Source organism: Gossypium hirsutum, chromosome A02 (genome assembly GCF_007990345.1).
Source record: "Gossypium hirsutum isolate 1008001.06 chromosome A02, Gossypium_hirsutum_v2.1, whole genome shotgun sequence".
NCBI lineage: Eukaryota > Viridiplantae > Streptophyta > Magnoliopsida > Malvales > Malvaceae > Gossypium > Gossypium hirsutum.
Window position 1 is genome coordinate 82,309,933 of NC_053425.1, and position 72,089 is coordinate 82,382,021.

The following is a 72,089-nucleotide window of genomic DNA, read 5'->3' on the forward strand; positions in this document are numbered from 1 at the left end:
TTATCGATTAGCCTTACCTCCAGAGTTACAGAAAATTCATGATGTTTTTCATGTTTCGATGCTTCGGAGATATAGATCGGATCCTTCTCATGTTATTCCCACTGAAGACATTGAACTTCGATCTGATTTAACTTATGAAGAAGAACCAGTTCAAATATTAGCACGAGAAGTGAAAGAATTAAGAAATAAACGGGTTCCTTTAGTAAAAGTTTTATGGAGAAGCCATAGTGTGGAAGAAGCAACTTGGGAACCGGAAGAGACAATGAGAGCACAATATCCTCATCTCTTCTCAGGTAAATTTCGAGGACGAAATTTATTAAGAGGGGGAGAAATGTAATGACCCAAAATTCATGGGCATCGAAAAAGTATAATATCGGGCCTCCGTCCTAGTAAATTGAGTCCGAAAATAATTATTAGAAATATTTACGAGACTAGTTGTGTGTTTAATTAAGTTTTAGATAGGTGAATTTGGTTTAATTATGAGTAATTAGCAAAAAGGATTAAATTGAATAAAGAGTGAAAGCATAATTATAGATTAAAAGAAATCATAAGGGACCAAATAGGTAATTAAGCCTATTTTATTACATGAGGCGGCAAATGTGCATAAAAATCTTAGATTTTTATGACAATTAATTATAAAATATTAAATATATTATTACTATTATTATTAAATAAATTAAAATAAAGACATGATAAAGTAATACATGTGTAATTAAAGTATGTATATATTTGTAGTTTATAGATTTCATTTGCTTATTAATTAGTATAAGATATTTATTATTTATTATTAGTTATTAGTTATTATTAAATTAAAAGATATTTAATAATTAAATAATTAGTATAAGATTTTTGGGTAATAATAAATTATGATTTTGCCAAGTGTGTGGTAAAAATAAAATACAAGTGTATTACATTTATTTATTTACTTGAAAATTAAGTAAAAGATAATTGTTAATTAAATAATAATATTATGAGATTTTTATTGATAAATTAGTTAGATTGAGACAAGTGTATGGTGATGAATTAATGCAAGAGTACTAATAAAATACATACATTTGTAATACTTATAATTAATTAATATAATATAAAGTAAATGAAATAAAAAGAAATAAAAACAAAGCAAAAGAAAGGAAAGAAACAGAATAGAAGAGACGAAACAGGGGAGAAACAGGGGAGAAAGAAGAAAAAGAAGAAAAAAGGGAAAATAGGGTTTTTGAAGCTTGAAATTTAAATTGGTAAGTCAAATTAGCCCTTTTCTCTTAATTCTAATGTTCTAAAAGCTTTAAAACAAAGTTTTGATGGAATTAAGTTGATATTTTGTAAGTTCATAGGTTTTCAATTATAGTTTATATTGAACAAAAGAGATGAATTAGGGATTAACTTGAAGGAATTTTAAGTTAGAATTGAAAAAGGGATTAAATTGTAAAAGAAACTATAAGTTTTATGTTTTAGGGACTAAATTGAGGGAAATTCGAAATTAGCGAAATATGCTGAAATTTTGATAGTTAAATTTTAGTTTGGATGAAATTTGAATAGAAATAGAGTGTGAATTGAATTAGGAAAGTAAGTGAATTTAGTTAGGATTAAATTGAGAATTAGGAAGAAATTGAATAGAAATTCAATTATTTATTATAATTATAATTAGTGCTGTAATTAATATTACAAATTATTATTATTTTCGTAGCTAACAAAGAACCCGAGGCATCGGCGTCAAAAGGAAAGGAGAAAGTTATCGAGGACTAAAACGGGAGAATAACGGTTTGTATTACTATAATTCAAATTATTTATTTTTAAATGTTAAATTTCAATTTATGTGTCTAGTAAATGAAATGTGAGGTAAGTATTAATATTAGTATTAGTATTATTATTATTATTATTATTATTATTATTATGAGTGGGAATTAAATTGAATAGTTGATATGAAATAATATTTGAATTGTTTTTTGATTGAAAGCGGGAAATGAATTTGAATCGAATTGTGAATGGTATTAAATTGTATGGAAATGTATTGAGTTGTGAAAATGTGTGAAGTTGTGAAATAATTATTGATTGAAAGGTGGAAAAATGATTGAATTGAAAATGTGAAAAATTGTAATTGAATTGAGAATATATGTGATTTAAATACCCTATTAACTAGTCGGGCTGAGTCGGATATAGTTGGCATGCCATAGGATTGGAAGAGTTCAGGGATACTTCGACCTCGAGTCGATGAGACACTGGGTGTCACTATATTTCTTCGGATAGATTCGATGAGGTACTGGGTACCAACTTTCTTCGGCTTTGCCGATGAGACACTGGGTGTCAACTATTGCTTCGAACTATCCGATGAGCCACTGGGTGCCATTCTGGTGTGTTTGGTTGGATCCGTGTATCCGCCAAAGTCCGAGTTTTGTTAATAGGGTAAATGATGAAATGATAAACCGAACGAGTTGGTCAAACGAGCTATTGAAATGATATGAAAAAGTTGAATTGTGAATTGAAATGTGAAAAGAGATTGAGAAATGAACCTAAGGTTCGTGAATTATTCAAACTCAAATTGTGGATATACGATATTGGTTGATGAATTGCTATTGTTGAAATATTTAATTTAAATTGTATATACGATTTATGCATTACATGTACATTATTGTTATAATTTGAATTATGGTAATACCACTGAGTATGAATTACTCAGCGTACGGTTGTTTCCGTGCGCAGGTCAATAGAAGTCAAAGGTCCCGGTTCAGCATCCAGATTAATCCCGGCTTCGGCAAAACTTGGTGATGTATTTTTCCTTTGGTAAAGGTGGCATGTACATAGATTGTGTATAAAGGTTATTATGTTTTATTATATAATGGTTAAAAATGTTAGTATTAAAAGTTTATGGATTTTAATGAAAGAAGTCTATCTATTTTATCTAATTAGTACATTGTTAAATTTTAAATTGATATTGTGTAGATTGAGTTTGATTAGAAGTATTTAGAATAGAAAATGTGAATGTGAAATGAATTGGTTGAATTGGTGATATTTGGGAACTATATGGTTTTAATTTGCAGGGGGTTTTATGTAAAAATAAGCAGAAATGCTGCCGAAATTTTTATAAAAAAAAAATGAAGTCATTTGGGAAACAAACTAATAAATTTTATGAATTATTTTAATATATTGGTTATTTATTTAAGAATTGTTGTAAATCGTTCGATACGTCCGGTAATGCCTCGTAATTCTGTTCCGGCGACGGTTCGGGTTTAAGGGGTGTTACATTTTGTGGTATCAGAGCTATCAGGTTTAGCCGATTCTCGGCCTAAATCGAGCTCGAAATTGAGTCTAGATGTACATGCCACTGTCAAGTTAAACTGAGTCGGGATTTTTGGATGCTGACCTATTTGTTTGTTTTGTTTTATAGATTAAAGATGTCTGAAGAAAGAATAAATGATACTGATGAAAGAATGTATAGTGAAGATAGAGAATTAGATGAAACAGAATCTGTTGCACCGAGTGTGAATCCGTTAGGCAACCAACCTTCTAATGTAGAACGAGAAAATGTCAGAGATAGAGATGAATCCCAATTACTGAGAATTATAGCTGATGCATTACAAAGAGTAGCAGGAACTACTCCTGTTACGACTTCAGTACCTACTGTTAGACGGGCTTCGATAAAGGAACTGAGGAAATATGGTGCCACTGAATTTATGGGTCTAAAAGGAGTTGATCCATCCACAGCTGAAAATTGGATGGAGTCGACTAAAAGAATTTTGCAGCAATTGGATTGTACCCCCCGAGAGTGTTTAATCTGTGCCGTATCGTTGTTACAAGGGGAGGCTTATCTATGGTGGGAATCAGTGGTTCGACATTTACCAGAGAGTCAGATAACGTGGGATCTATTTCAGAAGGAGTTTCAAAAGAAATATATCGGAGAGATGTATATTGAAGACAAGAAACAAGAGTTTTTGTTGCTACAACAGGGTGATATGTCAGTAATAGATTATGAGAGGGAATTCTCGAGACTCAGCAGATATGCCTCTGAGTTTATTCCGACAGAAGCCGATAGTTGTAAAAGATTTTTACGGGGTTTACGAGACGAGATCAAAGTGCAGCTAGTATCTCATCGGATCACTGAGTTAGTAGATTTGATTGAACGAGCTAAAATGGTGGAACAAGTTCTGGGCCTCGACAAAAAGACTGAAGTTGTTAGACCAACCGGGAAGCGTACAGGAACTACCAGTTCGAATCCTCAGCCGAAAAGATTAAAGGAATTCCAAAGTGGTTGGAGATCCAGTTTCAGGTCAGACAGAGGTGGTAGAAGTAGGGGAAAACAGACGATGATATCTACTGGCAGTGTGAGAGGTCCTTCCCGAGAAATAGATATTCCAGACTACCAACACTGCGGAAAGAAACACAGAGGGGAATGTTGGAAATTAACTAGAGGCTGTTTTCGATGTGGTTCTACAGACCATTTCATCAGAGACTGTTCGAAAGTTGATAGTACTGTACCCGTGACATCACAGAGATCGGTATCTACAGCTAGAGGCAGAGGGTTAGGAAGAGGTGGTTCGATTTCAAGGGGAGGAAGTATTAGGAGAAGCAGTGATATTGCTACTCAGCAGTCTGAGGCTAAAGTACCTGCCAGAGCTTATGTGGTCAGAACACGGGAAGAAGGTGACGCCCACGATGTAGTAACAGGTATATTCTTACTATATTCTGAGCCTGTTTATGCTTTAATTGATCCCGGATCATCACATTCTTATATAAATTCAAAATTAGTTGAATTGGGAAAATTTAATTCTGAAATATCTAGAGTGACTGTAGAAGTGTCGAGTCCGTTGGGGCAAACAGTATTAGTGAATCAGGTCTGTCCGAGATGCCCGTTAATTATACAAAATAAAACTTTTCCTATTGACCTGTTGATTATGCCATTTGGAGATTTTGATATAATACTGGGGATGGATTGGTTGGCTGAGCACGGAGTGGTATTGGATTGTTATAAAAAGAAGTTTAGTATTCAGACAGAAGACGGGGACAGAATTGAGGTAAATGGTATCCGTACTAATGGGTCGGCACGTATTATTTCGGCAATAAAGGCTAATAAATTGCTTCAGCGGGGTTGTACAGCGTATTTAGCCTATGTTATTAATTCTGATTTGGTTGGTAGTCAGTGCAGTAAGATTAGAACCGTATGTGAGTTTCCAGATGTATTTCCTGAAGAGCTACCGGGTTTACCACCTGACAGAGAGGTTGAATTTGCTATAGAAGTGTATCCGGGTACAGCACCAATCTCTATACCACCGTATCGAATGTCGCCCACTGAGTTGAAAGAGTTGAAAGTGCAGTTACAGGACTTGTTAGATCGTGGATTTATTAGACCGAGCATTTCACCTTGGGGAGCTCCAGTATTGTTTGTTAAAAAGAAAGATGGATCGATGCGGCTTTGTATTGATTACCGGCAGTTAAACAAAGTGACGATCAAGAACCGGTATCCGTTACCCCGTATAGATGATTTATTTGATCAGCTAAAAGGAGCTTCAGTATTTTCAAAGATTGACTTAAGATCTGGGTATTATCAGCTGAAGGTAAAAGAAAGTGATGTTCCGAAGACTGCATTTCGTACTCGATATGGTCATTATGAATTTTTGGTGATGCCGTTCGGGTTGACTAATGCTCCAGCTGCTTTTATGGATCTGATGAATCGTATTTTTCAGCCGTATTTAGATCAGTTTGTGGTGGTTTTTATTGATGACATCTTGGTTTATTCGAAGTCAGAGTCAGAGCATGATCAGCATCTCAAAACCGTGCTACAGATTCTGCGAGAAAAACAGTTGTACGGGAAACTAAGTAAATGTGAATTCTGGTTATCAGAGGTAGTATTCTTGGGACATGTTGTATCTGCGGATGGGATTAGAGTTGATCCGAAGAAGATCGAGGCAATTGTTCAATGGAAGGCACCAAAGAATGTATCAGAGGTACGCAGTTTTCTTGGTTTGGCTGGGTATTACAGAAGATTTGTAAATGGGTTTTCGAAGATAGCTTTGCCGATGACCAAATTACTACAGAAGAATGTTCCATTTATCTGGGATGATCAGTGTCAGAGGAGCTTTGAAACATTGAAACAAATGTTGACAGAGGCACCAGTTTTAACTTTACCAGAATCAGGGAAAGATTTCATAGTGTACAGTGATGCTTCTTTGAATGGTTTGGGTTGTGTATTGATGCAAGAAGGAAAAGTAATAGCTTATGCATCTCGACAGTTGAAGTCACATGAACGCAACTACCCGACACACGATTTAGAGTTAGCTGCTGTAATCTTTGCATTGAAGATTTGGAGACATTACTTGTATGGTGAGAAATGTTATATTTACACTGATCATAAAAGTCTTAAATATCTTCTGTCACAAAAGGAGTTGAATCTGAGACAGAGACGGTGGATTGAACTTCTGAAAGATTATGATTGTGTTATAGATTATCATCCAGGGAAGGCAAATGTGGAAGCAGATGCATTAAGTAGAAAAGCAGCGGTTGAATTACGGGCAATGTTCGCTCGACTTAGTATTAAGGATGATGGAAGTTTGTTAGCTGAGTTAAGAGTCAAGCCGGTGATGTTTGATCAAATCAGAGCAGCACAGTTAAAAGATGAAAAGTTGATGAGGAAAAGAGAAATGGTACAGTATGGTGCGGTAGAAAATTTTAGTATTGACGAGCATGATTGTTTGAGATTTCGGAATCGAATTTGTGTTCCATCTACTTCTGAGATTAAAGAATTGATTCTCCGAGAAGCACATGATAGTATTTTTGCTTTGCACCCAGGAGGAACGAAGATGTATCGTGATCTACGAGAACTGTATTGGTGGCCAGGAATGAAGAAAGATATAGTTGAATATGTCAGTAAATGCTTGACTTGTCAGCGGGTAAAAGCAGAACATCAGGTACCAGCAGGCCTGTTACAGCCTATTACTATTCCCGAGTGGAAATGGGATCGCATTACCATGGATTTTGTTACGGGGTTGCCATTGTCAGTGAGTAAAAAGAATGTTGTTTGGGTGATTGTTGATCGACTCACAAAATCAGCTCATTTTATAGCAGTTAGAACCGACTGGTCATTACAGAAGCTTGCCGAGGTTTATATTCGAGAAATTGTTAGATTACATGGTATTCCGGTATCAATAATTTCAGACAGAGATCCTCGATTCACTTCGAGATTTTGGAAGCAGCTGCATGAATCATTGGGTACTCGACTTAGTTTCAGTACAGCTTTTCATCCTCAAACTGATGGACAATCTGAACGAGTAATTCAGATATTAGAAGATATGCTTCGAGCTTGTGTCATTGATTTTGAATCAGGTTGGGAACGTTATTTACCATTGGCCGAGTTTGTTTATAATAATAGTTTCCAATCTAGTATTCAAATGGCTCCGTATGAAGCACTTTATGGTCGAAGGTGTCGATCACCAATATGTTGGACAGAATTAAGAGAAAGAAAAGTGATTGGGCCGGAATTGATTCAAGAGACAGAAGAAACAGTTAAAAAGATTAAAGATAGACTGAAAGCCGCTTTCGGCAGACAGAAATCTTACGCAGACTTGAAACGACGAGACATTGAATATTCCGTTGGTGATAAGGTATTCCTCAAAGTATCGCCGTGGAAGAAAATTTTGAGATTTGGTCGGAAGGGAAAATTAAGTCCGCGCTTTATTGGGCCGTATGAGATAGTGGAAAGAATTGGGCCTGTTGCTTATCGATTAGCCTTACCTCCAGAGTTACAGAAAATTCATGATGTTTTTCATGTTTCGATGCTTCGGAGATATAGATCGGATCCTTCTCATGTTATTCCCACTGAAGACATTGAACTTCGATCTGATTTAACTTATGAAGAAGAACCAGTTCAAATATTAGCACGAGAAGTGAAAGAATTAAGAAATAAACGGGTTCCTTTAGTAAAAGTTTTATGGAGAAGCCATAGTGTGGAAGAAGCAACTTGGGAACCGGAAGAGACAATGAGAGCACAATATCCTCATCTCTTCTCAGGTAAATTTCGAGGACGAAATTTATTAAGAGGGGGAGAAATGTAATGACCCAAAATTCATGGGCATCGAAAAAGTATAATATCGGGCCTCCGTCCTAGTAAATTGAGTCCGAAAATAATTATTAGAAATATTTACGAGACTAGTTGTGTGTTTAATTAAGTTTTAGATAGGTGAATTTAGTTTAATTATGAGTAATTAGTAAAAAGGATTAAATTGAATAAAGAGTGAAAGCATAATTATAGATTAAAAGAAATCATAAGGGACCAAATAGGTAATTAAGCCTATTTTATTACATGAGGCGGCAAATGTGCATAAAAATCTTAGATTTTTATGACAATTAATTATAAAATATTAAATATATTATTACTATTATTATTAAATAAATTAAAATAAAGACATGATAAAGTAATACATGTGTAATTAAAGTATGTATATATTTGTAGTTTATAGATTTCATTTGCTTATTAATTAGTATAAGATATTTATTATTTATTATTAGTTATTAGTTATTATTAAATTAAAAGATATTTAATAATTAAATAATTAGTATAAGATTTTTGGGTAATAATAAATTATGATTTTGCCAAGTGTGTGGTAAAAATAAAATACAAGTGTATTACATTTATTTATTTACTTGAAAATTAAGTAAAAGATAATTGTTAATTAAATAATAATATTATGAGATTTTTATTGATAAATTAGTTAGATTGAGACAAGTGTATGGTGATGAATTAATGCAAGAGTACTAATAAAATACATACATTTGTAATACTTATAATTAATTAATATAATATAAAGTAAATGAAATAAAAAGAAATAAAAACAAAGCAAAAGAAAGGAAAGAAACAGAATAGAAGAGACGAAACAGGGGAGAAACAGGGGAGAAAGAAGAAAAAGAAGAAAAAGGGAAAATAGGGTTTCTGAAGCTTGAAATTTAAATTGGTAAGTCAAATTAGCCCTTTTCTCTTAATTCTAATGTTCTAAAAGCTTTAAAACAAAGTTTTGATGGAATTAAGTTGATATTTTGTAAGTTCATAGGTTTTCAAGTATAGTTTATATTGAACAAAAGAGATGAATTAGGGATTAACTTGAAGGAATTTTAAGTTAGAATTGAAAAAGGGATTAAATTGTAAAAGAAACTATAAGTTTTATGTTTTAGGGACTAAATTGAGGGAAATTCAAAATTAGCAAAATATGCTGAAATTTTGATAGTTAAATTTTAGTTTGGATGAAATTTGAATAGAAATAGAGTGTGAATTGAATTAGGAAAGTAAGTGAATTTAGTTAGGATTAAATTGAGAATTAGGAAGAAATTGAATAGAAATTCAATTATTTATTATAATTATAATTAGTGCTGTAATTAATATTACAAATTATTATTATTTTCGTAGCTAACAAAGAACCCAAGGCATCGGCGTCAAAAGGAAAGGAGAAAGTTATCGAGGACTAAAACGGGAGAATAACGGTTTGTATTACTATAATTCAAATTATTTATTTTTAAATGTTAAATTTCAATTTATGTGTCTAGTAAATGAAATGTGAGGTAAGTATTAATATTAGTATTATTATTATTATTATTATTATTATTATTATTATTATTATTATTATGAGTGGGAATTAAATTGAATAGTTGATATGAAATAATATTTGAATTGTTTGTTGATTGAAAGCGGGAAATGAATTTGAATCGAATTGTGAATGGTATTAAATTGTATGGAAATGTATTGAGTTGTGAAAATGTGTGAAGTTGTGAAATAATTATTGATTGAAAGGTGGAAAATGATTGAATTGAAAATGTGAAAAATTGTAATTGAATTGAGAATATATGTGATTTAAATACCCTATTAACTAGTCGGGCTGAGTCGGATATAGTTGGCATGCCATAGGATTGGAAGAGTTCAGGGATACTTCGACCTCGAGTCGATGAGACACTGGGTGTCACTATATTTCTTCGGATAGATTCGATGAGGTACTGGGTACCAACTTTCTTCGGCTTTGCCGATGAGACACTGGGTGTCAACTATTGCTTCGAACTATCCGATGAGCCACTGGGTGCCATTCTGGTGTGTTTGGTTGGATCCGTGTATCCGCCAAAGTCCGAGTTTTGTTAATAGGGTAAATGATGAAATGATAAACCGAACGAGTTGGTCAAACGAGCTATTGAAATGATATGAAAAAGTTGAATTGTGAATTGAAATGTGAAAAGAGATTGAGAAATGAACCTAAGGTTCGTGAATTATTCAAACTCAAATTGTGGATATACGATATTGGTTGATGAATTGCTATTGTTGAAATATTTAATTTAAATTGTATATACGATTTATGCATTACATGTACATTATTGTTATAATTTGAATTATGGTAATACCACTGAGTATGAATTACTCAGCGTACGGTTGTTTCCGTGCGCAGGTCAATAGAAGTCAAAGGTCCCGGTTCAGCATCCAGATTAATCCCGGCTTCGGCAAAACTTGGTGATGTATTTTTCCTTTGGTAAAGGTTGCATGTACATAGATTGTGTATAAAGGTTATTATGTTTTATTATATAATGGTTAAAAATGTTAGTATTAAAAGTTTATGGATTTTAATGAAAGAAGTCTATCTATTTTATCTAATTAGTACATTGTTAAATTTTAAATTGATATTGTGTAGATTGAGTTTGATTAGAAGTATTTAGAATAGAAAATGTGAATGTGAAATGAATTGGTTGAATTGGTGATATTTGGGAACTATATGGTTTTAATTTGCAGGGGGTTTTATGTAAAAATAAGCAGAAATGCTGCCGAAATTTTTATAAAAAAAAATGAAGTCATTTGGTAAACAAACTAATAAATTTTATGAATTATTTTAATATATTGGTTATTTATTTAAGAATTGTTGTAAATCGTTCGATACGTCCGGTAATGCCTCGTAATTCTGTTCCGGCGACGGTTCGGGGTTAAGGGGTGTTACATGTCAGATATGTGATCAATACTTATACATGGAAATTATACATTTCACATACATATCATTCAATTTAAACATATAAATATACAAATTAGTTACATGAACTTACCTCGACAAGTATACGTAGATTTGTAAGCTACTATTCTGATACTTTTTCTTTTCCTCAATCCAATTCCATACTAGGTCTATCCAGATCTATACGAATGAATTTAACTCAATTTAATACAATTCACATTCAATTCAGTCCAATACACATCTTTGGCAAAATTACTATTTTGCCCTTATACTTTTAATTAATTACGATTTTGTCCCTAGGTTCGGAAAATGAAACTCATACAATTTAATCCTTATTCAAGGCTAATCGATTTTCTTATATAACAATAGTAGCCCATGTATTTCATAAAATTTAGAATTTTTCCATGAATTTTCCATCTTTTCAATTTAATCTCTAAATCATAATTTCATCAAAATTCTTTTTACAAAAGTTGCTTATCTATCAACAACCTTTCATTTTCTACCATAAAACTTCATAATTCAACTATACTCATCCATGGAACAACCCTAACACATTAAAATTTTTGCAAATGAATCCCCAAGATAGCTAGACTAAGCTATTATGATCTCGAAAACATAAAAATCATTAAAAACGAGATAAGAATACATACCTAATTAAGCAAAAATAGCTCACTTGAACTCAACATCCATGGATAGGGTTTCTATGTATTTTGTTTTAGGAAAGATGATAAAAATACTTATATTTTAATTAATTATTTAATTTATCATCATTATTTTATCATCTTTCCAAAATTAACCTTAATAATTTCTCAATTTTCAATGATGAATAATCATCGTTATCTACGAAATCCTCAAAATGTTCTATTTCTTAACGAAATTTTTATACGATATTTCTATCATAATGTAGACCATAAAATAATATTAAAATAAAATTTCTTTCGACCTCGAATTTGTGGTCTCGAAACCACTATTCCGATTTCATTGAAAACGGGCTGTTACAGGATGCAACTTTCAAACTATCCCGAATAACTCTAACTTTATCCTCGGTCTTGCGAATAAAACCTGCTCCAGAAATCTTTATGTCTCTCAACTCAATCCAGTACAAAAGGAGTTCTGCATTTCCGACCATATAGAGCTCCGTACGACACCATTTTAAGGCTCGGTTGATAACTGTTGTTATAAGCAAACTCAACCAACGAAATAAACTTTCTCCAACAAACTTCAAATTCTAAGATGCAGTATCAAACCATATCTTCGAGTACTTGAATCACCCATTATGACTGACAATCCATTTGCGGATGAAAAACTACACTAAATTTCAATCTGGTACCCAGAGCTTTGTGAAGTTTACTTCAAAACCTAGAGGTGAATCTTGGATCGTAATCAGAAATGATCGAAAATAGAGCACCGTACAATTTGACAATATCAAAAATATACAATGCAGCCAATTTCTCAGGTGAGTAATTTGTACGTATGGGTATAAATTTTTCTGACTTTGTTAACCGATCAACTATAACCTAGATCACATCTTTCTTTTTTGGTGTTAACTGTAACTCCATTATAAACTCCATGGTAACCTTTCCCCATTTCCATCAGGAATCATAATAGGTTGCAATAATCTAGATGGGACGTGATTGTAATACCCCTTACCCGTATCCGACGTTGGAACAGGGTACGAGGTATTACCGGACTTGAGTACTTGTAATCATTTAAAACCGAGACATAAAATTTCATCAAATTTTAAACTTTTCAAACATATTCAAGTTGTCCCTTAAAAAAGAACTTACAAGGCCCATATCATGCTTTAAAACCTTTATATATCGATCAATAGTTTGATAGTGTGATTTAACCTCCGGCGACCTCCAACTCGAGCTAACATCTGCGACACTATAGGAAAAAGGAAAGGAAGGGAGTAAGCATTATAGCTTAGTAAGTAAATATGTAAATATTAATAAACAATACATTATCATAATTAAACAAAGTCACAATATGTTCACGGAATATTATCATCACAAACACACATACTTTCACTATTACAATTATAAACAGGTTCAAAATAAGCTATCTAGCAGAGTACTAGCAGCTAAATTATTTATTTCTGGAGCTACAAAACTCCAAATTACAAACCGTAAATTTTTCTTGAAACTAGATTCATGTATATTCTTACCATAAAATTTTAAGAATTTTTGGTCTAGCCAATTAGTACAGTTTATTCATTGAATTTACCCCTGTTTCACTGCTCAACTTCCCTGACCACTCTTCACTACAAATAAATTTTCTTTTCCTACAGAACTCATATGATGTTATAGTTTATTTCATTTGAAACTATACTCATTAAGGATTTCAAAAATATAAATTATATCCCATAATTATTTTTTAACAATTTTTAATGATTTTTAAAAGTCAGAACAGGGGATCACATAGTCATTCTGAACCAGTCTCATAGAAACTTAAATATCTCAGAATATAAAATTCCTTTGCTTGCTTTGTTTCTGTTATATGAAAATAGACTCATTAAGCTTTAATTTGATATCTCATTCAGTCTCTGATTCAATTTATACTATTTTTGGTAAATTTTTAGACTCTCATCACTGCAACTATCCAGAACAATTTTATTGTCAATTTTGATCTTTCACACTTCAATTGTATTCATCACTTACCCATAACAATCTTTCCAATTTCCAATCACATATCGACCATTTTGCTCATAAGTTACACACGTATATACTTACACTTATCATCACAAAGTCATACAAAATTTCATTTAATCAATTTCCCAGTTGAACACTTCGGAATAATAACAGATACGCGATGGTATCGCACACAGCCCACCTTTAAAATTCGAAGCTCTCTTGTACACATAGTGGCCTTCACTTAGCACCACTCATGTGACCTAGCTCAATTGTACACATAATTTTGGCTCTCTTGTACACATGGTGAGCACTTAGTACCACCCATGTGACCTAGCCACTTTATCTCATAGCTCTCTTGTTTACATGGTGTCCTTCACCTGGAACCACACATGCAACCTAGTTACATTTATCTCGTAGCTCTCTTGTCTACATGGTGTACACATAGTATCACCCATGCGACCTAGCTACATATATCCCGTAGCTCTCTTGTCTACATGGTGTACACATAGTATCACCCATGCCACCTAGCTACCTCATAATGTCTCGTAGCTCTCTTGTACACATGGTATACATCCCATATTACACATGTGACCTAGCTACATACCATCTGTATCTTTCGATTCCGAAGGTTCAAATGGGAAGTATCTCACTTTCTAATACTTTATTCCATTCTTCTAATAGTCAATTATAATTCAAAAATCAGCTACAATACATAAAATATGCTGAAATATAAAAACGTAATAAAGATAATGTATTATTGACATACAAACTTACATACTTTCTCATTTCCATGTCGAATTAATATTGAACATTTAAATCATCATAATTATACTTACTTTCAACACCTTGGAAATCATAGTAAATATATCAATTTTACATTGAAACATGCATAAATTAATGCTTATTATACATATGAACTTACCTCGACACTAAAACGGCCATTTTACCAACTTTCCCGATTTTCGATTTTTCTCCCATTCTAGGTTCAAATCTCATTTTTCGGGATTATTGAGCTTGGAAAGCTTGAAAACCCTAGCCATGGCTTCCCCATGCTAATTTCGGCCTCCTTGAAAAAGATGAGTCAAATTTGGCTTTATTTTCCCTTTTTATTTCTTTTAATTACCAAATGACTAAAATGCCCTTAATGCCTTTCTTTAAAATTTTGTCCTATTCATGCCCATTTTTGTCCAAACGAAATATAATGGTCTAATTCCATTTAAGGACCTCCTCTTTAAAACCCCATTTCAATCAAGTACTTATGAATTGGAACACATATTTTGCAACTTTTGCAATTTAGTCCTAAAAGTCCAATTAAGCACTTTATCAGTAAAATTTCTTAACAATATTTTTACACAATATTTTAATCAATAAATAAACCTTAAAACTTAATCGGAATAAATTTTTCGACTTCGAATTTGTGGTTCTAAAACCATTGTTCTGTTTAGGCCCTAAATCGGGCTGTTACAGCCACTTCTGCAAATAAGCCCTAATAGGCAAATTAAACATGCAATCTATAAAATTTCTTATCAATACTCTACCACATTCATCTAATCACTCGGTAAATCATAAAAATTAATCGAAATAAACTTTTCTATCTCAGATTTGTGGTTTCACAACCACTATTCCATTTAGGCCTATTTCGAGATGTTACAGTGATGCCCCGCTTTTACTTGTTGGCAAACAAGGCATTTCGCTACAAATTCAGAAATCTCACGTTTTATTCTCGGCCATCAGTACCTTTGTTTCAAATCACAATACATTTTTGTACTGCCCGAATGTAACAAATACACACTACTATGAGATTCAACTAAGATATCCCGTTTCAATTATGAATCGTCTGGTACACGTAATCTATTGCGAAAATATAAATTGCCATATGCATCAATATTGAAATAAGCTATCTAACTATTTTCAGCTTAGCTATTAAATTCGAATCATCAAACTAAAATTATCGAATTTTCTGTAAAATTAAAGGCTTAACCTTTAACTCAACTAATATGGAGCCGTTGCGTTCCAGAATAAGCTGAACATTCATCGTTTGGAGAGTGAAAAACGATTTCCGGCTCAAAGCATCAACAACAATGTTTGCTTTACCTAGATGATAATTTATTACTAAATCGTAATCTTTTAGCAATTCTAACAACCTTCGTTGATGCAAATTCAACTCTTTTTAGGTCATCAGATATTTCAAATTTTTATGATCAGTAAAAATGCGACATTTCTCGCCATACAAATAGTGACACCAAATTTTCAACACAAACACAACTGCAGCTAACTCAAGATCATGAGTCAAGTAATTTTTTTTGTCCATTTTAAGCTGCCAAGAAGCATATGTGATAACCTTTTCCTTCCAACATCAAAACACATTCCAAACCATTCAAGGAAGCATCATTAAAAACAAGAAATTCCTTACCCGATTTGGGCTGAGTGAACACTGGTGCCTCTGTGAACATACTTTTGAACTCATCAAAACTTTTTTGACATTTATCAGACCACACATCATTTTTTACTAATTCAAGGAATCTAGCCTGGAATGATCCTAGTTTGCACTTGTAAATTTTGGGTTAAAGTTACGCAATAAAAAAAAAACCCTGGATAGGTCACATTATGTTAGAAAATGTAGGGATCGCATAGTGCACTTGCCACAGCACAAGTATGTGGACCGAAATACTTCTTTATCGTCTACAATTTGATTTTCTTCTACAAAGATTGCATGATTTTCCATTTGCACCTCCCATCACGCATTGCGCACTTTCCCTTATATTTCTCCAAACGAGACCTCATGACGTAGTAGTTCACACTGTTCTTGAAGTTGTACCGCTTCAGTGTAGCAAGGAAAGTATCTTTGTTTGAGTATTCCATTCCAACTTCTAGTACATGTACATTTTATGATGAACTTGCACGACCAGGTGTTCTGTGCGGTAGCTGTCAAAACTCTAAACCATCCTCATTCGATAGGTCGATGTTGGTCATGTAGGGCATAGGTTAATATGCCTTAAATCATGGATCTAGGTTTAGAGCATTATCTGAGCCGTCATTGTCAGAACAGCAAGGTTCTGGTTTTGTTGGAACTAGCCTTGGTTTAGAAAAAAATGTCACTTCTGAACCATCCAGGCCGTACTACTAGATTGGATCAGGGTCTGACTCTAATCCATCAACTACATCCACTACCCTTTTTTCCTTACCTACATCTTCTTCCTCGGATGTATCTTCTTTCTCATTTGCGCATTTTTCCTCATATGTGCCTTCATTGTCACCTTCAACCAAAGGGTTCGATGTACCCTCGTCGGACCCGATTGAAAGGAGTAAGTCATCAATTCTTTTGTAACCCATGTGCTTACTAAAATCTACACTAGTTTGGTGGCTGGTGTATGTCGATGCCTCATAATATAAGTGCCTTTGCCCCAATACATCGATCCATCAAAGTTGAAATTAAACACACTGATTGAATGTCAAGTCCGAGTGTTGAGATTCAGTTTATTCTCATACCTCGACTGGTAGTGACCACCAAAGTTTAAATTCGTGTCAGAAACTGATAAATGTCTACCCATAAATGTTTCGGGGGCATCATAGTATTAGCTTTGTAACAAGCCAGTGAACCCACAGTACAATTGTGTAATAGGAGTTTATGCTTCAGCTTCGGTTCCAGCATTAGCCGCAACGGTAGTCGAAGATGGGTCAGATCCATCAGCCTCAACAAACTAAACATATAACTCTATTACAACATTTCCGCTTGAGTAGTGAAATGATATGACAACCTCGAGCTCGCCTTTCACATCAAATAGCTTATACCTATATGGGTCAACGGAAGTAAGATATCTGCATTGCAACCTAAAAATTCTTCCTCTGGTCGAACCTCCGACTTTCCTCCTGATTATAGTCCGTAGCTCACGCAATTGAATGGCACGATTGAACGCCAATTCCATGGACTAGGCTCCTATAAATACCACATTGACTTCTGTATTATAGATTTTGACTGTCATAGTAAATAACAGATTTCACTTGTCGACTCATTTCAATATCAGTTATGAACTGGATGAGCAGAAGTAAAAAAATAAGTAGACAGTTGTCCAAAGAAAGGAGTCGGGACTAAACTGAGCTTATACAAAATTTTTCGAAACTTAAAAATTTTTCAAAGTTATAAAGGTCACACGCCCGTGTGAGCAGACTGCGTGCCTCATACGGCATTAGACACGCTCCTGTCAAGGCCGTGGCAAAACAGGGCATACATACTGACTTCACCACAAGGTCTTAAGACACGCTCGTGTGCTTTAGCCGTGGTCGAAACTGACTTAGGTCACACGGCTAACCACACGCCCGTGTATCTACCCCGTGTGCCCTTCGAAATGACCACACACACTTATTTGCCAAGGTTGTGTGCCTCACACGACCACTAGACACGCCCATGTGTCTAGGCCGTGCTCGAGACTGACTTGTATAACTAAATTACAGTAGGCACACGATCGAGACACATGCCCGTGTGCTCAACCGTGTGGGGTGAAATTGGGCTTGGTTTAAGCCACATTTTCCACCCATCTCAAACACACCAAAACCACAACATTTTTTGCATCATTTATAGGCAACCAAATCAACCATTTTATACATATTCCATAACATCCAAATACCATCCAATTCACTACTCAATTCTGCAACCAAAATATATCAAAATCATTTTATCATCTATTTCATACCACAAATTTACCATTTCAACATTTCACAATTAAACCATCACATAAGTAATATATGCATCATATAACTTACTTAGCAAACACACCATTTAGGCCAACTTAAGAGGCCATACATATCAACATCTACAAGCCAAAACTCATGGCTAATATTCACAACATAAAACATACCAAAATGACACTAGCCTATACATGCCATATACCATATATACAACTCTCAAAACGGTACCAAAATAGATGTCCGATACTGTGATTAATGTCGCTGACGATCCCCAAATCCGAGCTAGCTTTATAACACTATAAAACAGAGAACATTTCACACAGTAAGATTTAAAGCTTAGTAAGTTCATGATATAACACATTTAACTCATCAATCAATTATGATTCAATCAACTAATCAACAATTAATAAAACTCATCACATTACTCATTCTTATTCACGATTATATCTTACTTTCATACCACATATTTAAGCTTATAATTAGCATTCATAATGCTATTCAATCCAACTCATTTCATCTACTTCATACCTAATATCATCAACCACATAGGTTTCGTACATACCTGATCCATCACCTTTTTATCTATCATATTTATCACTTCAATACTCGATGCACTAAGCCATTCGATCATGCTTTAACGTTCAAAGAACTCGCACACTTAGTGCCAATTGATTAGCTGAAGCTATAATAATTTTTCACACTTAGTGGCGTTACATTAAACCGAATTTATATTGGTATCGCACACATTATGCCACTTATTCAGTCAACTCTGTTTTAATATCGCACACTCAGTGCCATTTTAATAGCCGTAGCTATTTCATTATTCGCACACTTAGTGCCGCATATAATCAATCCGTATTTCACGTACTCAAGCTTCACCATCTCATTTCCATACATTCCATCATATATAAACATTGTTTAAACCAAATGTATTATGCACGAATTTACCTCAGACGTAGAGACGATGATATTAGTCGATCAATCGAGCACTTTGTTTTTGCCTCGATCTAGGTCCGAATTTCTCATTTCTTGATCTATATGTATTCAAAATTAACCCTTTTATTCAAAAAACATTCAATTCAATCCATATACACATATTTAGGGCATTTTACAAATTAGCCCTCATATTTTCATATTTTGACACTTTAATCCCTAATTCACAAAATCATAAAATACACAAAATTTCCATACACACTTTCTTATCCGAATATATATGGTGTCCATGTAAGCCCATATGTTTCATTTATTTCACATTTTAGTCCCTCAAAATATCATTTTTACAAATTAGTCCCTAATATGCATTTTTACTTAAAATCACTTTACAAAACATGTATATCAAGCACTAGGCTTTCATATTTCATCATTTAACATCACAAAAATCATGAATTCATCAATGGATTCTTATCAAATTATCAACAATTTCATGAATTTAAGCATGGGCTAGCTAGAACACTTAACAACGATCACAAAAACGTAGAAATTATCAAAAACGAATCAAATTACATACCTTAATCTTCAAATTTCCTAGCCAAACCCTAAAAGCTTTTGTTATTTCTTTTTCTTTGATATTTTCGGCAAGAATAAGATGAACACATTCATCTTTTACTTTTGTTTTACTTAATCATGACTTAATACATAAATTACAAAATTAACCTTAGCTATTTCATTAAAAATTCCACTAATTATTGTCCATACTTGTTCATTCATTAAACCAATGGTCCATTTACAACACAAGGACCTTACCTCTAATAAACCATAGCAATTGAGGTCTTTTAACAAATAGCTAGCCACTTTCACATTTTACGTGATTAAGTCCTTTTTATCAAATCGGCACACAAACGATAAAATTTTTACACCAAACTCTCACAAATATCAATTCACATATTATAATCACAGAAAATAATATTAAAATATTTTTTTGACTTAGATTTGTGGTCCTGAAACTACTATTTCGACTAGGATCTAAATCGGGCTGTTACGGCGCCTTAAAAGTCATATAATTTCATTATTAGGGTATTTTGTGGCTCATAACATGCTTTAAATATTTAGAAATATTCTCAGGGTTAGACATTTTTATTTTTTAGAGAAGAAAAGTGTTAGAGAAGGAGGGAAGCGCACCCAGATGGACGAGCCTTCTCTAACATTTTTCTTCTCTAAAAAATAAAAGTACTTGACCCCTCGAATTTTTCAATAGATTTAAAGTACATTTTGAATATATTCATCGAAGACGCTATCCTGCGATGCATCTTTGATCATGGGAATTTTCTCCTTTACAATCCCACCCTACCCCCACATTTATAAAATGAGTCTTTCACTCCATACTTCATTATCCCTCAAACATCTTCTCCTCCAACCTCTCTATCCATTCACTATACATCATTTCTCAATGTTAAAAATTTCATTCGTTGATAAAATTTGGATAGTTTGAGGTATTCTTGAGTCGTCGGTAATGTGATCCGAGATGAGACCATTACATCTGAAGCCTATCCTGGGGAAGTTAGGTTCTGGGGTGATTTTTCTTTGTACAATCAAGGATGGAAGTCTGTGTAGAGGTCTCAAGTGATGGTCATTATATGGTCATGGATTGGGGTATAACGGGTGAGTCGGTTGACCTTCGTTACGCGACCACGAGCTTAAAATTTTTGGATACCCGGAAATGTTGCGTTATAAATACAATATGGAAATTTGAGGGCATAATCATTAGGAAAAACTATGAGGCTTCCCGCTATAATCGGCGTAATTTTTTTCTCCATTTTTAGGCAGCCAGTACCTTTAACATTTTTTCTTTTCCGAAGGCCAACATCGTCATGGACCTAGGAGGACTTTCAAGTGGGGAGTGGCTGTTGTAGTGCAGTAAAGGTGATGCTCTTTTCGAGGTGACAACGATCGTTGTTATTAAACAAGCCATTAATAACTACAACCACTGTCGCATTGACCCGAGTTTGACATCTACTATGCTAGAACATCTATTTTTCGCCTAAGAACCCTTTTGTGTCCACCTCGGTGTCAGCCTTTGGATAAAAATGGAAGGTTAAAGATATCAACTGCTGGAAATAAAGAAAAAAATTATGTTGATTACATCAAAAATCACTCCATTTTCCCCTATGATTATGACTTCAATTTTACTATATAAGGCATCATTTGCAGGTATCTAAAAAGCTTGAATTTGTGACCGCATAATGACCATCAATTGGCCCCTGGTTATACTCGAGCTTGTTACTACATCATGGCCGCGGACTGAAACCTCCACCTAAACTTCGACCTATGATCTTATTAAGCACTGTCACCCCAAAATCTAATTTCCTCAAGATGAGTTTCTGAGGTAATGGTCCTAGTCCGCCATGACATATATAATGTATGTCTTCTAAGAAGCGTTATCACATCCTCAACCCCTCAAATCTACTTATAAACTTTTGCGATTTCACCATTGAACCCAAACCTTAAACCCTTAAAAATACCTAACCTCATAAACCTAACAAAATTTAAAAACCCTAACCTTGGGAGAGAGAATGGGAAAGCGCGTCTAGTTAGGCGACCTTTCTGTACATGTGGCAGGAAAACGCGTCTAGCTGGGTGAGCTTTCCCGCCAACTGTATAGAAAGCATGACTAGCTGGATGCACTTTCCTTTTCTTTCTAAAAAATGACCTATTTCTTTAAATTAAAGAAATGACCTAAAAAGACAAATAAAAAAATTGTCATATATAGTTAATTTAGCCTACTGGATTATTATTAATTAAATTCAAATTATATATTTTATTATTATTATATTTAAATAAATATATATATTTCATATGTAAGTGTGGGTTTGGATATGTATAACTTACTTTTTATTCCAGCCTGCAGTATTAGTATAATATACCTCTAAATTGTACGTAGTATAACCCACCTCTAAATGAAACTGATTGAATGAAGAGTTAGTGGCGGAAGCGGTCGGTTTAGTTCCGAACGTCCTATAATTTAATTTTAGTGCTATTGCATCCTTGGCCAACAATATTCAGCACACAGCTAAGCCTTCTCTTCGATCTTAAATCTTCAATTTTCATTCATCTACTCCCTATTTTTCCTCTTAACTTTTCTTAGAAGAACATCACCTGCAAAAAAAAAAAAAAATGCTTTTCTGATATTTCAACCAAGTCCCATCTCACAAACCCTAGTTTATCATTCATATCCTTGCCCGAAGGTTTGAATCAACGCCTATTTTTTTATTCTTTTTTAATTTGATTACTATTTCATGAATATTGAAAACCGAAACTTCAGCCTCAGATTCTCGGATAACTTTTTGCCTGATTACCTGGGTTTTTTTCGCAGGCAAAACAGTGTAAAAGAGGAGCACAAAAGTAGAAAATCTTCCTCAATCTAATCATTAGTAGCCGAATCTGCTCTGGTCAGCAGAGGAATTTAAACTTTTTAACTATTTGCTTTGGGAATTTCGGTTTTATTTGGTAATTTATGTGAATTTTTGGATTTGATTTTCCTTGTATTTTTTTTGGGTGCATGTGTATTTATGTTATATATTTTGATGCAAAAGTTGATAAAAGAGAAGCTAATATGGAATTGGAAATGGATGAATGCAAATTCCAAGTTGGTTTAAGTGGAATAAGGTTTTAAGTGTTTTTAATGTGCGTATTTGATGCAAAATTTAGGGTTTTCAGTGTTTTTTTGGAATGGATAGGCCCAATCAACAACAATGGCAGCTTGGTTGTTGAATGTCTGCTATATGTCACAGAACAGTGACATGTAGTTTGATACGATGTTAGGTAGTTGGAAGGAAAAAGAGAAGAGAAAGACCAGAAATAGGAAAGAATTTAGAGGAAGAAAAAGCTATTCTTCATTCATAATGAGCTCATTACATCACTGTCCTATATGAGCACACGTTAGATGATGTCGTATCTGAATTTCCAAATAGAAGGGAGCAAGGACAATGCGTCATTTGGCAAGTAACAGGTGGAGGACAATGTGTCATTTGGCAAGTAACAGCTGGACTAACTAATTATAATTTGCTACTTCAGACCTCGTAACAGTTGTATTCTCTTGTCGTTTTCTTCTATTTCTAGTTCTGTGTTTCCCAGCGCCCTTGGCAATTCTGTTGTCCTTTCTTCCTGTGTGCTCCACTCATTGCCCTGCTAGTAGTTGCAGCCATCAATTTTATCGCATCATTAGAGTTTGAACATGATGTTGAGTATGTTTTGTTATGGGAAATTAAGGTTGAATTAGGGGATCTGATGGTTCAGAAAAGGTTTGTAATTCACACTCTTAATTGAAACTTAGGGAAGTGGATAAAGTTCTGGACTTTGTTGCTTCTGTTTCCTGGTAGTATGTATGATTCATCTTAGTTCTGCTCAATGGTTTTATGCGTGATTCAGTTGAGCTGCATCTTTTATCATCTGGGTACTAATTATGGAAGATCTTTTTGATCCAGTTGCCACTTATGTGTGGCTACTGTCACATAATTTTACTAAGACTCTGATCAGCAGGTTCTGTATGAACTTTTCGAGTATATGATTCTGTCATCAGTACCGTATTCATAATAATTGACTATAAAGTGCTTCTAGTATTCATAAAAGCTGACTTAAAAATTATTCTGTTCTGTTACATTTTCCCAAAATAGTTTAAAATGGCTGGGAGAAACCGCGTTCCTCGTGAAGCCTTCAATGACCGGCGTGGATTCCCCCCGAGAGGCCGTTCTTTCGTGGTCCTCCTCTGCCACAGCCACCTCATCCTGCGTTGTTGGAGGAAGAACTTGAAATGCAGCATGCTGAAATTCGAAAGCTTTTGACTGATAACCACAGGCTGGTAGAAGATCGAATGGCTATACAACAAGAGCTTGTGGCTGCAAAGGAGGAAATTCATCGTTTGAATCTTGTCATTGGTGAAATTCGTGCAGAACAGGAACTGCATTCAAGGGGACTTATTGAAAAAGGCTTGAAACTGGAGGCAGATCTTCGTGCAACTGAGCCACTGAAAAAAGAGGCTATGCAACTCCGCTCAGAAGTTCAGAAACTGAATAACGTTAATCAGGATCTAACTGGCCAGGTTCAGACTCTCAAGAAGGATATTACTCGGCTGCAAGCTGATAATCAGCAGATTCCTATTCTCAGAGCAGAAGTTGATGGCTTGCACCAGGAGTTGATGCGTGCAAGGTATGTGGCTGAATCATTTTTACCCTTCTATTTTGAATTCTTTAAAAGAATAAGAGAACTTCTTTTCCATTGAGCATTTAGTTTGCAGCATCACTCATTATCTATCCGATCATATATTCAAATGCAAACTTCAAATTTTATTTCATAGGACTGCTATTGATTATGAAAAAAAGGCAAACATTGAGCTGATGGAACAGAGACAAGCAATGGAGAAGAACATGGTCTCCATGGCACGTGAAGTTGAAAAGCTACGTGCAGAACTTTCTAGTGTGGATGCTAGACCATGGGCTGCAGGTTTGACCCATCTCTCTTTTGTCTATCTGGTCGAGGTTTCTTTTTCAAACTTGAGTAGCATGATGGTGGTCGTTAAATGTGCTTGATTTTAATTAGTTTTCAGTCCTTTGGCTCAGTCCATGTTCCACACCTTTTTGCATCCTGGATTTCTCTTTTTCCTGTCGCTATTCTGATAGGATTTTGACCCTTTCCTACCAAGCCCAATTGTACATGATGGATTATATCTGTGAGAAAAGTTCTCAAGTGTTAATTGGTCCTTCATATCTTTCTGGGGATCCAATGGATGGTTTACTACACAAACATAGGTCCTCACTCATCTCGTAAATGCTCAACCTCCAGCCTCCTCTCTTCTTTTCGATCCTGAAGTTCTGTAGGTGGGACCTTAAAAGTGAAAAGTCTGAAGTTCAAATGGCTGGGTTCTCTTGTAGACACCATTTAACCTGCATTGATGTTACCTGGATTTTGTCATGGTTGATTCTATAGAAACTATGTTCCCTCCTCCCTTGTTCTCTCCTTGTCTAGAGTTGATAAAATAATGTATTAGTTTATATCGACTCTGGAGATCATTTATTTAAAGTTGCTTCTAATCTCAGTTGCTTAATGAATGATTGCTCCAGGTGCACCGTATGGGATGAAATTCAACAGTTCAGAGGGCGCTTTTCCAGCTTCATATGAAGGATATGGGGCTCATCTGGTATTTGTGCTCATCTACTTGTTTGGTTTTTTTTGTTTGACCATAAAGCTATTAAATTAGGATTGTGATTTTTTCGATTAAATTTTCTCGTTACTTAACAGGGTGCTGCTGACAAGGGTCCTTTTTACGGACCTGGCCGTGCTTCTTGGGAGAAGCCACGCATGAATCGTCGCTAGGAAAGTTATTACTTGATGGAAGAAGGCTGACATTGTTACTTCACTATGAAGTTCAAAATATTGATCAGCATGGAGTTCATCTATGCATGCATGCCGCATCAGTAATATTTATCTTTATAACTTGTTAGTCATCTTGAACTTCTTACATGAGATTCCGTGTTACTTTATGGTAATTGGTAGAGGAGGTGGTACCCCCTTATATATAGACAAGTTCGTAATATGATAATTTGGACTGCTATTGGATCCAATTCTTCATTGCTTCATTGCCAGTTTTCTTTTTCTTTTATCTTTTGGTTGTTTGTTTCTAGATAATTTACTAGCATTGTTGGTTGATTATAACTGTTATTACTTTCAGTTTTAGTGCTGGCCCCTGAATAGGGTAGTTGTCTGGGGGGTGCTTGAAATATATGGCGCTTATGAATGAAGCTTTTGCTTCCAACGTAGAACTTGCAAGTTAATTGACATGGTATGGTTTTTATTGATTTGGAAAAATTCCTGGAACTATTTTTGTGAAATAGTATATTTTAGAAGGATGCAATGAAGTTATGCCTAGCTGTAGCAAGGTAATGGAATGTTGAATGGCACTCAGATTCTACATTTTAGTTTTGGTTAATGATTTTAGTTAGTAGGTCTTCTTGTGCAGCACTTGACTATCTGTGTATTTTGTTGAGGGTATGTTTTTCTTAAAAATTGAAGCATTGGAATTGGATATTGTTAATCTTGAGTGCACTATGGAAGATAAATAGGGTATAATGTTCTCATGGTAGATGGGGATCTAATCATTTTGAGCATTTACTCTCGGAAGCAGAAATTGATGTGGAGGATATGATTCAACTTGCTTCTGAGGGGTCACTTTATGGACTGTTCAGAGTTGCTCTGTTAAACTTTGAATGCATATTATTCATTCTGAGCTGAATTGAAACCTTGTACCCCTGCGGAATCCGATGTGCAGTTTTGGAATATCCTTAGGAGGTTGAGTTGCGTGTTTTCCACGAATAAAAATTTCTAAGAATGAATTGTTATTTATTAATTGATATGATATGGATGTTCTGTTGGATAGAGAGAATGATCCCATGCTACAGAAGTAAATCATTTAGGATGTTCAGGAGCTGAATTTTTCTGTGATTTTATTCGCTCTTGTTTCTTCTTGTCCGCTGACAACATACTGGGCCTGAATATGCTGGTCCTTTGGGAATTCTTCAAGCTCTGGCAGATGGAACAAACTTGCATCTCAAAGAGAATATCCTTCCATTGAGAGGAAATGGTTTATTCAGTATTGGACCATCTATAGCATCCATAGCAATTTTATTAAGTTTTTCTGTAATTCCTTTTAGCTCTCGCCTTACTTTAGCTGATCTCAATATTAGTATTTTCATGGATTTCCATTTTAGGTATTGCTACAAGGTGTTTGCTGCAAATTTTAGTGGCTTTGAATTTAGTTCATTGGTGTTCTCCTTGCTAGGAAATCTTAAGAGGAGAATCATTTGTCTTTCTTACATTTACTGTAAAGTCCCTTCAGTATCCATTGCCAGGTTCTCTTTGAAGTTCGGAGGTGCAAGTGTCGTAGGGAATCTTAAAATGGCATGTTGTGTGAGCAGGACTTGTTTGGAAATCATGTTGGGAATGGTTCTCATTTCTGTTTGGAATATATGACATGGAAAACTGGTGCGGGAGTTCCCCCCCCCCCCCATGGAGTCTTGAGATTGTTCTGAAGAGCAGGACCGTTGGTTTGACTTCTAATGGATTTTGACTTGAAGTATCTTGTATAGAGAAAGTACTAATCTTGGTATGGTTTGCAGAACTTCTTATAATTACTTTGATGATTAAAGTAGGTTTTCCCTACTTTGAAGTGTGGGCCAATGTTGACATTTATGCATGCAGTACCAATACTTATCTTGAGTGTTAGTTAACATGTTCTTGTTAGTTTATCAGAATTACAAGAAAGTTTAGCTCACAAAAAATGAACTGAAATATGATTCAAATAGTCATTCCTTTGTTTTTTAAGAGGATTTATGATAGAGTTTGATGGCGTTCTATATTTGAGGGATTTCTAGTATTAAGCTGATGCAGTGAATCACAATGTCTTACACAGTGAAAAGGGTTTCGTTTTTGGAGTATTCTTTAGTTATTGGACGCTTTGCCATAAATGGCCTGGTGCCATTGGTATATCCTTTCAAAACACACATGGTAGTTGAATAAAAAAATCACCGCTCCTTGATGGGATGAAGCATTGTTTTCAATTCATCCTTTTATTTTCATAGCCATGGTCTGTAGTTTTATGCCATGTTCCTAGCATCATCTGCAGCTTGTTCTGGTGCAACTCTACTGCTCAGCTGTCATTTTTGTTCAGCAAATTTATTCAGTGGTCAACATATCCCAGCCACCTATGAAATTACAAGTGGTTCTTTTATGCATCGACCTGACACTAAAAATATCTCAAGGATGATGGGCATGCCATGTGGAAGAGGCTGACTACTGTTCTTTACTTTATAGTAGGCAAGTTTTCTGTCCTTGCTATATGAGTTCCATGGATCTTCAATTTGATGTTTGTTTTTCGTTGATTTTACCTGCCACGTGTCCTTGATTTCATTCTCTTAATTTGGCATATCCTGCTTTATATAGATAGACCTATCTGCTAATGCTCACATCAAAGCTCATTATTGGTATTGATCCATTTGGGATTAGTGGTTATAGTTTTGTTTTATTTTTATTATTATTTTTTTTATTTGGGCTAATTATGCAAACCCCCTATGGAATTTAGTGGTTATATGACACTATGGTTGCGAAGAAAGTTTTTAGCCTGTTTTAACACAAATATCATTGCTAGTTTTTTAGCATTTGTATCTGACATTGGTTGGGTTAGGTTTCTGGTTGATAAAGTTAGAGTTAAACAAATGGGAATGCTCATTTTCCAAGGGCTTTGATAAAGTTAAGGTCCTGCAAACAAAAGTTTCAAAGACCTACTGTGATATCAGGATCTTTTTGTAACAGTATGTGTTGAAATATTCCTTTGGATGTGCCAGATTTAGTAATCTTTGATTGGTAGTGGAAAAACATCTTAAGTGATCAAGGATGATGATAGATGTTAGGTTAACATTTGGTTGGATGTTTCCAGATTTATATGATTCACTTGAAAGTGCATACTTTGTAATTAAGATAGTCATCAATATTTGGTGTAGAATTTATATATGGTGTAAAAGGGAAGACAAATGGTGTCACTGCTGAGGATGGGTTGTTTCTCTTTGCTATTTAAGTGGGAAGGAGGTTGGAAAGCAACAATCTATGAGGTTATCTATGATTAACTAGAGATGTACATCTGACGTCATATATAATATCCTTTTATTCTTAATGAGATTTACATCCAAATCATTTTGTTTTAAATTTTTTTATAGTTAACCACTGCACTGATAGGACAAAGTATTTGTTTTATACTACATACTAAGTATGTTAAATGTGGAATTGGCTGGATGAAGCGGATTGAAAGGATTTTCCTGAATATACAATCTCATTCAACAATAGTTACTTAGTTTTGGGATTATCTTTCCTGTGCCACGGTGAAATTTGGAGAAAAATACTTATATTTGTCTACTAAAATTTTGCTTGAGCACTGAAGTTGGGTTAACGTTATTGTGGATTTGCCATTTGCTTCGTGGGGCCAGCCTCGAATTGTTAAATGTAGTTATCTTGTAAGTCAGATGCATACATGATGTAGAGGTAGAGACAGGAGAAGATGTGATTCTCGGGCTGCTACACTGCTGACAAGTTCTTTTTTACCAGTTAATAAATGATTGTAATTTTATTTAGATCACTTGGTGGTTAAATAAAATTGGTTCCTTTTTATTCGTAATCTAAAGTACATATTTGATCGACAACTTTCCTTACAGTTAATATTTATATTTCAAATTTTAGATTCTTCCTAATATTTTCCTTTTTATGTTTGCAGACAGGAAACTGGTATGCCTCGTGCAAAAAGATGCAGAAAGAAGATTAGTTAAATCTTGCATGAAATTGAGGAAATATGAACGAGGTAAAGTTACATCATTACATGTGCTTCCAGACAAAATTGGAAGAAAATGAACACCCCATCAAATAACATGCCCAGAACATGCTAACATCTCCTAACTTTTTTGTTAGTGGTTCATACTGGGATATATTCTGAAACTTGTATTCTGAAAACCTTTGAAATTAAAAATAACTTTCTATTTTGAGAGAAGCGTTTCCCGACCCTAATTACTAACAAATACCAAATAACTAGTTGCATTTGTTAAATACTGGTAGGAAAGTAGTCTCTCCATGATGGTAATGTAGGTCATAGCTATTACGAATTTTCCTTCTTTAACTGTTCTTGTGTAACAGATATGGTCTCATGCTCCATGATTAGCACTTGAATTCATGAACTGCACAAGCTTGGTGTCATGTATGTACTCTATTGTTGCAACTTTGATTACTAAAAGTAGACTCGACTACCTGTATATTTGTGTTATGTTCATATTATTATTATTATTAATAATTTTGAAAGACATTATTATTATTATTATGTTATTATTGTGTTTAAAGTGTTACGTATTTAATACAAAATTTGACATGTCAAAAATTTGCATTATATGTATTGTTTTCGTGTTTGTGTTTTTTGGTCATCATGTGTCGTGTTATCTTTTCATGTCTCATCGTGTTCCACGTGGTGTTCATGTTCGTCTAATCTTGTGTGAGATTTTCTGATCTGACTGAAACTTATTTAAATATGACTTTAATTTGAGACTGTGTCCCTTAGCTCTCTTGTTAACAAAAGCCATGAAGCTTTTGTGTTTTAACCTCAAATTCTCAAAATATGATTTAAAAAAAGAACATTAAAAATATTTATAAAATAACATAAAAAATCATATATTTTATAATTGGGCTTGCCTACCTTGTTTATTTAGTGTTCTATATGACAAATGAAAGATTCAGTGTTTTAGTACCATAAAATCAGACTAATTGCATTAGGCAATCATTACGATAATTGTAATTTCAAATCAGAGCAATATGTTGCACTATTCCTTTTCAATTTCAAGTTCTTTGCTTGAAGCCCAATTTTTATTTTTGTTCTTTTCATAACATATAAATTACATGGTTACAATTTAGGGGTGAGTTGGATTTTCAAATTCAGCCATATGTAAAATTCTTTACATCTAGGTTGTGAATACCGGTGGTAGCACTTTGGATCGTCTTCCTTTGACTGGTGTATTCGTGTCTGGGAAGTTCCCCTCACCGCCAACAACATCCTCAACCAAACCATCGACTGTGACGTTGACAGGGTAAGTGACAAGGTGAACTCCTTCCATGTCCGCTATGTCTTCATTTGCATAGATTTGCCACATTTGGTCACCTACTGAACGTATTTTTTGCACGCATTCCAGGCTCTGCGGCTTCATAAATATGTCATCAGCAAGTTCGGTATGCTCATACCATAAGGCCATTCGATAATCATGGATACTTCTAGGAGTTGCAGAATTGATTTCAGGATTCCCCGGCGGCAACTGATAGCATCCGATTGCAATTTCTGTGTCTCGTTGACCGTCCATGGATCTTTGGTTCACATTGGCGGATCCTATCAGAATGTATAAATCATCCACTGCAAGTTGCAACGACCATGGTTAATATTGAATCAAGATTGTCCTCTTGATACTCAATACATCCAACTAGACCAGCCTGACCTTGGATAAGGTCTTTCATATTTTGGATATGTCTGGTCCAATCCAATTTTAATTAATTTTATTTAGCTTTAACGATGGAATATAAGGATACTATCACAACATCAATCTATTGTATTTTAATATTAAACGAATAGCAAATGGTGGCATGATGGGTGGGTTTGGATTGAATCAAAATTATGAAAAAAATGTATAAATAAATAATCAAAGGTAGGGTCATTGGCAATAAAATAAGAAACGTACTGGTATTACCTATCATCACCTTGGAGTGGACATAAACCATGAACCTCCTATGCTTTTGGGCCTTCCAGTATTGTGTGGAAGGGTGAGGGGAATGTGGAGGAACGAACTCTTCTTTGCTCTCTTTTTCCCTATTTGCAAGACAAAAGAAGTTCAAGTAATCACAGGGGTGTTCTTGTCCACCGCTTTCTTTTATGGCTTCACCGATCAATCTATACATCATTTCCATGGTTTGCCTTGTCCAATGCAATATATCATGTACCGGTTCGCTCTCAGGCACTCCTTCAGGCCACATTGGTATCAATATATACACAGCAAACCTCTCTTTCGCTTTGATTTTGCTTGCCACTTTAAGTGCAATCTCTATTGGAATCAAGTTTCTACACCCTGACTTCTTATCTTTATCCCATAAATGACATCCCCCTATGAAATATTGATTTTCTATATATATGAACCTGTCAGCTCGCCTTATTGCTTCTACGTATGCTTCATGGATGCTTTGCTCCACAGTTAAGTTTTTAGACAATTGGTTCGTCGACACATGGTCGATTGATCTAAAAACTTGTACCTTCCAATTCCGGTCGTCGCTCTCGTCAGGGTTGCTTGAAGAAAAGGGCTGTCGTATGAGATTGGGTATTGAGTTTATAGGCGGTAATAAAGAAGGGTCACATTGCTTATTCCAGCGTTCCTCGAAATTGGCAAGCACATCCCAAGCAGCTTCCCCAGTGATACATGCGTGGGCGTCATGCCATGGCTCCCTTGGCCCTCCTTTGTGAAGGCTAGCCCCGGAGATGTTGGTTTGATAGAAGTCGAAACAATGAGATTCCATGTTAAGTGTTCGAAACAATGAATGTTCTTCGGTGTCGTATCGGCCGTCACAGAGATCAACTCCACCGACAAAGCTCATGATTTCTCTGTCGTTGATCAACGAACCGTAGGCGGCTCTGGTATCAACTGTCACGGTCTTTTGATGGTGAGCAAAGAGTGTGGGGAACTTATGGTGCAATCTTGGGCATAATTTGCATTCGACTTTGGTGTGTTTGAAATATGCAAAAGCGTCTTCATCATGCGTTCTCATTACTCCTTGGTTCTTGATAAATGGTAAGGAAGTTTCATCGTTCCAAAGCATAATCCTCACTGCTACACCTTCTTCAGCTTTTCGTTTCAACAATTCACCAAGTTTTACCCCTCTTGCATGTGGAATACTTGTTTCAGGATCCCGGACCTGTTTTCGAAAACATTATAGAGTAAATTCTGATTTCATGTTGTTCTCAACAATAATCATCTGAGAAGAAAAAGAACAAAAGGAAAAAAGGATTAATGATTTGAAATACCAAAGCCATATTTGGATTGAAAGACCAGCCTGCAATGTAAACCAAATGTTTAGCACCCTCAATGGCCTTATATACATCCTCCCACAGTTTTGTTGGAGCAGAAGAGAAGGAAGAAAATGGAGGCTGAAAAGCTGAGGTATGGTGGACGTCTTGATAAAGCTTCACATTGCAATCGGCGCGTTGAGGAAAAGTAGCGTTTCGAAGCCCCTGGAATCCTCTACCGTCAATCACTCTTCCCCATGTTGGTTCAAACTCCGCTGGTTTGAACCACAACATGAACCTCAGCTTTACTTCTGGACTGGTTTTACCATTTTCAAGTTGGAGAGGAAAGAAGCCATTGATCAAACTTGAGTCCATTAGTATTTGCCTTGCCTGGATGCTGAATTTGCCTAAGATGGAACACTTTGTTTTCATTGTAATGGTGATGGTTGAATCAGGTGGATGAGCACACAGAATTTGAAATGTTTGGTTCCATACACGATCTCGTTCCAGGGTTGTCTTTGCTACCTTCTTATTGTCCAGCTTGATCGTAACGTAGGTTGGCTTTCCATTTGCAATCATACACTTCAAAACAAGCAAACAAACTTGTAAGTTTGTAAAGGACATCAAAATTATTGTGATCATCGTGGAAATTAATAAAACCAAAACAACTTACATTGAAGGGAAAGGAAGGTGTGTAAGGTGTTGCATCAAAGATGGAGGCTTCAAGTGTTCCATGGAGGAACTTTTGCTTACTCTCCATTGCTATGATCCTCCAAATTAAAACAAAGAGAGATGGATGAAAAAGCTTGTAAAGGTCAGTTTTGTTTTTTAAGATGGGATATGTTTTTTGGGTATGCCCATCTTTGAGTATTTAAAGGTATAGGGTGACATCGAATTGGAAACTTGCCTTGGAGAAACTTGTGAAATTCCCCATTACTAATCCTCGAAGTCTTTAACAAGTTTTTCTCTTCAAGTTGAAGTTTACTTAAAACTCAAATCACAAGTTGAATATTTAACAATTTCTTCTTTCATTTAGACGTATGTATCTCTATACAAACATCTGCTTTGTATGGTATTGTGATATTGAACGACTTGAAAAGAAAATAGTATAGGAATTGTGAGAAAAAGGAAACATCATTTTCACCCCTTATTATTTAACTTTTTCGGAAATACGGCATGTGATGCAATGAGAAAGTACACCAGCATATCAAGGGTGACGAAAGATGATTTGATAATTTTACCCTGTTTTTACAATTTTATTTCGCAAGTCTTTTCGTTTTTTCAAGTTATTAATGAAGGCTAACAAATTAGTCGAAATGATAGTTACATTAAGATTATATTCAATTTAAATTATTATTTAATAAATAAAAAATTTATTATAAATATCTTATTAAGTAGATCTCCATCAAGATCAACATCAGTTTTGATCTACTTTAAATTCTAAGTCATTAGAAGTAAATCTTTTCTTTATTTTTATTTTTTATGCCTATAAATAGAGATTTTCGAGAAGCTTTGTAAATATTCCCATTCATCAATAAAATACATTCTTTATTGCTTCCCACATTTTCATTGTTCTTTATTCTCTATCAGTACGATTCTATTTTAATTGTTTTTCTCCATAAGTCACAAAAATATCCAAAAATTTACTATTGTCGATTGCCTCTTAGAGTTGTTGCTATTTTAATTGAGGCCTGCGCACTATGGGTAATCATTAGAGCCTTTAACCACTCAGGTACACATGAATCTCTAAATTTTTTTTATACCCTTTTATTCAAAGAAATTTATATAATCCTTACGTGGTATATTTTTCTCCTTTGTTGATTGATTTTTTGTAAAATTATTTTATGAAAAAATATTACTAATTTAATATTTCTTTTAAACTAAGATTCCTTTATTAAATTATAGTATGTATGCTATTTGGATGATCAAATTTTTTGAAGATTCAAATGTGCTTCTATGGTAGCAATATCATGATTTTTTTTTTACTTATGATTGAACAAAAGTTTTTAACCAAGAAACCTAACCATACCCTGGAGAGAATGTAACAATATGTAATAAATTCGAAAGATATAATCTTTAATGTGGATGTAGAAAATTGGACTATAATAATAGTCACGGGGGATTATCGTAATAAATTTTCTCACTACCAAAAGTGAAAAAATGAAGAAGACAAGAAAAGATCAAGAATTTCCAAGAACTTTTTAAGAAGAGAGACAATTTATTTATGAAGAGTCATTGGTTATGTACCTATTGTATACTTGGAAAATAAGATCCACTTTCAAAGTTTGCTATTAATAGATTTTAATTGGATTCAAAGTCTACTATTAAAGTTTAATTTGCTTACTTTTTTATCGTCAAGACTCAACGTAGAACAAAAAAAAAGTATGCCTTGAAATATTAAATATTTTTAAGTCTTTAAAATGTATTCTAAGCTAGACGCAAGAAAGGCTCGAGCTCCTCAAACAATAAGGAAAAAAAGAGTTGGAGTGAAAAGCAAAAGAGAGATAGTGGAAAAATGAAGCATCCACCTTGTTCTCATTTCAAGAAGAGCACTTGGAGAAATACTGTTGGTTCAGGCCTAACATACAATGTAGAGCCTGCAAACAATTTGGCCACATGGAAAGGTGAGAAAAATAAAATAAAAAAATAAAAAAAGAAATTTTACGTGGAAACCCTTTCGGGAAAAAACCACGGGCAGAGGAGAAGAAAATTCACTATGTCGAAAAATTGAATCAATACAAGAGGAATAGACTATGTCTGTTTATAGGCTTGTAAAGCCATATTCTAGTAGGATTGAAACACCTTATCCTAATCAATATAAAATAGATGAAGTTTAATAAGGTTTAAAAACCTTATTCTAAAATAAAATAAAAGAAGTCTAGTTCTATATGGATTTTACTTTTATTTTATTTTCCATCGTATTTTATTTAAATAAGAATTTGGGTCACTTAATTCTAACAATCTCCACCTTGACACAAATTCTCAATGAACAAGTTCTTTATCGCGAACTTTCAATAAACAATTTCTTCACCTCTTCCATAAAACCCCTTAAGGGTTTAACTTCAACAATGAACACCAACCAAGTTTGAGCAATGCTCAAACTTGGTTATAGGAAGTGACTTAGTCATCATATCTGCAGGATTTTCATGAGTACTAATTTTGCTCACAACAATATCACCACGAGCAATAATATCACTAACAAAATGATACCGAACATCAATGTGTTTTGTTCTCTCATGAAACATTTGATCTTTTGTAAGAAAGATGGCACTCTGACTGTCACAAAATACTGTGCTGATTTGAAGGTCTTCATTGAGTTCACTAAAGAGTCCCTTCAACCAAATAGCTTCTTTACAAGCCTCAGTAATCGCCATGTACTCAGCTTCAGTGGTAGACAAAGCGACTGTAGACTACAAAGTGGCTTTCCAACTGATTGCACAACCTTCGATTGTAAAGACATAACCTGTGAGAGATCTTCTTTTATCAAGGTCTCCAGCAAAATCAGCATCAACATACCCTATGACTCCATGTCTAGTTCTTCCAAACTGTAAGCAAACATTAGTAGTACCTCGTAAGTATCTTAGAATCCACTGAACTACTTTCCAGTATTCTTTACCGGGATTCGCCATGTATCTGCTAACTGCACTGACTACATATGATAAATCTGGATGTGAACAAACCATAGCATACATGAGAGATCCCACTGCACTAGAGTATGGAACATGCGACATGTACTCAATCTCATCATCTGATTGTGGAGACAAAACTGATGAAAGTCTGAAATGGGCTGTTAAAGGAGTACTAACAGGCTTAGCACTCTGCATATTGGACCTGCAAAGAACTTTCTCAATGTACCCCTTCTGACTTAGGTACAATTTACTTGTTTTTCTATCTCTGAGAATCTCCATTCCAAGTAACTTCTTTGCTGGTCCTAAATCTTTCATCTCAAATTCTTTATTTAGTTGGGTTTTTACATTTCTTATCTCTCCTTTATCTTTTGCTGCTATCAACATGTCATCAACATAAAGAAGTAGACACACAAAAGAACCATAACTGTTTTTCTTAAAGTAAACACTACTGTCAAAACTATTTCTTTTGAAATCATGAGAAGTCATAAAGGAATCAAACCTCTTGTACCACTGTCTTGGTGACATTTTCAAACCGTAAAGGGACTTTTTCTGCAAGCAAACATAGTCCTCTTTTTCTGAGACTATAAAACCCTCTGGTTGTTGCATGTAAATATCCTCCTCAAGTTTTCCATGCAGAAATGAATTTTTACATCTAACTGCTCAAGCTCCAAATCATGCATGGCCGCAATACCAAGCAAAGCTCGAATCGAAATATGCTTAACAATTGGAGAGAACACATCTGTGAAGTCCACTCATGGAATTTGACTGTAACCCTTTGCAACAAGCCTTGCTTTATATCTGAGTTCTTCAACTCCTGGAGTCCCTTCTTTCCTTTTAAACATCCATTTACAACGAACAACCTTTTTACCTTTAGGAAGTTTTACAAGGTCCTATGTTCTATTTTTGTGGAGTGATTCCATCTCTTCTTGCATAGCAAACATCCATTTTTCTGAGTCTTCACAGCTAACCGCCTCAGAATAATTAGATGGCTCTTGATTCGAATCTATATCTTCAGCCACATTTAAAGCATAAGCAACTAGATCAGCCTCGGCATACTTCTTTGGAGGTTTAATTTCTCTTCTAGTTTTGTTTTTGGCGATAGAGTATTGTGGTGAAGAAGCAACTCTAATCTCAACTTTTGTTCTGGCTTGAGGAGTTAATAATCTGATGCTCCACGTGCTTTTGATTTTCTTTATTGGAAGAGTCTTTAAGAGATAAGTTTGGTAGCATAGCAGTTTCATCAAAAACAACATCTCTGCTAATCACAACTTTTCTATTTCCAGGACACCATAACTTATACCCTTTTACACCAGCTTTATAACCAAGAAAAACGCATTTAATGGATCTCGGTTCCAATTTTCCATTACCAACATGAGCATACGCAGGACACCCAAAAATCTTTAAATCAGAATAATTAGCAGGATTACCAGACCATACCTCTTGTGGAGTCTTTTTCTCAATGGCAACGGATGGAGATCGGTTGATTAAAAAATATGCAGTAGAGGCTGCTTCTGCCCAAAATGACTTCGATAAGTTGGCATTTGACAACATACATCGAACCTTCTCCATGATCGTTCTGTTCATTCGTTCTACAACACCGTTTTGCTGTGGAGTATGACGAACTGTCAAGTGTCTCATGATCCCTTATGACTTGCACAATCTATTAAACTTATCAGAACAGAACTCTAAGCCATTGTCTGTGCGGAGGTATTTTATCTATTTTCCCGTCTGTTTTTCAATCATAATTTTTCGAGACTTAAATGTGGAAAACACATCGCTTTTCTGCTTCAGGAAGAACGCCTAAACTTTTCTGGAAAAATCATCAATAAAGGTTAGCATATAATTAGCTCTACCTCTCGAAGGCACTCTGGATGGCCCCCACAGATCAGAATGAATATACTCCAATATTCCCTTCGTGTTATGGATTCCTCTAGTGAATCGAACTCTCTTTTGCTTCCCAAAAACACAGTGCTCACAGAAATTTAGTTTGCAAATTCCTTGCCCATCAAGAAGTCCTCTTTTACTCAATTCTACCATGCCATTCTAACTCATATGCCGTAGGCGTATATGCCAAAGTTTAGTAATATCATCATCTGACAAGGAAGAGGAAGCGACAGCTGCATCATAGTAACAATAGAACCCTAGAAAACATATAACTTGGAAGTTTTTCTTTGCCCTTTCATCACAACAAGGGAACCTTTAGAAATCTTTAAAATCCCACTTTCAGCTGTATATCTGTACCCTTTTGAATCAAGAGTACTCAACGAAATTAAATTTCTCTTCAATTCTGGAACATGTCGTACCTCACTAAGTGTTCTGATAACTCCATCAAACATCTTAACTTTAACTATTCCAACACCTGCGATTTTACACGAAGCATTATTTCCCATCAAAACAACACCTTCAGACACTGTTTCGTAAGTTGTAAACCAATCCCGATTGGGACTCATGTGGAAGGTGCAGCCTGAATCAAGTATCCATTCCTCACTTACTTTAGAATCATTGATAGAAGCAACTAGAAGTTCACCATCGCTGTAATCTTCTACAACATCAGCTTCACCAGAATTTTCTGGTTGTTTTCCCTTTTAATTCGCAGCCTCCATTTTAATCTTATTTTGTAGCTTATAACACTCAGATTTAATGTGCCCTTTCTTCTTGCAGAAGTTATAAGTTTTACCTCTGTTTGAAGACTTCGATCTACCTTTAAATTTACCACGAGGATTCCGTTCCTGTGTCCTACCACGATCATCATCAGCATTCCAATTTTGTCTCCCACGAACAATGAGACCCTCTCCCTGAGAGTCGGGTTTAACCATAAGATGCTTCATCTTATCATACGAGGTTAAAGAATCATAAACCTCATCAACTGTGAGAGACTCGCGGCTATATAAAATCGTGTCTCTAAAGGTTGAATAAGACGGGGGCAATGAACAAAGTAGAATCAACACTAGATCTTCCTTATCATACTGAACCTCCATGGCCTCCAAGTTTGAGAGAATTTCTTTAAACACTGTTAAGTGTTCGTGTACAGACGCAGCTTCCTCCAAACGATGAGCATAAAGACGCTGCTTCATATACAACTTGCTTGTTAGAGTTTTCGACATACATATTTGTTCTAGCCTCTTCCATAATGCAGCGGCAGTCTTCTCTTTCATCACATCCTGTAAAATTTCGTAGGACAAATGTAGATGTAATTATGTTAACGCCTTTCGATCCTTACGCTTCTTATCTTCATATGTTAATGTCGAAGGCATCTTATCTATCCCTAGCAGGGCATCATTCAGATCCATCTGTGCAAGAACTGCTTGCATATTAATTTGCCACAACGCAAATCTAGTGTTGCGATCCAACAGCAGAATTTCATACTTTAAAGATGCCATTACCGTGATCGAGATGAATAACCTAGAAGCTCTGATATCAATTTGAGAAAAATAAAATAAAAAAATAAAAAAATAAATTTTACGTGGAAACCCTTTCGGGAAAAAAACCACGGGCAGATGAGAAGAAAATTCACTATGTCGAAAAATTGAATCAATATAAGAGGAATAGACTATGTCTATTTATAGGCTTGTAAAGCCATATTCTATTAGGATTGAAACACCTTATCCTAATCAATATAAAATAGATGAAGTTTAATAAGGTTTAAAAAACCTTATTCTAAAATAAAATAAAAGAAGTCTAGTTCTATATGGATTTTACTTTTATTTTATTTTCCATCGTATTTTATTTAAATAAGAATTTGAGTCACTTAATTTTAACAAAAGGGTTTGTAGGAACAAATGGCAACCACAATAACAACAACCATATCAACATAATGCTTAAGCTTAGGTAGCTTATGGGAACCAAGCTCAAGAGGAGTTGATGTTCATTGCCTCTTGCTTTGCCACCCGTAGCAACATAAAAAAGTATTGGCTCATTAAAAGTGGTAGTACTAATCATATGACCTCAAATGCAACCATTTTCAAGAAGATTGACAAAATTTTTAATTCTAGAATCAAAGTTGGAAATGGACAATACATCAAGTCAAAAGCAAAATGAGATGTTTTAATCAACACTCCATCAGATACTAAGCTTTTTTTAGATGTTCTTTTAGCACCTGACATAGATCAAAATCTGCTAAGTGTTGGTCAGCTGCTTGAAAGAGGTTATTCAGTTGTGTTTGAGAATATAGAATGTTTGATTCTTGATCCTAGTGGACGTGAACTTGTATCAGTTACTATGTCTGGCAGAATTTTTGTTGTGGACTGGAAATTAGCAATCTTTAAAGCTTATGCAAGCTAAGTAGATGAAACTAAGTTATGGCATAGAAGAATGAGGCATGTTAATTACTGATCTCTAAGTTTGATAAAGGAAGTGAAAGGAATTGAGATGCAACTGAAGTTCAAATTGATGATATTCTAACCAAGCCTTTTAGAAAGGTCAGGTTCGAAAGCTTGAGAAAGCTGATCGGTGTTCGCAGTATAAAGGCCAAGAATGTAACACCCTCAACTCAGCCCGATACATTAGGTCTAGATCTTAAGTGTTACCATAGAAAATACATAATATATATCACTAAACTTTGGTAAACAACTCCACTTTTCAAACATATCCTAGTTTACATTACATTCCAAGACTAAATTTCAACAAAACAACAAGGTATTTAAATAAATGTTATTATAAAAAAATGAATCATTCTTAACACAACAAAATGAAAAATACAACCTCCTACTATAGCACTATATGCATAATATTCCATTACGCCCCTTCCTTGGCATAATCTTGGCATCGTCCCTATAGGCGAGTATCCAACAACTAAACTTGAAACATAAAAACAACATAAGTAAGTTCAAAGAACTTAGTGAGGGTTGAAGCACTATACCTTGAAAAATATTTAAATGACAGAAATATCATCTGTACAGTCTACTCAATTGCTTCGTTCACTTGCTCTGACGAATTCCTTCACATAATTAGAATTATGCTTATACACCAATTACTATTCCTTTCTTCTTATCAACTCTTATACTTCTGAACTGAATCATAATCTTTTCCTTAATCCTCATATTTTTCCCTTGTCTAATACTCTAACAATGGTATTTTTATAGTCTAATACAGACAAGAATAACCTTTCACATATACTTCTTTTAGAATGTCTATTTACAAATACGAAACTTTGGTGAATACTTTCATATTTAGCTGATAACTCTATAATTTATATACGATCAACTTTTGATCTATTACAATTTAAATTAAGTCACAGTATTTTATATTTTTCGATGAAACATTTTCCAAATTTAAAATATCGATATGTACTGAAGGATGAAAACTACTCAGATTATATAATTCCAAGGTTATACCTAGTTTATTTAGGTATGATAGATACTCTTTTAACATATACAAATTTTTCATTACTATTTACAAACATCCTCTTTTATCTTGTACAGATACTTACAGATCCATTTCTCCCAGTCAATTTCAACTTTCCTCATCTGGTCAAATTTATACTGTACTTACCATACTGTAGTTCATCATTTATTCCATACATATGAAACGAAGCACGAAAGGGATTCAAACATATTATACTCTCAGGATATACTAAGAATACTCTTTAGAAGAAAACATACGATTTATAGAATACGATTTACAGAATACACCATAAAGGCTTCATTTAAACCACGCCACACAGGCAATCATATAGAGTATGCCACCAAGGCGATCCATTCAGAGTACGCTAAAAAAACGATCCATTCAGTGTACGCCATAACCATGGAATTTACCTTCAGAATTTCTTATCGGAGTTCGTGTTTTTTTCCTGATGGACTTCATTAGTTACCATCACGATGACTCGATTCAATTTACAAACTCTACAAACATAGACACACCCGGACCCAATATTTCATATTACTCACCATACATCTAATAAAAATCACATTCAAGCAAACTAATTTATCTCTTAACCTAACCATAAACTTAATATACCACTTTTAACGTATTTGGACCCATCAGATCTCATATCAAATACACATACCATCATCAACAATCATTCATGTACTCAATCATTTTTTAGCATAACTTTATTCCTATAATCATATAAGTATCATATTCATACTATACTAATCATGATTTCCAATCCATAGTTTGGTCATTTTCCTATAGATATACTTCAGCATGAACAATGTGCATGCAAGAGTCAGTGTAGAAACTCACCTAATACTCACCTACAGAAGCTTGAACTCCAAGTCTTAACATCCCTTATGAAACAACAATGACCACTGCTTTTTGAATATAAGAACATCATTAAGACCCATTTGTATAAGATTTACCATCAATCCGAACACTAACAACTCCCATGAAAAGTCATATACTTCATCTTACTGTTCATGCACCTCTTACAAACTTACTCTTTCAAGATTTAACATGTAGAATAGTAATACTTACCCAGGGATGGAATAACCACTAATCATAATAGAATTATAACTTCTAGATTATTGATCAAGTGATACATTTGGAATTTAAGGAAAGAATTAGTGTATACCAATTAATGAAGAAGAAAGGAAGAGGGAAAAAGAAGAACCCCCTTTCAAGACTCATCTCATGTATATAAATATGACTCAACTTACTTAGTGAAATTTAACAAGTTTCATACATTTAAGAACTTGCCTTCTTATTAGCTTACAATTTCTGAGATAAATATAAATAAGTACCCTGTACCCCCAATTACCAATTAGGCCGTATAGTTACATTCTAACCAGATTACTTATAATCTGATTAGCACTGTATTCCTGTCAAACTAGACGTACCCTACCTTTGGTGAATACTTATTCCTTAACTACCATTTATTGCTAAACAAAAAATTTTCCTTAATATATCAAAATATATTGAAATCAAATCCTTACTTACTCATGTGGCGGTTACTATACATCCCTACTAATGCACCAAAAATAATCATTTGGGTGGACAACATTTTGCCAAACAAACTATTTACTATAATACACCAAATCTTTAGACCTGCAAAACCTAGGTGTTACAAATGAGGAGTGTTGTAAGTTGGCCAACTATGAAACAACTCATACACATTGTGAAGTGTCAAAGTATGAGGTGCTTTGTGAAGATTCAAACAAAAATATACCTCAACAAGTGTCAAACTATGAGTTGTCTCACAAAGTGGCAAAGTGCGAGCTGACACTGCGAGTTGTGAGCTGCATGCAAGCAAGAAATACATGCGAGCTGCGAACTGCATGCAAGCAAGCAAGCAATGCATGCAAGCTGTGAGCTGTGAATTGCAAACTTCTAATTGCATGCAAGCAAGCAATGTATGCGAGCTGTGAACAGTGAGATGATGCCTTTTATTCATGTTATTTTTGGTTTCGTTTGTTTAGTTGCTTTGTTATGTTTTGTAGTTGAAAATGAATTTAGTTGTTAAGTTATTTGATGTGTTTAGGTGTTGATTGACATAATTAACTTGTGTGTAAGTTATGTTTTGCTTGTTTCTAAGTTATTAGTGGGAGTAGTTGTGTATTTAGTATACTTTTTTTACTTAACTGTATTGTTTTCAAGTTGAATGGACAAGCATATTGTTTCATGCTTCCTTGCTACATATTTTTGCTATTTTTTTGTTTGTTTCTCTTTCAAAAATGCCAACAAATCTATCATTACTAAATTACGAATCAACATACTTCCTGTAATCAGTGTAGGTCGAAAGAACAGGTTCAAAGAAAGGGACAAGCAAAAGAAGGTGGTGTGGCTCGACGGGTGATGGACTAACACTAAAAGAAATAGAAAAACACCATTGTATGTGTTAATGGAGCTTTGGGATGAATCCAGCAGTAAAACTTGAAAATTTGGATTAACCTATAATTTTATGTAAATTATTGTATGTTTAACTAACTATTTAGTCTAGATTCTAATTTGTATCAAATTTATGATTTATAGGAACCAAGACACTCTGAAAACTAGAATTTTGGGCAAAAATAGAGTTAGTGTCACAACATCGCTTCTAGTAGGAAAGAATCGAGAAAATTATCTCGATGTCATGACACAGTACCCCCGTGTTGTGACACATAAGACAATCTACTCAAGTTTCCAAAATTTCAGAGTGTGTCACGACATCGAACCCCGATGTCGTAATAAAGACAAACTTCCAGGGATGTCGCGACACCAAACCCTTGTATTGCGACATTGCTGTAATTTTTTGCAGGGTTGACTTGACCCGATTGTGCAACTCTATGACATAAACCATGTTTTAACCCAATTTTTGGCCTTAAATAACCACTTTAAAAATCGAAAAACTATTTTTAACCTAAGACTAAACCTCTTTTAACAATTAAACTCTCCCAAATCTTTAAAATCTTCCTAAAATATCTTAAAGCTTAAAACCCCTTTTCACTTTTGCATAATCATTTTGTGGAAAATTCCTACTTCTTTCAAGCTAATTTAGTACAAGAGCAAGAGGAAAGCAATCAAAGGAATGATAACGAGTAAGTTTTCAAGGGATTCTGAACAAATTATACAAGGTTAAGGGTTACAACCTAATCATTTCACTGTTCTGTTGACAATTTGGCTTGTTGACTTATTACTATTAGCCTTAAATACTATTGAATATGCCTCCAAGAAAATTTAAGAGAACGAGTGAACTAGAACCATCGATGGTTCCAAATCCCTCTAACTTCCTGAATCAAAATGTTGAGAAATATTTTTTAGAACTTCAGGGAAAAACATTTATTAAAGAGAGGGGGTTTGAACCATTGATGGTACTCTGCCAAGAAGTTTGGCCTTTGGTCTGATATCATAGATGGGAACGCTTCTGTATGATCTCAAAAGACTCTATAGTGGTCCTTATAGTTCAAGAATTTTATGCATCTTTGAGGGACCAAGAGTAAAAAAGGACTAAAGGCTCGACTTAGGAAACAGTACTGGTGCGAGGTAAAGGTGTGCATGGGCCGGGCTAGGTTCGGGCCGGGCCCAGACAAAATTTTAAGCTAGTTTTTTAGGCTTGGGCCTGACCCGGCTTGAAATATTGGCCTAAAATTTTGTCCAAGCCTGGCTTGAAATAAAATTGTTAAGCCCGAGCCCGGCCCATATTAAATTTTTTTAGCTTATTTCATTAAATAAAAAATTTTAAAATATAATAAATCGAATACATTTAAAAACATAAAAACAAATTATTAAAACAAGAAATAAATAAAAAATGAGACTAAAACAATTCTTAAAATAATACACAAATTGAAAATATAATAAAAAGTTGTTATATTAAAATTGAAAATAAAATGTAAATATGATTAAAAATAAAAAAAATACTTTTAGTATATAATTTGGGCCGGGCCCGGGCCAAAAAAGTTTTACCCGAGGCCCAGCCTATTTTTTAAACGGGCCTCATTTTTTACCCAAACCCATATTTCGAGCCTATATTTTTACCCGAACCCTCCTATTTTTCAGGCCGGCCTTCGGGTTGGGGCTGGTAGCCCAGCCCATGCACACCTCTAGTGCGAGGGAAAGAAGTACAAATTACCTCTAGAATTATTTGAAAATTTTATAATGCTCCATTTTATGAGAAAAACTTTGTAGAAGAAACTAATTTAGATTACTTTGGAGACATAAATATGGACAATGCTATAAACTATCTAACATAAGGAAGGGGTGAATGGAAATATCACCTAGGTACTGACATCTCCACTTTGTTTAATCATGCAATAATGTTTTCTGAAGAAAAAATGTGGATTAAATTTTTGTGCACTTGAATAGCCCTTGCGTTGAATGTTTCTAGTGTCAATTCTTTTCGAGCAATTTTGTAGAAAAAACATATATGCACCGAAACATGGATATACCAAAATATGACACGATGTGTCAGTGGCCAGAAAGTAGGAGTCTTCTTTCCCCACTTAGTGACGACTTTATGAAAAAGAGCGGGCGTTCCGATGGTGTCCACTGAGCAGTCCATGAAGCCATCCCAAAGCATAATTAGAAACACACTGTATACGCAGTACATAGAGCTTCGAGAAAAAACAAATAAAGGAGTGGAAAAAACACCAATAAGAGAAGATGATTACTCCAGGCTCATCTCAAAGAAAAGCAAAATCAACAACCCGATAGGAAATTAGCGAGAGCAGTTATCCAAAGCTGTATTGGATGATACACTAGATAGAAGAATCAAGCCTAGTCTTTCAAGAATTTGCATGGAAAAACAACATTAGAGTACCTAATTATATGCCAGATATGTTTGGGCCAATGAATCCTAAGCAGGAAGAAGATGAGCATGAATGTGAAGAATAAAGCAAAGATAAGGAAGGAGTAGAGGATGGGGAGATGGATTTTGAGGAGGATGATTGAAATTTTGTATTTTTTTAGTTATTGTAACTATTGGGATACTTTGTTTTAACTTTTATTTGTATGAGTAGATTGTCATTTGCTTTATGTCTCTGTTTTAAAGTTTCCTATGTTGAAATCCCACATGTAATAAGAATAACAAATTCGAACTTCCAACGATCAAAGGAGGAGGCACCCATCAATAGCCCACAAAACCATCATGATCAATCGAGTAACTTCTTTCCTTATCTTTTCAGGGCTACACATTGAGGACAATGTGTTTTCTAAAGTATGGAGGGTAATATAGGAATTTTTTTCAATTTTTATGTTTTTGTTTTAATTTTTATTGTCAATGGTGTCCTTAAGCTTGTAGAAATACAAGTGATTGGTTAGGAGCATGTAGATAGGTTGATTGTATTTACTATAAATTTGGCATGATAGTAGATGATTTTAAATATTTGATTATTAGACTACTAAGTTCTATATATTACATTATAAATAGGCATTGAGCAATTGAATGTACCATATGATATAAGAAATACATGAAAATGAGCATGCTAGTATGTATGATAAATTGTGAATTTGTGATTATTTGGTTGATTAAATTTGTGAATATTGAGGTACTTAGGGATGACCTAAGGCATTGTTTGGTATACATCCAAAGCCAAAAAGCTAACCTTATTTATTCATCCTTAGCACCTATATTTGAGCCATAAAACACTTTTTGATGAACCTTCACATAAAATCTGAGCCAAAAATGTTAATTTGTATTTGCCTTTTTTCTTTGGTCCTGCACTGTATGACTATAGATGTTTGGCCATACGTATTGAGGGTTAAGTAGATACATTATGGTGGAATTTTGTAAAAATAGAGTGGAATAGGAAAAAATTAGTGTGATAGAGTAATTATAGGTTAACCAATATGTACAGCAAAAGAAAAATACAAAAAGAATATATAAAAAAAATGAGTAGAAAAAGTTCTTGAGAGTTAAAGTATTTGTGAATGAGAAATGTATTGAAAAAGAAGAAAGAAAAGTGAAAAGGTCACCAAAAATAGAGAGACTCGTTCATTAGTGCACACAAACTCGTGAGCTAGCCATAATCATTGTACTATGTTGTGATTTCATATGGAGAAATAAGAAAGGTGAGAGAAGGAAAAATAAAGCGGTGAGTGTGTAAGGGTCGTTAAGGGGGGAAGAATAGGGAACAATATGATGTGCCAAACTATTTTCGTGCTTGAAACTATTTGACGCCTATTATTATTGACATCCATACCTGTCCTAAGCCTTAGAATGTTACAAGTCGAAAAGCCCTATGTAATCTAGGTAGACTTATTTACAAATTGACATCATACTAAATAATTCCATCTAAGACTATTTGTATTCTGCTAAGATAATCAAATTACCTGTATAACTTATTAATGGATCAATATATTTGAAAACCTTAATGTTTGAATGCTTTGTAATATACTAAACTTAAGTGTTTGAAATCAAAAGTTATAAGTAAGCTATATATCATGCTAAGATTATGTATGAATATGAAATGCTTAGTCATGTGCTGCAAAGCTAACATTTGTACCATACATGTTCAAAGTTCATCTTTTAATTACTTTTTTTTGTCCGCTTTACTTGAGGACAAGCAACGACTTAAGTGTGTGTGAGTTTGATCTGTTGTAATTCAATGTAGTAAATTAAACTAGTTTTCACAGTTAAGGAGCTTGAATACAAGCATTTTAGTTAGGTTTTAGTTAAGTTTTCACAAGTTTGCTTAAATTCAATAAGTTGTGTTATTTGATTCTTTATTGACCTTAGGGGCCAAATGAGGCCTAAGGGTGAGCTAATATGCTTTGTGAGTATGCAGAAGACCATTAGAAGGTGCACTAAATCGATACTAGTCACTGTGTTACAACACAGAGAGTTGGATGTCGTAACATAGGGAGCAAAGTAGAAGAATTTCAAGATTGCCTTTGGTGTTGAGACACACACCTAAAGATACCTTGAAAATGAGCATACTACCTTCAATGTCGCGACACAAGACCTACTGTGTTACGACGTTGACTCTGTACGAGAAATAATTACGAGCTAGGGGTGTTTTGGTTCTCACAATCAAACATTAAGCATGAGAGCGTCGACTGACCTAGGGTTAAGGATGATAGCTATTCTAATTCTATAAATAGGCTCATTTAACACATGTTATGAAATTTTTTTCACACCATATAGTTTTCTTTGTAGTTTTAGTCTTTATTTTTCTCTTTTATTAGGCTTTAGGATTATTTTTGGTTTTGTTATTTGCTTTCGTTGGGAGATCTGATCTGTGGAACTCAATCAATTCTATGTGGATTTGACATTATCTTTTATACGATTCAGGCTTTTCCTAAACTTTATTCTCTTGATTTGTTATTCATGCCTATTTTTTATATCAAGTTTATTATGCTTTTGAGATCCATGAGGAACTAATCCTCATGTGGGGGATTAGTGAGTGGAGGTATGATTAATTGATTTTTTTGTAAGGTTTTAGTAGTGGATGAGTTGTTTGGGAAAGGAAGAATTTAAACCCTCGGCTTGACGACCTTAGGAATTTATTTAGGTGGGAATTAACCAAAGATTAGTATGACCTATTTGTGAATACCTTTACCTCGAACCAGTCTGGATTGTGAGGTCGAGAGATAAGTAGTTCTTATTGACTTGTTGTTCTAGTGGAAGATCGAGAGATCCTACTAGGGTAACAGCTAGTTGATTGAATAGGGAACTCGAAGCAACATTTAATTATGATTACTGAAGCGAGCTAGTCATCTATGCTCAGATCTGATTAAGTTTCAATAGAAAATTTCCCAAAGTTTTTCCATTTATACTATTTTATTTCTTTAGTTATTACAAACTCTCTCTTTATGTTTAGTCCTAATATAATTTATTTAAAGTACTAATTAGCTATTTTTGTGCTTAGGTTAGGATTAATTTAGTGCTTGCCTCTATTGGGTATGATTAATGTGAAATGATGAGTACATACCAATTCTCATGATATGTGGTTTATGGCAAGATTGATTATGTATGATATATAAATAAATCATGCCACTATGTAGATTATAAATCTGAAGCTCATGTTAAGCATGCCCATTGAAAATATTGTTCACATGCCATATTACATGCATGGGGTTGGGGTGATTGTAAAAGGAGGAAGACTTTGATAGTTTTATAGCAATATTGAGTAATTTAACCACAACGTTATTGAGTGGCTTGACCCCAAGCTATTGAGTGCTTTGCGACAACATTATTAAGTGGCTTGGTCACAATGTGGTGTGTTATTGGATGGACGAATTCTGGAGAACTCTTTATTGGTGTGTAGCGAAGATGGCTAAGAATCATTTTGTAAAAGTTGCACTGATTTCTGAAAAAGCTACATCGACATTCTCATGCACCTTGCTATATGTGATATTATGTTGAAATATAAGTGTTGCTATATAAATGAAATGTATGGCTTAAATTATATTTCTCTTGTGTTGAATTCACATTGGGCTTTGAAAGCTCACCCCTTCAATTTCCTTATTTTTCAAATAACTCTTGAGGTTAGGACATGGGCTAGGCTTACGGAGGAGTACTCAGATATTTTATGTATACACTTTTAAACTTTATTATTTGATATTTTTTTTTGGGATTGTTTAAAAATTATTTACGGGCTGTGATATGGACGTTGATTTTGGATTTTTGGGACATTTTGCATGATTTGGTTTGAAAAAATTAATTAAAATAGTTTATCAAATGAATAAGAAAAACCAAAATTTTCAACACAATTAAAATTTCGACTTAGAAACTTTATTATAAATTCGAGTATATGTTTTTACAAAAAGTAAACCTAATTGCTTAAAATTTCAATATTTTATGAAATGAATCAAGTAACGATTTTTAGTCAACAAATAAGATTTTTGTTAAATCTTTCGCTACCACATTTTCAAAGTAAGACATTTAGTTTAATTACTCAAAATTGGACTTTTGAAGCTTATTCAATTTATGAAAATGTCTTTACTTGAAATTCAAAGAGTTATCTTAGTTTTTCTCAAGCAAATCAATACACTGATTTTTAATAAAAGGGATAATGATTTTTTTGAAAAGAAATAGCTAAACGTTTTCGGCATTATTATTATGGCCAATGTGATCTTCGAGATTCGACCATAATGTCTAGGACGAGTTTATGAGGTTATAATTTCAAAATCTATAACTATGTACACACTTTCATATTTTGAAAACAATTCAAAGACATTCCAAACCATGTAAATCATCATATGTATCTCGTACATTTATCTAACAACTTCACATCCAGTCTATACCACACATCTATTCATATTTATCATATATTTCATACTTTTACGATTAAGTCCATTCGATGCTAATTCTTAATGTATATAACATTTCTAACTAAAAGTAAAATGAAATAACTCAACATATCGAGAATTAATAAAATAATTCCATATGAACTTACCTTACCAAACCAACAACAAATACGACATCGAGGACTATTTTTCAATTTTTCCTTTTTTTGCAATTAAGCTCTGATTGGTTCAATCCTTGATCTATATGATAATTAAGTTCAATATATCAATTCCAATAGCCTTATAACGTCTTAATATATGCATATAACAACTTAATTTCATTTTACACAATTTCCCTAAAGTTTCACATTTTATTCAATTTTGTCCCTAAAACCAAAATGGTTATATCTTTAAATTCTAAGCTTTATTTTTCAATCCTATTGCAATTTCATCCCTGTATAGCCCTCTAAATACATTAATTATATTCATATCAATTTTGACATATTCACATTTTAGTGCCTATACTCAAAATTTAACAAATTTCACATTACAATTTAGTTTATCATCAAATCTGAGCTTATAACCAAGCTATTTAATAACAAATACATTAAAAACCACCATTGGAAACATTTTAAAACTTTAATAGTTTTACAATTTAGTACCCGAGCTAACTAGATTAAGCTATAACGATATCAAAAACATAAAAATTATAAAAAATAAACTAAAATAACATACCCATGCAAAGCTTGGAAGCTAAGCCAAATTTTTTCTTAGTTCATCCATGGAGAATTCGGTTGGGTAAAAGAAAATGAGAAAAAGATGATGGTTTATTTTTTTTATGTTTTATCCTATATTTATTATTAATTAAATATTATAATTAACATATTTTCACTTCAAATCATGCTATGAAATTCCACTAAAATGAAATATGGCATATTTCCATTTAAATCCCTTTAATAATACTATTTGACTCATTTACCTAATAAAAATTAATAGTGATTAACTTTTATAGTTTTTATGATTTAGGCCTTATACCTCAATTAGTCATCCAATTACTAAAATCTCTAGACCAAAATTCAATTCACCTACCATAAATATTTAATAAAATATTTACAAGCTCGATTTACGAAAATGAGGTCCCAATACCTCATTTTCCAAAACTACTGACTTTTAAACAGATACACTTGTACCTTGACTAACTTTCCACATAACTAAAATTATTAGACTAGAATTCAATATAATATTGTAATAACCTCATAAATATTAATAAATAATATTTATGGACTCAATCATCTAAAAAAGGAGTTCCAAAACTACTGTTTCTAGTACCACTAAAAAATGGGTTGTTACAGAGGTTCTTCTAGATTGCAAGGCAACCGATAGATTAAATCGTGGAAGCATCTGTAGTGGTTATTTTTTTGATAAGGATTACTTGTTAAGCGTTTCTTACAGTTAATATACGATTAATGAAGAACTAGTGGTTGAGGAATCCTCGACCACTACAACTGACTTACTAGAGAGTGAAAAGGCATCCATAGTCTGTAATCAATTTTGGGACCGAGACTAACATCGTACCCAAGGCTAGATTATTCATTAATTGGGTTTACTTTATTTAATTTGAAAATCAGTTTTTATTTATTCTTTTACTATTTTTCAAATTTTATTATTTAATTTTGTATTACTTTAATCCCCTTTTATGGAGGACTGCAAGAGTCGAGGGCACGAAACTGCCCATAAAGTTCCCTGGTTGTGAGAAATTTGAATACTATCAGACCAATCCTTGTGGGATCGAACCTACTCTTATATTATGAATTTTTTATTCTATTTTTAGGCATAGGGTTTATTTTTAGTGGATTTACCTTTCCCCAATTTGCTAGAGTCCATACCAACTTGGACATTGGACAAAGATTTGTGAACAACCCCACAAACAAACATTGATTATTTAGGGAATGATAAGAAACAATTATCCATTCTCGCATGCATAGAAAAAAATGAATTTTGAGCATCTGATTGTAAGGTCTCAGAGTTGTGTTGCCCAAGGACTCTCTTCCACTGTGTTTGTTGACTACACATTTCGTATCTCTTTCAAGCCATTCATGAGTAACTTTCCTCTTCAACATATCAGGTGTCACAATTAGAAACATTATGGCTAATAATGCCACAAAGATAGAGAACAAGTGAAATTCTTTTGTAATTGAATGAGACTTCAAAAAAGTTTTCACCTTGCAACCAAATATTCTTGTTTCACATTAGTGGTTCATGAATATCTAATCGAACCTTGATTCCCATAACGTTATTCAAAAAATTCCTATGAATACTTGTTGGAAAAAATCTGGTCGGAAAACAATTTTATTGCATAGCAGAAGAATAAATTTTTTGAAAATCAAGCGGTTTGTGATATTTATAGCAAAAAATCCTTTACTAAAATCACACCTTTTTTTTGGCTAGACGGATCCTTTTCGTTCTTGGCTTTCAACCAAACGACCTTCTCCACTATTCTCGTACCACGAACTACTTCAAGTGTGGGCTCGAATGAATTTGAATCAAACACAAAACCAAAAATTATTTACTTTACTTTCAGTGTGAAAAAAAAGCTCGCTTTAATAAAAAATGATAGAATTGTTATTCCAGAAAATAAAATTTATACTTAGAAATAAATTCTCACTATGTTCGGGCAGAATAACAATATCTCAAAGTTGTGTATAACTTACTTGTGTATTTAACCCTACCGATGCCATCTATTTATAGAGAGAAGAAGTAAAACACTTGTTGAATTGTAAAAGTCTATTTCAATAGAAAATCTAAATCCTAGTCTAACTAGGATTAGGGGGTCGACAACCTTAGTTAAATAAATTAGGGTTTGTCGTCCATGTATTATCATGAGAGGCTTTTGGGTCTCTGTTTGCAATATTCAAATGACGTGCAAGTTTTCACAGTCGTAAACAAGTAATAAAGTAGTAAGTATAAAGTAGTAAGTAAATCAACAATTGCAAAGTTAATTTTTAACAATTTAATGAATAATAGAGATTGTGATTTGAAGATCTAATTAAGGACTTAAAGTAAATTAAACTAACTATGTAAAAAAAATTAAATAAAAACACAAAAAGAGAATATCAATAGACAAGTTTAACACAAAGTTTAACAATAATGATATGAAAGGCTAGAATCATTATTTCTCTTTAACATGAAATTAACGAAGATAATGCTATAAAATGATATGATTAATTCGTGACAATTTGATGATTTATTAATCCAATTTCTTCTAGTTGTAGGCTCCTCTCGAAGTCCTACATCAATCTTTTAGTTACTTAACATATATCTATGCCAAATTAACATCAAGATCACCTTCTTAGACTTTGTTTATAAGGACTATGCATGCAACAATTATCTTTTTATATTGACATCAACATGCACCATTCAAGTTGTGTGTCTATAAATTTTTACTTGTTCTAAGATTAAATAATTAACTCATTTTACTTACCAATGTTGGTCATGTATTTATAAGTTTGACATGTAAATTAATCGAATGAATAAACAATCCTATGCACAAACATTAATAGCAAAGAATCAACAATAGCATATAAAAGATCAATAATCATTCTATCAAAAAAAATATTAATTCATGATTATTAAATTGAAAGCAAAAAGACAATTTGCAATTATGTTCATCCACAACAAAAAAACAACAAATAAGATAAGGGAAAGATGAAAGATGAAAGATGAACAACCAATGGTGGTTTTTCGTGGCTAATGCACTAAATGTAACACCCCACACCTAGCCTAGAAGTTATGACTCGAGTGTGAAGTGACATTGATAAATTTAAAACTTTAACCCCTTGTTATTGTAACACATCTTATTTTGGAAAATGAAGATTCAGAAAACTAACGGTCAAATGATAATAATTTGAGCTAAACCTTTCGTGCATTCTTAGAAAATCTCATACTCGAAAACACTTGTTTTATAGTAAAATCACTTAATCACTTTCTTAGTTTAGCAGCGGAAATTTTTTTAGAGTTTTAGTTGAAAACCAAATTTCAATTTACTAACCCATATGATTTTGCAGTTTTATGTAAAAATACCAAAAACCGACGAACAAAACAAAAAATAAAAACAAAGTGTAAAACATGTTTACAGTCCAAAAGTCCAGAAAAGTTAATAACATAAACCACCATATTTAATTAATTGAGAATCAATCCAAACTCCCACCCACCGTCTAATTTTAAACTTGTTTATTACTTGAAAAGGTGAAATGAAAGGGGTGAGGTTGAAAGCTTAGTGTGTAAGTAAACTCAAACAGAGAACACAAATAGCACAATAAACATATCAAAGAATCGCAGTGAGTTTTATCAGACTTGAATGGCAAAATTGCATATGCATGGTTACGTCAATATAAAATTTTCAGGAAGCGAAATGCAAAGTTTTCAGAAAACTTCCTACCCAACTCTGTTACACATCAAATTAGAGTTTCTCGGAACTCATCCATCCAAAAACACACCAATTAAGTCATCCCAATTTCCAACAACGATGACCTACCACCGTAGGTTGCCCGAAAATGATGGCCTATCAATATATAGTTAAACTTCCAGATTAGATATATATGGTCAAGCCACTATTTTGCACCCAAGTTGCCAGAATAGATAAATATGGACAAACCACTAGATAGTGTAGATAATTAAACTGCCAAAACTTCCTCATTTCCAAATTATCCTAACCCCATGCAATGTGACATGGAATGCAAATACAAAATCAGAGTAGTAAGCATTCGTATTTTAATAGAAACAAGTAAGCATGCAATTTCATGCTTTGCAGAACAAATATATCAGATTTTAATATTTACAAATCACTTAAATCAGAAAAACCACAATGTCACATGTAATGGGAATTGAACAAAAACATACCTTGCCAGAACTCCTCTATACTTAGCTAATCAGAACATAAAATCATGCTTTCAGTGATTGCATAAATAGTAGCAGATTATCAATTTTCATACTCATATCACATACATATATCGCATTATAGAACCTATGAGGAGACAAATCTGGAATTTCACTTCAAATATGGCCCTAACTAAATTTTACAAAAAATGGGCCTACATGCCTGTGTGACCCACATGACCCAAATAACCCAACCTGTGTGGTCCACATGCTCATGTGACTCACACGACCCAGATAACCTAACCTGTGTGGTCTACATGCTCGTGTGGCCCACACAACCTAAATAACCCAGCCTATGTGGCCCACACGACCTGGCACATGGCCGTGTGACTCACACGGTTTGCCACATGGTCATGTGACATCAATAATGGGTTTTTTGGCATCACGCCATTCACTATTTTTTAAGTTTTTTGCTACACTTGGTATATTTTTGATGCCGAATCAACAACGAGCAATCGTGAACCTAGAATGACGATTAAAACCAAAAATTTTAGCAACAAAACACCAAATTAAACCACTAATCAATCACAATCGCTAAACGTTAGGCCTAGTCAAATGAAACAACCCTTTATTAGAGACTTTAATCACTTACCCAACTGAAAATAGTAGGCTACAAAGATGCTTAGGTCATTGGAGAATAGTTGAATACTTCACAATTATCACCTAACATATTCCCACACAACAGAGCCATTAAAATGCAACATCAATAACCAATAACTTCTCTAATAACAAATACCCATAAACAAACCTTTAGAAATAAACAAATAACCTATTTACACAAAACGTACCTCGTTTTGGTATTCCAAACGTATCTGCTAATGAAATTTTGAATGTTTAGGAGAAAAAATTAAATGAAAAAGAAGAAGAAGAATTTTGGAAAAGAAAGGAAATAATCTAACAATTGTTTTTCCAGTAACCAATGCGAAAACCAAACAATTATGAGAGTGGGAAGAGGAGTGGACAATTGTGGGGAGATTTTAGGAATTTTTTTAAAAAATAGATAAAAATAAAATAATAAAGAATACTAACTTATCAAATTTATGCTACCCTATTAAATTATGTAACATCCCAAATTAGGGCCTAGTTGGAACAGTGATTTTGAGACCACAAATTTGAGATAAAAATAATTATTTTATGATTATTATGAGGTTCATGATATGCATGCATGCTTATGTGAAAATTTCATGAAGAAGTTCTATGCATAAAATGTCCAATTGAACTTTAGGGACCAAATTGAATAAGATGCAAAACTTGTGTTCTAGAAGCTTTTGCATGAAATTGCTTTAGATTATAAATTAGAAGTCCTAATTAGAAATTTTACCAATTTCTATAATTTTGGACAAAAATAGACATGCATAGGAAAAATTTGAAAGAAAGGCCTTAAGGGCATTTTAGTCATTTGCTAAATGAAAGAATAAAAAGGGAAAATTAAAGCAAAAATGTGCTCATCTCCTTCATGTGGCTGCCAAAAATTCTAAGCACTCTATAGCTAGGGTTTTTGACATTTTCAAGCTCAATAGTAAGTGTTCCATAGCCCGTTTTTAATGTTCTTTACATTTTTGAATATCTCATAGCTTGATTGACCTATTTCCACCCTTATTTTGAAATAGGGTTTATGTTTAAAAATTTACCCATGTGTGACATGCATGTTCTTTGATGTTTAATGAAGGAATATGTGAGCTTGATGTGTGTTTAACATCTTTTACTGAGTGATTTTGCATGAAAACACTTAAAAAGGACTAAATTGAAAAAGGTGGGAAATTGAGTGATAAAAATCTATTTTTGATGAGTAATGTGGGCTATTATAAGTACAAGAAATATTCATCTAGGCTTGGGTAGTAAAGGAAATAAGTATATTTCATTATACGAGCTTGGGGACTAATTTGCAATTCTGTGAAAGTTTCAGGGTAAAATCGTAATTTTTCAAATTGCAATTTGTGGACTGATTTGGGTAATGTGATAATTAAAAAAGTGGAATTTTCTATTATAGATCAAGGAAAATGGAGTCTGGACCTAAACCGAGGGAAAAGCAAGGTTTTGGACTAAAACGTAAAGTTATCAATATTTTAGGGATGAGGTAAGTTTTGAGTAAGTAGTTCAAAAATTTCATTATTGTGAATTTAATGTTTGATGTTATATGAAATATGTGCATATGCCTTTATTGAATTTTGACTTGAAATGATTAAATAACAATTTGATGGTAGCTTTGTATATCGGAAATCCCGGGTGACCCTAAGGAATACTTAGGATTTGGATGTCATGACACCATGATTAGCTAGATCCCGTGTAAGATCATGTCTGGGACATGACATCGGCATCGATACGCCATCCTGTGTAAGACCATATCAGGGATTTGGCTTCGGCATTGATAAGTGATTTCGAATAAGACCATGTTTGGGACATGGCATTGATATGAGTTCCCGTATAAGACCATGTCTGGGGCTTGGTGTTGGCACTGATTCAAGACTTCGTATAAGACCATATCTGGGATATGGCATCGATGTGTGGTCCCACGTAAGACCATGTCTGGGACATGGCTTTGGCACCCTATTTGGTGTATGATAATCCTGAACGTCCTTCCGTATTCCAAGTGGTTTAATGGGCCATTCAAGATCAAGGTTAAGAGATGGAGAAATATGAATAAGCTATGAGTAGTAAACCTCATGAGTATGGAATTTGATTCTTGATGGAAAATTTAGCATGAGTAAGAAAGAGTAAAATAAGTTGTGAAGTTCAATAACATTTATTGTCAATTCTTATTATGTCCATTGTGTTGAAATTGATAATGTGGTGGTAATTAGTAGCATGTTTAACTCATGAAATTGTATGATCTATGTTGTTTATTAGTTACATACAACTTACTAAGATTTATGCTTACCCCCTTTCTCTTTTCCCCTTTTCTTAACATCACCAAGCTAGCTGAAGTGTCGTGGACGTTGGAGCTCTAGTCACACTATCAAAAAATCTTTTGGGGTATACTTGGTTTAATACATTTAAGTATGGCATGTATAGGGGACTTATTATTCTGTTATACGTGTCATATTGGTTGGCCAAAGTGATGGCCTATATTGGTATACTAATTTATTTTGTATATGGCCGTGAAGTATGGCTCATATTGATTATTAGGTTGTAATCTTAGATATTGATGCGTGCATGAGATGTGTTGATACCTTTGAGGTGTGTGATGAGTTGGTTGTTGACAATGAATGATAAAATATGGAATCTATACTTGATGGATGATTGATGTCACTTGGTTAGATCATAGCATGGTTTAAAGTAAGGAAATGTTTTGAGTGATCCTAATAAGTTATGAAGTCCCAAATATGTATACTTTGGCATGTAATTGTCACACATGAGCTAAACTATAGATGTTTAAGTAACCCATTTATGCCATGATATTCACCATTGGCATATGAGTGTGTGCATGTGTTAGTGTAGGTGACAAAAGGGCTTGGAAAATAGCCTCAAAGTTGTCCACACGGGTAAACACACAGGCATGTGTCTAGGCTGTGTGTGACACATGATCAGCCCCATGGGTGTGTTGTCCTGCCGTGTGTCCCCTGCACCCTATTTTTGTAAGTTAGTATGCATGGTAGTAAACACATAGGCAGAGACATGGCCATGTGTCTCAACCGTGTGGAATACACGGCCTCAGGACATGTGCATGTGCCTAGACCGTGTGAAGTCTGCACCTTAAGTGCAAAAATTAAATTCACCACACAACCTAGCAGACGGGCGTGTCCTGAAATCCACACGGCCTACCCACACGGGCATGTGACTCTCCCCAATTGGAAAATTTTTCCTAAGTGTTGTAAAATATTTAGAAGCACTCAGTTTAGTCCTGAACCACCCTTGAAGCATGTTAAAGGCCATGTAGGCTGTAAAAGGGACATTGTGTTTATGTTTGAGTGTTTTTAAGATCCGATGAAATTTGTATGGCTCGATTTGTGTTAAAGTGTATGTCAAAGACAGGTAATGCCTGGTACCTTGTCCCGGCGTAGGATACGGGTAAGGGGTGTTACAGATTAACCCTTAGAATTCAAAATCCACCTCACTTCCACCGTATGGGTGGCACAGACAAGAGAATGCAAAAATATTATCCATTTTGCACACACGGGGTCTAAACACAGGATCAATAGGTAAGCTAAAATCTTACCACTGAACCAGTAGGTTTATTCTTTCATCAGTTGAATGAAAACAATATATAAGCTATAAGTACAAAGATAGGGTTTAGGCAAAAAAAGAAGAAGAAAAATGCAAGGAAAAGGATTCAAACTCAGAACCTCTCCCATACAAGCACAACAATTAACCATTGAACCAAATTAAGTCACTTGAACAAAAGCATGTTTAAGAAGAGATGTTAGTCAAATTTGATAGTTCTCCGTGGCTAACTTTTGCTTGCTCTTTCACAGTGGCTCTCCTCCTCTCCTAGGCATTATTTTCAACTTGATGCTTTTAATCTTTTTCTTTTCTTTTCAGCTCTCAATTTCTAAGATGAATTCATACAATTGCGGTGTGTTTGAAGTGTAGCTAGTGCGCCCTATTTATACTTGTTGGGCCCCCTTGATCCCTTTTTTTTTGGTATTGGTTCCTTGATTCATTGTGTAGTTTTTTTATTTTCTCCATGCTGATTGGTGGCTGTCAAAATTTCCTCCTTGGTGGTTGATAGTTGATTGATTTTCTATCATGTAGTTGAGGTACGTGTAGACTAGGTCTTCCTCCCCTTTTCTGGACGGTTTGGGCTATCCAAACTTAGCGGTCCTTTCCAAAATTGGGTTGAGGAGTATTCTGAGGTCCAACAATAAAATTTTGGGCGTCTAAAGATGACAACATCTCAAACCAATCTCGTAGGTCTTGTGCTATAGTATTACTGTGACATTAAGCATCAGCATGTAAACTTCAGCTCCTTGTTTCCCGTGAGTCCACCAATCACCTTTATGGATGAAAATCTCTCGTTCTAGCATATAAATCAGCCAAAGTGAATTCCTTTAATAAAAATTAAAATCAAAAGAAATTAGAATAATTACAATAGAAATTGTCATCAATCACCATTAACTTGTATGAAATTGTAAGTTAAAGGATATTAAAATAACTTTATAATTTAGAGTTATCAGCCTCTCCCATATTGGGTCCAATTATAAGCATTTCCTAGGCTTTTAACCCAATACTTTATAATTCAATCCAACCAAATACTTGTTTTTCTATTTCCAAAATAAAAATAATGAATTAACTTAAATAAATAAATAAATTTCCCAATTAAATAATTTTCTCAACCTAATTCTAATTTTATTAAAATCATAATGACTTTACCTTAAAAGAATCTATGAGAAAATATATTTAAATTTCTACATTCAACGTATTCACTATAACCAATTAATTTATTTTTATTTTTAGAACTTCAGTTAATTAATTAATTAATAATTCGAAAAATCACAAATTCATTTTCAAGTCATTTTCATTGAGAGAAAACCACATTCATTTCCAAATGTTTATCATTTCTCCAACTTTACCATTTCTATCCATTTTTGTTCATTCGATTTAACATGCAATTCATTTCTAGTTTCAACGAGCTAGTGGAGGGACCAATTGGACATATGTGATTAGGGATTAAATGATTTATAATTATATTCCAGCTTTTCAGCTATTAATTATAAACTCATTTAGTCAAAGAGTCATTCCATTATAGTATTATGACTCGGCTCTCCTTAATGGCATAGCATTACAAAAACAACTCGATCAGTGTTCGTCCAATGACCTTGTTATAAGTGTGTTACACTCATAGGATATCCTTAATGATTTATCTCCCAATATGATCCTATTTTATCTTATGGTAACCATTACATATTACTTCATGCAAAGTCAACTACTATCAAATAGTAATAAAGTCATTCATCACAAAGACGAACGACCGATGACCATGTTTACTTTTCATTACCATATAATGCCAACGAGAGGATATCATTTACCCATATTTTGAGCTATGAATTCCACTGTTGTGAATGAAACTACATACTACAGAAGTTGTACTGTAATAACCCATTTTTGGGTCAAATCAGAATAGTGGTTTCAGGACCATAAATTTGAAGTAGAAATATTTATTTTATTATTTCTTTAAGGTCTACAACATGATAGAATAATTGTATGAAAAATTTGTTAAGGAATTTTATCGATTGAGTGCTCAATTTGACTAGAAGGACTAAATTGCTATAGGTGCAAAACTTGAATTCTATAAGTTAAAGGTGTTTAATTGCTATGAATTCTTAAATTAAAGGTCCTTAAATGGTAATTAGACCATTATACTTCTTAGTGGACAAAAATGGACATGGTTAGGTGAATTTCCAAAGTTTTGCATTAAGGGTATTTTGGTAAACTAGTAATTAAATGATTTTGGCCACTTTCAAGGGAATCCATAGCTAGGGTTTTGGCCACTTTCAACCTCGATTGTAAGTCTGTTCTTGCCCTATTTTTAATGATTTCTATGTTTTTGAAGTTGGCTTAACCTAATCTAGCCTTTCCAAGGACTAATTTGAAGAAGGATTAAAGTCTAAAATTTGACCCATGATAAATATGTGTGTATTTTGATGTTTAATGGTAGAAAATGTATGTTTGATGTTAGATAAACAACATTTACAAATTGATTTTTTACGAAAATGTCAAAAAGGGGCCCTATTTCTTAAAAGGTTGTAAAATGTGTGGTAAAATGTGAATAAATGGAAAATATGGGCTGTCATGAGCATGAAAAAGGTTCTGCTAGGCTTGGGTGTGAAGAAATTGAAAGAAATTCATTTTACTAGCCTAGGGACTAAATTGTAAAATGTTGAAATGTTAGGGGTAAAAATGTAAATTTTTTCATAATGTGATTTTGGACTGGATTGAATAGCTTGATGATTAAATAAGTTAAATGTGGTATTATAGATCAAGAAAAATGAAGTTCGGGTGTAGATCGGGGGAAAAATAAAGTAATTGATGAATAGGTCCTTTTGATCGTTTTTGTAACCGAGGTAAGTTTGTATGTTAAATAAGCTATTTTATAATTGTATTTTAAATTTTTAATACTTCATGAATTGTGTAAATGACTCTACAGACACGTTCGATGACGTCTTGGCAAGCGAGAAATCCCAATTGAACCTTAGGAATAGATTAGGATACAAGTGACATGTCACTAGGGTTTTATGTTATGTGATCCGGGTGTTGGTCTTGTACATCCTACAGGTGGCTGAGTATACAAGCATATGTTGTGGTTACTTGAAAGCTTGTGTGAGCAGCACCGTGTAGCTACGTCTTGACTGACAGCTTGTGTGAGCAGGCCCGTTAATGGCTCAGAGCGAGCATATATTTGTTATGAGATAGAGGTACCTATGGCTACATATTTGGCACATTGTGTGCAAGGTTTTCCCGAGTATCTGATATTATTATTCCGAGTGGTTTATTGGGTATAACAATGATGAGACTAAGATGAATTATTACGAGATGGTACAGGTATGTACTTAAAGCTTATGATTATTAATTCGTGAAATGATGATTTCCGGGTAAGTTGTGACGGAAGTGAATTATGATCATGAGATTTTGGTAAATTACATTATCTTATGTTATATTACTTGCATGTTAATGTATGGTAAGGTTTGCTTATTTCTTTCATATGAGCTTACTAAGCTATATAGCTTACTCCGTTTTATTTTCCCATGTTTTATATGTCACCAAGCTAGCTCGGGTTGGAGATTATCGGAGTTCGCATCACACTATCAAACGATTATTTTGGGTGCTGATGATTTTAAACATTTTGAGAATATGGCATGTATAGGGACTTGGTCATTTTGTTATATGTGCCATTATGAATTTGGCCAAATGTTTTGGCTTGTAATTATCAAAGGCTTAATGTGGTATTTGGCCATGTAACTTGGCTCATTTTGGTTGAATTGGTTGTAAGCTTATATATATTTATAAATGCATGCATGTGAAATTATCTCTTACTTGATGTGGTTTATAAATGTTTGGTAAATGGTTGAATGTGGCTTAGTGGTTTTGTTGTTGAATGGTTAAGTTGGCTCATTGGTATGCTAGGAAAACTAAGTAAAATTATGCATGTTATTGGTAGCCATATTGGAACTTGTAGAATATGAGTTCAATATGATTTGGATTGGAAAAATATGATGTTGTAAAAATGTTGAGTGTGGATAATGAAATGACATGATTTGGTCTTGTTTGTGAATGTTTTGGTCGCCTAAATATGCCATGATTTATGCCATTAAGATTGTGGGTGTGTATGTGCAAATAAGGGTGACAAATGGCTTGGTAAATAGCATTTATTTTGTCCATACGGTCGTGTGTCTAGACCGTGTGTGACACACAGTCTGCCCCATGTGCATGTGTTTTGGCCGTGTATCCCCTACACCTTAATTTTGAGAACCAGAAAACTCAAAATTGAGCACAATGGTAGACACACAGGCTTGTGTCTCAGCTGTGTGAGGGACATGGCCTCAAGCATGGGTGTGTGTCCTAATTGTGTAAAGTTCACACCTATTTTATGAAAATTAAATTAACCATACAGCCTAGCACAGGGGCATGTGACTTGGCCGTGTGACTTCAATTTGTTCATGCTTTGCAAAACAGAGAGTTACACGGGTAGAGACACGGGCGTGTGTGACGACATGGCCTGCCCCACGGGCGTATCCCAAACCACACGGGCGTGTGAACTCTATTTATAGCAAAAGTTTTCTAAGTTTCGTGAAAATTCCCTGAGTTACCAGTTTAGTCCCAAACCACTTTCAAAGCATGTGTTGAGCCTCGTAGGCTTGTATTAGGGACTTTATGATTGAATACAAATGGTATTTAATTTGGATGATAATTTAAAACTCGAAATTGTATGTTTGCTTGCGATGTAAGTCCGGTAATATCTCGTATCGTGTTTCGGCATTGAATACAGGTAAGGGGTGTTACATGTACACCCAATGTGTAAAATCCATATCCCCTTTCTATTGCCAGATTAAAGATCGGAGTGTTATAGAACCAAACAGTACAATTTATCTTAATTTAAAACAAATATTAAATTAATCTATAAACATATATCAATTAGTAGAATAATATTCTCATAGGCCTTAATTCAAGTTTACAGAGCCCTAAAATTAGTTTGAAAGCAATCAGGGATAAAAATGAATCAAAATATAAATTTTAGAAAAAAACTTGAAAATTTGAAAAAGAGGGTCACACAGCCGTGTGACCAGGTCGTGTAACACAACTCAAACCGTGTGAGCATTCAAAGTAAAGGCACACGACCATGTCCCAGTCCGTGTCATAGACCATGTAACTCATTGACTTGAGACACACAGCTATATCTCAACCCGTGTCTCAATCGAGTGAATCTTACACCAAAACTAACAAAGCACACATGACCATGTGGGGTGACCCGTGTGTGGCACACGGCCTTGTGACAGCCCATGTCCCAGGCCATGTGCTTTTAAATTAACCCCTTAATGAAGCTAAAATCAAGCCAAAACTTACAAATCAATACACACCATTTCCATAAGCATTCAAGAAACCAAAACTTATTCCAAACTTGTTCAAAATATACCAAATCAATCATCAAAATATACCAAATCAATCATCCTATATTTTCTAACCAATTTACCTACAATAGGTACCACAATTACAATCAATTTTGAACCTATTCAACAATATAATTTCCGTCACTTAGCATACCTTATGCATACCAAATGACCATATCACATACATATCAAAATAACACACAACCCTATACATGCCACTTATAACCATTTCAATAAATTCAAAAGCTACCAAAGTGGATCGATGGATAGTGTGATCGTGCTTTGACAAAGATTCCAACCGTTCGAGGTTTCCGATAATCTAAAAAATAAAGAAAACAACTATATAAGCAACTAATGCTTAGTAAGCTTGTCTAAAAGAACTTAAACTTACCAATTGCATTGAATTAGACAACCATGAGAAAACTCATTTAATCATAGTCCAAAGTTTCCTTTGTCGATACATCATACTTCCCAAGGTTAATAGGTGAAGCAATACACGTATAAATCCAACCCAAACAAGGCATATAATATATCAAACATTTTAATTTCACCATTCATCTATTACACGACTACCATATACTTTCGTCTTCTTTTAACTAAACTTATCATAAATTCCAAATTCTTACGTTAAATCATATATCATTTTATACAGTGTCCACATAACTCATAAACTCATTCCATATTCTTACTTATCATAAACTCGTTTATACCATGAAAGAATTTCGCTATATAATAATTTGTCCACATAACTCAAATGTTACATTTTCAATCAAATTACATTAAAACAACCTTAAATTCAAAGGACTTTTCATGCCATAAATCACATATTCTCAAAGTATCAATCCATACATGTAACTAATAAATTCATTATAGTATATTTCACTTACCAATACTATAATTATTCCATAATATAAAAGCACATAAATAAATTTCAATTCAATTATTTCATTCCCAATGAACTAATAACTTAACTCTAGTACTCGGGTAACTAGACCAATTCCATGCAACAATCCGTATCATTTAGTCCAAATCCTTAGTACTTGGTTGACATACTTAATAATTTCTCCATTTTCAAGGCCTCATACATGCAGAACAGAGGCACATACATGCAGTCAGGGGCACCAAAGTGCGAATAGGAGCACAAACATACAAACAGGGGCACTTCTTTATTTTCGTATACAATAGAACTCGTTACATTCATAGATAATTTATTTCAAGTCCAAGAATTACTACTAAAAATCTATTAATTTAATATATACATGTATAATATTTGCAATTCTCATTGTTATATAAATAGCCAAAGATATCTCACATATATATATACACAATTCCATTAACTAGAAAACAACATTGGTATTAGCTCTCATATAATTTAATTTGACTAATTCCTCTATTTGAACTATAATAATAATTTATCACCTCTTTATAAATTAATTTTAACATAACATAAATAACTATTTACATTCATCCAAAATGGAAAAGATAATAATTTCCATCCTTAAATGAACTTACCTTGATTAGAACGGTTGTTAAAACGGAGTTGACAACTAGTCCAAAACTTAAGCTTTTCCTTGATTTAACTTCAATTGTAGTATTTCTTGATCTAAGTAATAATTTTACAATCAATTAAACCATTCAATTAACTTAAAATATTTAATTCAAGCTTATATTCCATACTATTGCTAAATTACAAAATTACCCGTAATATTTTAACTTTTATGCAATGTAGCCTCTAAGCCCGAAACTTGAACTTTCACCATTTTTAACCATAATTCATGCTAGTTGATTTTTACTCAATCTTATAACATCCAATATTTATCAACAATTTACAATGTTTTCCTTGAATTTTACATTTTTCATAAATAAGTCCATAAACCTTAAATTTGTCAAAAATTACTTAACAAAATATATCCCTTTAACAACCAAGCATAACAATACACCATAAAACTTCAAAAACATATCAAAACATCTATGAAATAATTTATAACATTTGATAGTTTTACAATTTGACCCTTGGGTTAGCTAGATTAAGCTAAAACGAGCTCTAAAACATAAAAACTACTAAAAAATGGGACAAAAATAACATACCATGCAATAATTGAAGTTTAGCTAAAACTTGCTTCTCCTTAAACCATGGCTGTTCGATTTTACAACAAAAAATAAACGAAAAAAGATGATTGTAACGCCCCGAATTTTGGGCCTAGAAGTATTAGGTCTTGAGCATGGGAACAGTTAGGAGGCTACACATAAATGTTTAGTTGTGCAAGAAAGTGACACAATTGTGTATCTGCTTCAGTGGTTATGTGTCTTGGGAATTGTTTGATAAGTCTTGGGTTCAAGCCTTGGCTTGCGCAAAAGTTTTGTTTTTAAAGTAATAAACCTCTGTCTCTAGTCGGAAGGCTTTTAAATTAATGTTGGTATAACATGACAAAAAGGGCCTGCTAGTCTAGGGGATAAGTGGCGTGTTACTAATGTCTGAGGTTTGAAGTTCGAGTCTTGGTTTACGCAATGGGGGTTTTACTTTGCTGCTTATGCCGTGTGGGTAGTAGAGGTTGACCGAAATACTGCAGAGTTGTTGTGGAATTTGAATTGGATGGTTGAGAGATTGGAGGAGAGATTAGAGGAGTGGATTAAGGCTTGGTCGACGGTTTGAGTGATTTGGGGAGGAAAATTCAGGATTTTGAAGGGAGTGGAAGAGTGTGTGCCGAATTAAAAGTCCTGCTTCTCAGAATTTGGCTTTGGGTTGCTTCCTCTCCTCATTTTTGGTTTTTAGCAGATGCTTTCGGGTCTTTTTTCACTCTTTGTTTTGATAGCCGAATATTGCTGTTGACCACTCAGGTACCTTTCATTTTAGGTCTATTTTGGTTTTACTCTTTTATATAGTGCCCCTTTTTGACTAATTTCTCTTCTTCCTTACTCCTTTAGCATTCGTTCTGTCCCTTGTTTTCTTTTTGTGTTCTTGGCCGAATACTCCTTTCCCTCTCTCAAATTCTTTCGATTCTTGGCTCCTGTTTCTTGACCAATTCCTTCTCCTCTCTCTCTCTCTCTATCAGTTTCTTCTGGATCAATTTCTCTGTCTTCTCTTAGTTGGTTGTGCTTGGCTGAATAGTACCCTTTCTTTTACCTTCATTGTGCCGATCTCTTCCCCATTGCTCTCTGTTGATTTTGGAGGGAATTGCAAGTGCTCAGTTTTACGTTTTGATTGTAACTGAGAGCTTAGGTGATCGTTCTCTCTTGACTGACAAGGCAGAAAGGGCTTCGATTGTTCAATCGAGGTAAGGGGTTAGCGATTGGATGATTTTAGAGTAATAGTATAGTGTTGTTGTGATGCTGATTGATTAAGTGTTTAGCTATGTTTGGTTGGTGCATAGGAACTTTTCGAAGGAGAGAGATCCTTAGTTGGCGTTAGGGTGACTGAACTTCCCTCGTGGCTTGATCGAAGGTATGTTATTGTGTGTATTTAACGATTGGGGGAGTTGTGTGTATTTGATTGGGTACTGGATTAAGTGAGTAATTGAATATTGTTGTTTAAGTGTAGGGTTCAGAGGTGCGGGTAGTCTCTTCTCCCGGCAAATAAAAGCAAAGTGTGTAAAAACACTGCTACAATATTAAATCAGCAAAAGCCGAAATAGGTGACCGTTGACACTACATGAGCGTACGCTCGCTCGTGTGGTAATCTGAATGCTTAAACATGGGTATATGATCATTGAGGCCAGCCATGAGCGATTTCATGGGCTGAGGCCGAATTAGGCTATAGTGGGCTGAAATGGGCTGTGTGGGCCCCGCACGGGTAAATCATACGGACGTGTGGAGAATTTTGGGCTGAGCTGTGTAATACACACGGCCAAGGCCATTATGGGTTGTGTGGGCCACACGGGCGTGTGGGCTCACATGGGCCTCCAATATGGGCTGTGGGCTCATTTTCTCTGTTTGACAGTTAAGGTTGCACGGGTCGTCCGAGATGACTATGGACCTATTGTTGGGTCAGTAAGTTTACCTAGGCCCCTTATATATGATAAAATGACTATTTTTCCGTTATATGGTAAGGTGACTATTTTCGCCCTATATGATATGCATATATATATATGCATGTATGACCGTATTTTAGCATGTTATTTAAACTGTAATGGATACATGTATGATTCTATGATATGACATGACATTACTGTATGATGCATTGCATAGGAATGGGTTTATACTGATCGGAGGAAGTGTACTGAAAGGCTTCGAGCCTAAATTACTGGCAACCCAGCTGCATATTACTGTATAGTGCCGCAACCGGTGCTAATTCTAGAGTGTAGGGATTGGTAGGTTAATTATATCCCCACATGGAGTGTAGGGTTGGACGGAGTTGGAGTGTAGAGGCTGGATGGGTAGGACTTATACTGTTTAAACTGTCACTGCACTGGTTATTGTTACTGTAATGGGCCAAGGCCCAAACACATGACTATTTTTGTACTGAAATGGGCTAAAGCCCAAATTGATCTCAGACTGTGTTTGTTTTCTGACTGTTTACTTATATGGGAGTACACACTGAGTTTTCGTAAACTCTCCCATCTATTTATCTGTATAGGTAATCCCCAGGCTTAGGCGGATCGGTGCTGCGAGGGACTCAAAGGCGGCCACACAACCGCATTTACTATCATATTTGCTTTATTTTTATAAGTAATTTTGTTTTGGGTATTTTTACTGTAATAAGGCCTTTATGGATTTTAACTTTAAATTGGGGATTTTTATTTGCTTGGTTTATAACTGTTAGTGATAGGAAAACTCGAGTTTTCAAAAGAAACAATGTTTTTTTTATAAAGTAAACGCAAGTACGCAACTGTTTTAAAAAACTTCCGCTATAAAATGATATTTTGGAAATGAATAACGATTTTAAAGTAAAATACCTTTTGAATGGGACACAAGTTTCGAAATGAATCACATGTTTTAAATCATCGTTAAGATCACACAACGAAGATAAATATAGAAAGGGTTTTTCAACAATATCACACTTTGCAAAGAACACTTCAATGTGACATCGCCAGATTCAGCCATAACATCCAGGCTCGGTTTTAGGTGTTACAATGATAGTATTATTTTATCATCTTTTACTTAAGTTTTATTTACTTATTTACTAGTTTACCTTTTATTTAAACTTACATTTTACTAAAACTCAAACCTATAACCGTGCACTAATTAAAACATGGTATAATTGCAATATCAGACCTCCCTTATTTAATAATTAAACCATTTAATCTTTGTAATTCAATAGTGACTAGATTTTACACCTTTTATGATTTAGTCCTTTTTATTTAATTAACTATCTAAACGTTAAAATTTTTGAACTGAATTTTAATATAACCTTAATAACACTTTTTAAATATTAATAAAATATTTACGGGTTCAGTTTGTAGAAACGAAGTCTTGATACCTCATTTTCTAATCCCACTTGAATTTAAAGATTTTACACTTCAACCTGATTATTCGATCAAATAACATAAATTATCAAAACTAAATTTATTATAACACTATATTTGACTCATAAATATTAAATAATAATATTTATAAATTTGCTCGTCAGATTTGTGGTCTAGACACCACTGTTTTCAACTCCACTGAAAATTGAGTAGTTACACAATGCACTAGCTTTCGGTTCCTTATCTATTCAAAGTCAAGCTTTTACTTACATCAAAGTGTACGAGTCACACATACATAGTTCTTCATCCACTTAGGATTTAGGTATGTCACACTATGAATTTCACAAGTGAATGGATCCATAAATGGTGTTAGGATATTCTTCTTGGGTCCTATCCGATGTGTTGCCTGTCCAGTCAGTAACTATTGAATCTGGTGCCCTAAGTATAATATTTTTGTCTAAGTATACTTGTAATTTTTTGACCAGATTGGTTAATAAAATTATTCATTAATTACATAATACTTTGCATATTGTCCTCACAAGTTTTTTGCACGAAAAGAAAAATAGAAGCAAATGTTGCTCACTAGTTGTCTAATGTTTAACTAATATTAAGTAGTATTACGTGGTTGGATCATAATACAAAAAAGGCAACTTGAATTAGTAGATGGACCTAAACATGACCTTAGTCTAATTAGAAATGAGCAAATCGGTTGAATGAGTAATATGCTTTCTATCAAAACCAATTGGGGAGATGTCTTGTCTTGGGCGTTGGATGACTCCCAGAAGATAGAGACATAGATGTGACTGACTAGATTGACTTTACATTATACCAAACCCAAGTAGAATAGATTCTGAATCTGTTTATGGATTTATTCTCTTGTGACATTCATAGTGTGACATACCTAAATCCTGAGTGGATGGCAGAATATGTATGCATGACTCGTAAACTTTGATATATGTAAAAGCCTAAGTTCAAATAGATAAGGAGCCAAAAGCTGGTCATTGGGTGTATGACTTCTGCAATACGTAGCATCATTTACAATAGTGGAACTCATGACCCGAGACATGAGTAAATGATATACTCTCATTGGCATTACATGGTTGATGAAAAGTAAACATGGCCATGGGTCTTTCATCTTTGTGATGAATTACTTAATTACTATTCGATAGTAATTGA

At 34.1% G+C, this 72,089-nt stretch overlaps 3 protein-coding genes across 3 annotated transcripts; 2 read left to right on the forward strand and 1 right to left on the reverse strand.

The window, feature by feature from the left end:
* Positions 1–2,703: 2,703 nt before the first annotated feature.
* On the forward strand, positions 2,704–4,402 carry LOC121211394 (uncharacterized). The gene is made up of 3 exons (XM_041084156.1): positions 2,704–2,759; positions 3,383–4,261; positions 4,342–4,402. The coding sequence occupies exons 2-3, from the start codon at positions 3,390–3,392 to the stop codon at positions 4,400–4,402; spliced, it is 933 nt and encodes a 310-aa protein (XP_040940090.1). The 5' UTR covers positions 2,704–2,759; positions 3,383–3,389.
* Positions 4,403–22,151: 17,749 nt separating this feature from the next.
* LOC107951930 (protein FLX-like 3) lies at positions 22,152–25,842 on the forward strand. Its single transcript, XM_016887114.2, is given in 7 exon segments — positions 22,152–22,455; positions 22,584–22,659; positions 23,884–23,935; positions 23,938–24,415; positions 24,564–24,709; positions 25,327–25,403; positions 25,505–25,842. Coding segments are annotated over 5 exon segments (822 nt in total). The 5' UTR covers positions 22,152–22,455; positions 22,584–22,659; positions 23,884–23,889; the 3' UTR covers positions 25,580–25,842.
* Positions 25,843–30,612: 4,770 nt separating this feature from the next.
* LOC107951929 (phospholipase D alpha 4) lies at positions 30,613–33,727 on the reverse strand. The gene is made up of 4 exons (XM_016887113.2): positions 33,499–33,727; positions 32,844–33,407; positions 31,522–32,734; positions 30,613–31,190 (listed from the first exon to the last, which is right to left on the reverse strand). Exons 1-4 carry the CDS (start codon positions 33,583–33,585, stop codon positions 30,748–30,750), a joined length of 2,307 nt encoding a protein of 768 aa, XP_016742602.1. The 5' UTR covers positions 33,586–33,727; the 3' UTR covers positions 30,613–30,747.
* Between the last annotated feature and the right edge of the window lie 38,362 nt (positions 33,728–72,089).

Coding starts and splice junctions, on each gene's coding strand:
- LOC107951929 (XM_016887113.2), bottom strand. CDS start 33,585: ATGGAGAGTAAGCAAAAGTTCCTCCATGGAACACTTGAAGCCTCCATC. Junction 33,408..33,498: donor CACCTTCCTTTCCCTTCAAT/GTAAGTTGTTTT, acceptor CTTGTTTTGAAG/TGTATGATTGCAAATGGAAA. Junction 31,191..31,521: donor CCACTCCAAGGTGATGATAG/GTAATACCAGTA, acceptor TGCAACTTGCAG/TGGATGATTTATACATTCTG.
- LOC121211394 (XM_041084156.1), top strand. CDS start 3,390: ATGTCTGAAGAAAGAATAAATGATACTGATGAAAGAATGTATAGTGAA. Junction 4,262..4,341: donor GGTTGGAGATCCAGTTTCAG/GTCAGACAGAGG, acceptor CCCGAGAAATAG/ATATTCCAGACTACCAACAC.